The 72,089-nt window shown below is 40.0% G+C and overlaps 1 protein-coding gene across 1 annotated transcript; it reads left to right on the plus strand.

Moving 5' to 3' along the window:
• Window positions 1–6,576: 6,576 nt before the first annotated feature.
• Window positions 6,577–37,611, plus strand: lmo1 (LIM domain only 1). The gene is made up of 4 exons (XM_080033198.1): window positions 6,577–7,148; window positions 27,397–27,610; window positions 35,638–35,763; window positions 37,101–37,611. The coding sequence occupies exons 1-4, from the start codon at window positions 7,127–7,129 to the stop codon at window positions 37,204–37,206; spliced, it is 468 nt and encodes a 155-aa protein (XP_079889324.1). The 5' UTR covers window positions 6,577–7,126; the 3' UTR covers window positions 37,207–37,611.
• Window positions 37,612–72,089: the final 34,478 nt, after the last annotated feature.

The raw sequence follows: 72,089 nt of genomic DNA on the forward strand, positions 1-72,089 counted from the left end.
TTTCACATTGTCCCATGCTTTATCTTTTGGGAAATCATCGTTTCAAAAATGCTGTTATGTTAGGAATTATGTGAGGTGAGTTTAAGATGGAAGCACACAACTAAATATCATTCTATTTCATAATTTTCGCACAAAATGTGTTGTTTTTAAAGTTCACTTCCATATACTGCTATATTTGTAAAAAAAAATCAATTTAATGTGTGCTCTGCAGTACGCTACTGCAGTCAAAGGACCAAACACTGCTACAAACACACACGTTCACAATTGAAATCACACCAGTGATTTTTGTCATGGAATTTAGTTTCCACTCTGAAATGACACAGCGAGTGGACAATGATGGTGGCAGCTAATAACATTGCAGTGCCAACAGCAGTTCCCCGGGATCTGAGCAGCTGTTCTGCAGTCTATATTGGCCTGTTCCTCATGTGGAGAAAAAAAGAGCAACCTAGATGAGAATTTTGTGCTTCAGTGGCCATTGAAAGATGAGGCAATAAACTGCTAAACTTGAGTAATCACACACTCCCTGAGGAATTTCTCAAATGGGGATGGTCAAAAACCTTGAAATTTGAGCCCCCTCGCACACGGCCCAGGCTTTAACATTTGATGAGATTCATTATTGTAGGGAGCTGAATACAAGTGTCTTCTGATTACAGGGCCCGCCATTAAAGTTCCCACCAGTGTGCATTTCCATGGTAGAACGTCAATGGGATTAAAATCTCAATTCACTCAGTCAATTCTCCAGTAACAAGATTTCATTAAAAGCAGGCAGGGAGAAAATGGACTCAAAAGCACTGAGACAGCTGGACTATAAATTATAAAAATGTGCTTTCTGCTAACTGAACACACCTTCAGCTTGCAGATGCATTATTATTTAATGTTCAGAAGAGCTGGTTTTATGTAAATTGGAGTCTTCTATTCTCTTCAGTCCCCTTCTCAATGCCAGATACTTCTAAACCAAGCAAAGGGAGAGATTATGCAAACCAATTAACATATGAAAATAACGTATTAATATACTGTCTCTGAACTGTATCCAATCAGTTCCTTTTCACTGGCGTGTGTACAAAACAATTAAAATTAAATTTATACTGCTATTCCCATATTCTGCAGCAAATGGAGTCAGTGAGCAAATGCTGACAAAAAGTTTTACAGGCCTGTGTTCTTCCTTAAAGGCACACTGACTTTAAGAATATTTATAAGAAGCCATGCTAATAAATTCCACTCTTTGTTTCTCCCTAATGATGTGTGCATCTGAGACAAAGCAGTGAAATCCATAGCGGTAGCAAGGTGCTAATGAATGGCTTACATTATGCTGTCCGCTAATTACTACCGCACCATAAATAAAACACAAGACAATCAATTAGGGGTAGACGTGTGTTTGTTAGTCATGGGCAGCAAGTTCCTCCAGGCCAAGGCTCTGCAACAGACCTGTCTCTTCAGGGTGTAATTTTTGAAATGGATAAAATGAGCTCAGATAAATCCCATTTTGAATGTTACTTAATGCACTCAAGGCAATATATTTCTAGTCGTACAGATTACACCTATGGAGAGGTGGGTAAAACGTTTTAATGCACATGAAGCAAAAAGTCATTTCCACCAAAATTGGACAAAAGAAATCAGGCGGCTATCATCTCCACGCCTTTTTAATGGAGCGTCGCAAAAAAAGGCTTTCTCCTCCACTTCATACAAAGCTCCTCCAGTTTCCCAGACACCAACTGGCTGATGTATCACACTTGATTTGAACCAGAGCAGGGGAAATCAGAGTGCATTAACACTGCATGTAGAAGGCACTAACCGAATGATCCTAGCATTATGCGGCCTCTGGCCTGGCCTATCTGCGTAGTTTGATGCATAATTTGAACATTAATGTAATTTACATTTTAACACAGTCCCAAAAGTAAACTGATTAGTTGATGGTTATCTCCTAATGTGCCAAGAGGACCCACATGTCACTTGCATGCAGGCAGGGGGACGGGATTACAAATGACAAGGTTGGCCTTGCAGGAACACAGACAAAGGAAAAATGCCTGCCAGCAGGATTAGACACCACAGACACATGCACACAAACACGCACACACTCAGAATTGTGTGAGGTAAATGGTCGTCTTTCAGGTTTGCTAGAGTAGCGTTTCTGTCTAACAGGATTTATCTTTCTTCTTTTATTTTCAAGGACCTTTAAACAGATCATACCAATAAGGAGGAACACATAACAATACATCTGATGGATGTAACAGTAGCTTCTCAGTTGGTTTTGCAGTCCTTAGATGACTTGATACCATCAACAGATACGTGTTAGTGCAAAGTTTCAAGAGGAGTTCACTTGCCAGAAATCGTAGTAATCAATCTAAAATTCAAATTTAAAAAAACGCATTTAAAGTGTTTCTGGGCAAATCAAATGTCTTTTATCTCTGTCCCGACACATTTCCTTTCTTTATCATAGGACAAATTAGTGCCCCTGTAGATGACAGAAGCGCCTTAAAGTAAGTGCAACAGAGTCTCAGTCCCATGATGCAACGCTCCCAGTGGTTACATCTGCTCCATTCTTTCATCTTTCTCCATTGTGGAGGTGGAAGCTGTCACATTAGGAGGAGAATCGTGGCTCCTTCCCACCCCCTAGTACCCACTTTTTCCCATTCCATCAGTTGGCAGGGTGGCAGGCCCATACAAAGGAGCGTGCACCAGGAGCACAGAGGGGAGCACCGTTAGAGGAAAAAACAGTTTGGGAATTAAGGTCATTAATTTTCCACTTTCAAGGGCTGCCACACAGACGGAGATAAAGTCAGCATAAATATTCCGCCGAAGTTTCTCCTGTTTTTTCTCCTCTCCCCGTTTTCATCGGCAGCCCATTTATCTCCATGCTGTCAATTAGAGGCAAAAGCAAAGAACTAATTAGGAACTGTGCAATTTTAATTAGCTGTTTTGATAATTAAACTAATTGGTTCCCTTGTGCTTCCGCAATGTGTGCTGAGAACTTTTTTGATATCTGGGCAGCAGATTTCCCATCCGCTGGTTAATTAGTCACTTTTGCATTAAAAAGGGAGCCCTCCTTAATAGCCTTAATTTGCAGTTGAAAAGAGAATCTACCATCAATAATTTGTGTAATTGGTAACCGTTTGATTGTATTTTAGAGGCACGGCCGGACAGCTTGGCATGTCTAATTCCTAATGACTAGGATTAAAGTTGGATTAACTGTTTGGGAAAGGGATTCACTCTCCCCTCTTCCCTACCCACCAAATGACACCTTGTCTATGTGATTGGTCATGAAATGCAAATTGACTAGGTGAACAGCAGGGCTTATGACCTTCCTATTACCTTCTATATGGTGAGCCTGTCAGGTTGCATCAAAAAGATTCAGTTAATTCCTATTTTCCACTCACTGTCTCAGAAGCATCACGAGGCAGAGAATAAAAAGCAGTTATAATGTATTATGTGATGTGTTAAACCTCTGCCATCAAACCCATTCGTGTACAACTCTGAGGGGGAAAACACCCAGATCAGCCACTAGGAGGAGCAGAACCTTAAATCTCACAGTAACAAAGTAAAGTATGTCTCACTGTTCAACTAAACATCCTTCAAGAGGGCAATGATTTTCTCTCTGAACATAAAATAGCATATTAAACAAACAAAAAACATTCACAAACAGTAACTGAATGTCTGGCTATAAGTCACATGCCTAGACTGAATGCAAATACGGTGACATTACTATAAATAATTTTGGTAAATTACTTACCAAACTGGTGTTTTGCTACAGAAGCACAAACACATGGTGGGGGGAAATCACACTGATGTTGACAGGTGTCAGCTTAATGCTAGAAAGCATTAGAATATTGCTAAAGGCCGGTAAAAACCTGGACTAAAAGCATATCATTCAGCATCTTAACTATCAGGCACCATCTCTATACTTTTACAACATAGAGCCCCGTCAGTAGTCTGATTAAAAAGCACCATTCATCCCACTTAGCCGGAATACAATTAAGGGACATGGCTTTAAAAGCCCAGCCCTGAAGCCTCTCCCTATCCCACATAAAAGGAGCACTCTCCGGCGAGCCTTGCCTGTAAATATCATGTTTGATATGAGGTTTTAATCTGCTTAGCCATTCTGAACTATAGAATGGGCTCATCCTCTCTGCGAAAACCCCTGTCCAATGGCTGTGTGCCTGAGGACGAATAGGAGCACAACACTAGTGTGCTATCTGATTAGGTGGGGTTAATTACAGAGCACTGTTTTGTAGTGGCTGCATTTGAGAGCCGCCCATAAATAGATCGGCATGGCTAATGCATGCTCAGAAATGAATTTTAATTAACTGTGTATCAGAGAAGCCCACTCAGGGACTTGTTTCTAGTATGTACTGACCCCACTGTTGGATGTGGAGTGGGAAAGGGTCTGGACCCAAGACACTGTGAGAGGGGCTACAAGCACCATGGCCTACATGAGCCATGTATGTATCATAGACACACACAGAATGTTGTGTCTTTGGATGAAGATGGTTCATTTATATTGATTGAGAGTCACAGTGCGACCTGCACGTGTCTTAACATCATGATCAGGCTGAGATTCACAGTCTCTGTGGCTACTTCACCTGTCCACATAGGGATCAAATGCCAGTGACATTTCAATATACATTCAACCTCTAAATGCTGCAAAACATGTAGACCCCATAACGTGGTTTACTCTGAGGTAATTGCGGTTACTCCGTCCGTTATTACCCCACCTCTCTTGCCAACCATTTTTAGTTCCGTCTCCGAAAGGTCTTTGTATGATGTCTTTTTTCAAATTCAAATGTCAAACAGCTATTTGAAGTCGAGCCCTGATGATACTGAACCATTCTTTCCTCCTTTCCTTTCCCAGTTTTCCATGTGATTGGATTAATTATGTGTCAGTCACTTTGCTAGAGGTCAGCAAACATACATTCTCGGTCAAAAGTCATCAATCTGTGTGACCGTGGAGATGAAAAAGTCAAGCATGTCAGCCAGGAAGCTGGACAGAAAGGGATCAGCCCATTGATTTCAGGGCCAACCCAATCTCACCACAGCCTGCTGCCCTGAGAACGGAAATTATCCCTATGGGCTATGTACAGTGTGCTTTATACCCTATATTGCTGGTGCATGGTCACATTAGCAGAGTACAGAAAGTTATTTCAAATGCAGGGCATGAAGGTTATCAAATGGGAAAGCATGTGCAGTCCATGTGCTGTGATAACAGAATATTTAAAAACAGTGCAGTGCGGTTCCCAAATGCACTATCTATACGGATGTGATTATTTTAACTCATGTTAGTTTGCACATTTTATAAATGGTTTTCACCTCCACTCCACTTCATACAGATATAATTCTTTGCAGATTAGGTTTTCCACTGCAAAGCATCTTACTAGTGTGTGTTCTAATGCAGACCCTCGCCAGGCCCTTGATCTTAAATAGATTGAGAATGACTATTACACTTATTGATTATTGCAATGATTTGATAACAGAGAAACTAACAATTATGTGCTTCAAGTAGCGTTTTTAATATCTGGTACATAATGTAACAGAAGGCAAGGACAGACTGAGCAAGCTCACACCACTGACAACCTGCTGGCTGCTGACGAACCAGCATTATTGTAGCTATACTCCACTCCACTCTCCTAAATGGCTAATCTTTGTTGGATCTCACCCTTAATTGGTTAACAGTCTCCGCAGGGCAAGTGAAAGTGGTGCTATTTAAGGCTCCACCATGAAACAGCAACACTTTCATCTTGGCAATAACAGGCAACAATTATATTACCAGATTCGAAACTGAACCTTCTATCTACCCACTAATCAAAAACGCAGTCCATCTGTTGTGCGGTCCCTTTTGAAACGACTGTTTATCTGCAGCCTGTATGATAACGGTGTCTGGACACTAATTAACTGCTAAATGGAGCACACTTAGATGTTATTTCCATTACATTCTGTGGGAAAAGTAGGCCTAAGGAGAACAAAAACAATACGCGCATTTTATGTTTACTCCAAGAGTACCAGGCACCGATGGAGCTGCATCTCTCTCTTTCTCTCTCTCTCCCCCCCCCCCCCCCCCCCGATACACGCGCACCCGCATCCGTGCGCATGTGCCTGCATCAATACAAACTTACGTGCACGCTACCTCCTGCTCTCTCTATCATGCACGTTCAGACTGGCAGACAAGACCAGTCTCTCTCTCTCTCTCTCTCTCTCTCTCTCTCTCGCTCTCTCTCTCTCTCTCTCTCACACACACACAGACAGACACACGCACGCACGCACACACACACACACACACACACACACACACACGCACACACACACACACACACACTCGCACACTTTCCCTTAGCTGTGCTTTTGTGTTTTGTCAGAATTAATGAGAAAAGTTCCCTTGCCCTAGGGGTAATTAGTGTCCTTGGAGTTAAATAAGCTAATACTTAGACACCTCTGGCACAAGCAATTATGTTTGTGTATTGAATAATTGATTCAAAGAGGGGGGAAGGGCTGCTAATCAGATCTGAGCATAATGAATTGATTTAATTAACAGGGGAATCCGAGGGTCTCTGGAAACTGCGCGCATTTATTCAGTAGCAGCACAGGCGAGCGCGGCACATAAACTGAGAAAGAGGCGGCGTGAGTTTGCTTTTAGCAGTTGTCAGATTTGCAATTGGATTTGTTTGAATATAGTTGCTGTTTCGGAGCAAATGAGAACGCGTAAGAGAGCATATTAACAGCGAGGAGAGCACAACCGGCCAGTCTCCGCGTCTGATCCGTCCGTGTGTGCACAGTTACAGATAGGATACACTAGATTTATATCGCTTTTCATTGTTTTTGCCATTTGATTCGCATGGAATTCACTAAGAGCAACCAACGCAGTTTGATCGCTATTTATTTGCATCGCAGTGCAGTCCGGATAGTGGGATCTCGCCGCGTACATAACCGTATTGCGTGTATGAATTACTATTGATAGGAGAGGGGGAAAACGTGCAGACGGCAATTCATCTTTCCAGGGTTTTTGATTTATCGAGGCGTAGGCTAGTCAACCGCGCGTTTCAAAGCCATTTCCAGGAGAACCTGTGAGAAGAGCGAGCGGTGCAGCCTGCTGGAGCCGAGGACGGATCGCCCGGGGAAGGACTCCTCGTTCCTCAGGACGATGGTGTTGGACAAGGAAGAGGGTGAGTAACATCTCCGACCGCAGGATGCCATAACCTCTGGAGAAACACGGCGAACTACTGGCATTTTACACATCAAGTGTTTCCCGTCACCACCGACCCTGCGCACCCGCAGCCTCCGCTCAATATCGGCTTTTTCAACCTCATTTAGCCGCGACAAGGGTCCGTGTTTTCACCGAGGAACCCGAACGCTGTGGCTGTTTTCTGAACCGTGAAGTTGAGGTGCACTTTACGCAAAAAAAGCCTGTCACTCACTGGCAAACTGCAGTTTGGCATGGAAGTGGAGTTGCATGTTTATATAGAGTAGATTTTTCTGTGGCGTTTTGACGCTAGTTTGTGGATATAGCCTACTTCACAGACGCTGCAGTGCATGTGGCTCCTCTTTTCTTTCCCTCCTCTAAGTGCTTTTTGCGTCTGCGAAGTTAGCGAGGCAGCCTTTGACATCACCACGGGATGGGAGATGACAGCAGAGTGCTTTTAACTTGATTGCAAATTATGGATAGCGCCGCACAACGTTCACTCACTTTCCATCCAAATAGGCCTGCTTGCATTACTCATCTATTTCAATGTATTTAGGTTAATGGGTGAGGCAATCTAATTAATTTAAATTTAAATCAAACTCGCCTTAATGACGCCCCATTTCGGAATTAACTGATGGTGAGATGTGCAGTGCATTATCACTCTCAGGTCTAAATGGTGCACAGAGTATTTTTGCAATTAATTGGATTCATAACCTGATAATGATAATCAAAGGAGACAATAATCTGTACTAAAGGCTTTATGTGGTCTGAAATGAAGTTTGTCTCTGCTGCCCCTCTTCCCTTGGACACTTCTTTGCTGACAACATAGACCACTTGATGACCTGCAAAACAACAGCCTACACTAACCTTAAATACATCTGTGTGCTTGTTATTTTTTCGTACAGTACATTGCGTTTGCACATTTGAGTTTATCCAGGTCTACCGCTCCCCCTCCGAAAGTAATGGATGCATTTGTAACCCATAATTCATGTTTCAAAATGGATATTTCATATCTCTTAGCAGAGCATCCTTTCACTTACACATCTAAAAACCAATAAAAGGATTGCGGCAGAGACATAAATTGGTCTGCCTGGCTGAATCCATGTTGTGCTGCGAATGCACCTAAATTAACTCAACTGTAAATTGTCTCCTTTGGATGTCTGTCTAGCTAAAAGTTCTCCATATGATTCATGATTCGGATTGCTTTTAACAGTTATTGGCTAAGCAATATGGTAAATGTACAAGGTGATGCAAATGGCATTAGTGGGAAAGGATGCACAGGAGCATGTAATGCAGTCAATACTACATTAACTACTGATGCCCAATTACAGAACCAGGGAGAGTGGCTTTTAGGAGCATTAGGACTTGCAGAAAAGCTGAGATCACCTGCTGCTCATTGCCTAAAAGCTTCACCCTTTATTTGCTGGTCCCGACCAGCAGCTCCAGCATTTTGGCCAGGTTGTCAACAGATCTGCTTTGGATCTGGACTCTTTCATTGTGGTGCCTCTTAGCGTTTATTGGCTCTCAAGTTATGGGCTTGTCAATTCAACCTTCTTGTCTAATGTAACCACTTAGAGCCTGCACAAATAAATGTGTGTTTATGCTGAGAGGGAGGTGTGGCTCAGTGTGTTGGGTGGCCCACATGGGTGTATGTGTATGATTACTGTCTGCCTCTCTTGATGGATTTGCTATTATGCCAGTGTGTGTGTGTGTATGTGTGTGCACGTGCTGCTTAAAGTGTTCATATTTCAGTCCTTATGTGGCCTACAAAACGGATAATCAGTGTGTCTGATCTCCTGTTCAAAGCCTGTTTGGCAACACAGTTGCAGTTTGTTGCTGCTTGTTTGACTGTTTTTGAACTTTGACTTCTCTTGGAAAAAGTCTGCAACAATTTGTGCAACAAATGTCTTAACAAAAATCTTGGTGCCATCCTTATAGTAGCGAGAGAATGTTCCTGTTTCAAATCATTCCGCACTATATCAGTCTAGTGAGAGTCAAAGAAACAGTTGTAACTTTCATCATAAATTACAAGAATCAAACCTAAAATATTGTTTCAGTGGTATATAGCTACCTGCCCATATGACCATGCTGTCTGGTCAGTCTCAAGTTACATGCACGTATTCAACTAATCACCATGATGCAGTAATCAACTTAAAACACACACTATCTGGTACAGCACCGAACCTGAGTGCACAAAGCAGGACTGTAAAAGGAATATAAATATACAGTATATAGTATACATATTTGCCTTCTACATGAACACAACTCAAGTAGTATTCTCTTCACAGACCTCAGCGGAAGAAAAACCTCCAGCTGCTTATAAAAGTCTTGTTACCTTTGCTTGTTAATTTATGACCCTGTTATCATCCTGTCCAGTGAAATTTGTACATTCATAAAGCATGTGATTGAAAAGCAATGCTTCAGATGAATACTGACTGGTGATCTGTCGGCTGCTGTAATAAAACCTGGGCTTCAGGCGCAGATTTTTATTTTGAAATAATAAGAATTGCTTCATTCTTTAACCATGTTACCATGGTAATACTGTCTTGTAGCAATGTTATATTGATTTAGAAAGTGGACAGTAATATTTATTTTCTGTTATTTGGTTTGTGAGGGTTGATTTGTAATTTCCAGTTGGAGATTACTTTTATTTGTTCTTAAGTCTTTTTCACTCTTGCAAAGGAATGCAATTTGCTTCCCCATATTTGCTATTTTCTCAGCTTATTGGTTTGCTCTTACTTCAAAATTAAACTTGCCCATTTCAAATATTGAAATGACGTCTGGTTGTTGTGCTCTGGGCCCTGAACAATATTACAAACACATTGCTTCATTTGATATTTCTTTGGTAACAAAAAAAAAAGACAAAGCTTTAACACACACCTTTGTTGCCTTTGCAGTACTTTCCCAATGCTGTCTTGAACAGAGATTGTCGAAGGAGGCGGGTATTTTCTCAACAGTCAAGAGTGTACATTGTGCACAAGGGAAAGCAGCAAAATCTCCATTCTTATGGGCATACAAATTACAGGAGAGGAGGGCCAGAACATAATGGTATGAATCTTCCCAGATACAGAAATGATAATAGCATTAGCTACTCTGCATTGCCATGTGTTTTGCGCCCCTAGGGCTTTGACTGTCCATATCACACTGAAGCTGCTCTTATTATTCAATTTAGATAAACTGATGCAAAATCACTTTTATATAATTTTCAGCTGTGAGTGTTTCATTGCGTCTGATCCGTCTCAGATTCTGAAATGCGGAATTCCCACTGGAGACAATTTGGTCTGTCACCACTAAACCTCCAGATGCCTATCAGTCCTGATTGTTTCACATCCACGAGTGCTTGAGATGTGTATCATTTTCCATATTTTTAGTGGGATTCAGAGGGCCTGAATTGAGACTTAAGATACTTGTGTTAGCCGGCGCGCCCACCTGCCTTCGATGTAAATGGCTGCACTCATCAGTGTGGCACACAAACTCAATTATGCACTCTTAAGCTGTAAGAGCATCCCTTTTATTATTGCCAGAGGCCACATGCTATCCATGTTATCATACAAGTCCTCACTACAAGATCTGCGTGTGCAATGCACCACAGGGAACCGAAGATCCCCAATGTGTTTTCCTCTGTTTTTTATTCCCTCCAATTTAATGATTTTATTTTTTCAATGTCAAACATAATTTCTGGTATGTTGTTGGGCTGTGTTTGAGAATAGAGAAGGTTGCGGATATTGAGGTGCCGCATTGAGAATTATTTGAACAAAAAATAAACTCGAAGTCGCAATGACACACACATCCAACTAAATGTTACAATGAAATCTTTTACCAGAGCCACGAAAATGTTGACAAGTTGAGATGAATGGATACTTTAATACCACCTTTTAAACCACCTTGGAGATACCTTATGTCTCATTGGACTCTGAGACAACATAAAAAATCAACATCACGTAATCCAGCTTTGGCTGTTGGAAGCAAGTCTCACCGACACCGCCACTTGTCACTGCAAAGCCGTCTCTCTCAAGCTGCTGTTGACTCCACTGATGTCGAAGTAGGAAAAAAGCATTGATGCGCCGATGCCTCCACAAACACACACTTCCTGCAACATAATTTTTTTCCCCCACGTTAAGTTATCTATTTGGCTGTTTACCTATTGTGCGCTCTCCATTCTGACTTGTTTGTCAAGTTCTGATGAGCTCTTTGTAAAGCTTCATGCCTTGCTCTGTGGAACATCAACTCTCTTTTTTCTGTCAGCTAAGTAAAGACGGCAGGAAAGATGGGAAAGTGGCATGACATGCAACAAAGTTCTTAAGATGAGCAGATGTCAAGGCTTCAGCGTCACCGTCTTTGGTTCTTTGGCAGCTCGGTGCAAGTGTCAAGGTGCCACGCAAAATGTTGCTGAAGAAAATCTTTAATATGTCTACCTGCAGTAATGAAACAGCATGTCACCTGTTACACTGTAAGGCATCATAAGCACCTTGTTTAGTCCAACCGCCTCAGTGGAAATCAAAATATCATGTTTTACAAATATAAATTGCACAATTGTGTGTGTAATGATGTGCATGTAATGATATGAGACAACATTGTCTCATAAATTCATATACTGTACACAAAACCCTCATAATTCAAAAAACGGCATAAATGACATATTTCATATTGGCGGTAATCAAATTATGTGTGCATTATAAATGCGTAAAATGAATCATAAATAATAATTACCCGATGTATCTTAAAGCTTACTTGTGTCTTAGAGCTTTACGATCTACTGTTATTCAATCAGTTTTTTAGCATGTTTTGTTTATTCCTCCTGAAATAGCCTAGTGATGTATATTTGTTTGAATGGAACGCAGAGCTGTATATACGCATGTATGTTTGTGTGTACAGCCTGACCGACTGGGTATTTTTGAAAAGACAACAATACCAGCAATTTTTGATACAATATATTTATCAAAAGTTGAGTTTTTTTAACAGCAACGCATAACAAAAACATTTTCTTTTGAAGATTGTAACCAAGATCCAAACTGAGTGGGACATTTAACTGTTAAACTCGTCAGTGATCTCTGGTTGACAAGACATGCCCTACAGATGATACTTCTTGTTACTGAATGCCTGGCCAACATATCCACCAACACTAGCATTTCCTCAAGAAGCTAATGAGGGATTTTAGCCGTCTTACGCTAGTGGGTCTCCGTTTTACAATTAGTTTGCAATCTTTTTCTGGCAGAGAGTAGGAAGCTCCACCTAAGCTGCGAGTGGTATTGGGGGTGTGGACAAGGGTAAAATGTGTTATTGGAAAATGATAGTGTCTCATCAGAGGCCAACATATGGAGCGATGTTATTTTTCAAAGTGGCAACACATCTGAGAGCAGCAGTTGGCATTTTTCACAAAGATCCATGTCCTTGTGAGTTCTGTAAATCAGGTGTTGATTAGTTTAATTAACACCAGTACATTCTAAACATGGGGGAATGGACACCTGCAGAAACACAATGTATGTTAAAAATATAGCTTTTGACATAAGCTACATGACTAGCCCGCTGTGTTCTCTTCGTGGAGCATGGGATCTTGCCATTGCCAAATGTCCCATTTGACAAAGTCCTGATCATTATTGCTGAGTACTTTTCATTTGTGTTTGGCACTGCCTGTGTGACAATGTGGCTTTAAGGACAGCAGTGATCTGGTCAATACTTTGTTCTTGTGGGTGTAAGGAGCAGCATGGCCTCTAGGGGCTGCTAGCGTGGGCTTTTACACTGTCAGTCTCTGTAAATGTCTCTTTAACACGCTATTGTATTCGCAGTATTCAGTTTTTTTGTGACAGTGTCAAACAGCAGCTTTTGTCTCAAGTGAGAGCTTGCTGATTTTTTGCTGCCTCTCTGACAGAGATATGTATATTTCTCATTTATAAACCATTTTCCTTCTTCTCTCCATGCTTCCGCCGGCAGTAGAAGTAACGCCATTCGGTGTAGAAACACTTAAATAATACAACAATAAGTTGTTACAGGACAGCAGCTGGTATTTTGTAAGCCTTTAACTTGCAGTTATTCTGTTTTAAGGCACATTCACAGAAAATGTATAGTTCTAATCCAATTTAAAATTACCTTGGCTTTTGCTTTTTTCCTTTGGCAAAGAAAAACCAAAAGAAAAAGTCACATGGATGTATTTGGGTCAAACACAACTAAATCAAAAGCCTCCTAAAAGGGTCTTTTTGAGTACAACAATCCAGAGAAATAGCGGAAGACGGAGGCTTCACACTCTCTTTTATTACAGTTATCTTGTTAGTAAATAGAAAAGCCTGGGTAGTGTTAAATAAGAGCCAATTTGCTGAGACCTAATCTACTATTGGATGACCTTCAGTAAATCAAATCTTAAACAGCTAATTAAAGTCTGTGATTAAGGGGGGTTGTTCTTTCCCTCTTAGGCCTAGTAGATTAGGTGTTGGAGTTTGAAGTTTATGATTGAATCAATGCTTAACCAAAATGTTTGCAACATTGAACTGTAGAGACAGCCACCATCCACCAACCTTCCCATCCAAATCACACTTCTTTAATTTTATTTAATTTCATTCGAGCAGTCATCTCTAGTTAAATTGCCATTTGATATTAGCTAGGAACAAGTGTGACTCCTTGAGGAAAAATGGTCAGTCTTTATATAATGAGGTGTTTTAAAATAGTTGAAAAAGGGAATTCAATAAAAGCAAGCCATCTAACTATGCACCTTAAACCTTTGGTACAATGTTAGATGTATTGTTGGCTGTACTACATGAGACAGTTTAGTTTACCATCCAAGATGACATCACACCCAGTTTTCATGACTAACTTCACCCAACCAACCTCCCTCATTATTTACCCCATCGGGTGTGTGGGAGTAGGTGCTTGAATGACATTAGCGGCTCGTGCTGCCAAATAACTGCACCCTGTGGGGAATTTGCATTATTCAAGATTAAAGAGCCTCGCACAGTGCACCACAGCATGCTGTTCCTTCTTCCCCCTTCCATTTTTGCCAAACTGAGGACACTGAAAGGCACACCTGTCTCCTGGCATATCCTTTGAAATAATAAGTGTGCGGTAATTGCTGGGGAGTGGGGAAGATTTTGTACATCACATCCTGACCTCATGAGTGACACAAACTTTAGAGGGCTACATTTATGCCTCTCCAAATGTATTTTTAATATGGACTATAAGTGTTTGTGGATTATTCTGTTCCGGATGGCAGAAGGTGACTTTGACAGGTTTAATAATTGTATTTATCTATTTTATTAAGAATGAAGTGGCAGATAAGATTGCCTCGTCTAGCAAAGTTTAAAAGTATGTTTGTTTGAGAATAGACGGATCTATATCTTCATTCGATCTCAAATGCAGACTGGGAAAAAAATACACCAACTGTATGAGGATTGAAGATAAATATGCATTCACCTTTTTGGTTATTGACAGCTTCCACTCAAATAAAATAAAAAAGCCAAAATGTCAAGGTTTTAGAACCAAACACCTCATACCAACAGCAGACAAAGCACAACACTGTGCCCAAATTTGATTGGCTGGGTGCAATACCAAATACTCTCCTTGCCCTGTCAACAATGACTGAAAGAGCTCCTTTATTTGGGGTAACCCTTCATGATAAAACCTTGAGTGTTTTCTGTCTTTTCACCTCCTACTCATTCATCTTATTCCCTCACGCTCACTTTCTTGCCCCATCTCTTCCTCTCTCTCTCACTCTATATCTGCTGTTGACAGCTTACCTTGCACAGCTCTAATCTTACCCTACCACTGAGCAACCAAGTGTTGGAACAAGTTGCCTTCTGTAATAATTTGGAAACTCTGCCAGTTTCATGTCTTAAAAAAAAGAAAAAAGCATGCAATGAATTTAATTAGAAAGCTGTTGCATATCTCTGTGATACATTTCTTTTAATTAACCCCATGTGAATAAATTAAAAATAATAGGGGGCTGAAAAGTGTGGAAAAACACCCTAATGAAGTTTTCCGTTAATTGGGATGGAGTCTGCTGCCAAACCACAGTGAGTAGTGAGCACCAGGAGCTAACAATGCCTTCTGTAAGCCTCAGAAAAGGGCCCAAGGCCTTTCGTGCTGACTTCAAGTGTAAGAAATGCACCTCTGACGTGATGGAAATGACCGTGGGCTGGGAGAAAAGGCAGTCCTGTTCCAGGCAGCTCTGCTGAGACTCCCCATGCCGCGCTTGAAGCTGGGCCAGTGTTATTGCAGCGCTAATGCGGCTGACTCATTTGGAGCGGATCAGGAGTAATTATGGTAGGGAAAGTGGCTGCCGACCGTGGGGGTCAGGACACTTGTAACATGTGAAAAGAGCAATTATTCCAGGAGACAAAACCCTCCCTTATCCCGGGCAGTGCCAGGGTCAATGCAAGGGACGGCTGGGCTCCGTTTCACTGGGGCTTATTAGCCACAGCAAGCTGCAAAGTTTGAGAGAGTGCATCTTGTTAATGAACAGTCCCCTCCTCATCCACAGCAGCCCTGTCTGCTCTCTCTCCCACTAACTGTGGGTGTTAATTATGTCATAATCATAGCGAGCATACAGTGTCAGAATTCCCCTCACAGACCCCAGCATTCATACACAACCATCTGGAAATTTAACATGCAGTACAGCCATAGAGGGCTCTTACAGCAAACTATTAGAAAAAAAACACAGTATGAAATGTAGTATTGACTTGGGCTTTATAAGTGAACTACCTTATTGGACTGTGTGTGTGTGTGTGTGTTCTCTGTGAGTGTGTGTGTGTGTGTGTTCTCTGTGAGTGTGTGTTCTTTTCCTTTTTCTCCTTATATATGCTCCGGCCAACCAAGGATAGGAGCATAAATCACACACCAGTTAGTGGTCTTTATTTTGCTTATCATTCAGAATACACTCATCGTCTGCCTTCAACTGGCGTGTGTATTCCAGCTGATATTATTACCAGATGTCTTGTATTTTGGCTTGGCAATAGGGAAACCTGTCTATGGGCTCAATTACAGCGATGACGGAAGCTGAATGAAATGGGCTGATACATGCACACAATGGCAAGACATCTGCATGAGATCCCAATTAACCTGAGTAGCTGACACCTTGGCCTAAGGACACATTTTATTTGGGATTGCCGTGGCCACAGCATTTACAGTGGTGGCGGAAACATTAAAAGAACAAGGTTTAAAGTGAACCCACTGCAGCTTCTAAACTGCAGACTTGCTGAGAGTTTTGTTTATACAGTTGATGTTTACCCGTGCTGTAATATATAATATAATATAATATAATATAATATAATAAAATATAATATAATATAATATAATATAATATAATATAATATAATATAATATAATATAATATAATATAATTTCAGATTAATTTAAATGATTTATTCAGTAAAGCAGGTTTTATGTGGGATGATTTGGTAACCTCATGCAGCAGTTTATGAAGTCATTCATAATGTCTGGTTTGTGTAGGGTGCAAAGCGATTTTAATTAAAGGTGTACTCAGCAATATCAGAGATAGCTTGTTGATACTTGAACTGACCACCAAAACAATTACACCCCCCTTTTGTTCTCCTTAAGAGGCTCTGCCCCCAGACTTGGCAACAGCAGTCATCACTAGCTATAAGCCCAATAGCATTGTTGCTACTAACGTCAAGAACATCCCTGTAGCTGATTAGTTAGAGAAGTGTTGACGGGCTTGGACCGGCACAGACAGGTATTACAGTGAAGCGTGAAGTGGCGATGATCATGTGGCGATGCTAATTATAAATGCACTTGTTTGTGCCCAATGCAATCATTCTGTAGAATAGTATCTAACTCCCTTAGCATGAAGTCTGTCTCTTCACCATGCTGGTGGTAAACATTTGCTTACTGGTGCAGCTGGGAGCTGGAATTATAGGGGCCCCTGAGAGGAGCCCCTTCCAGGGCCAGCATCCACTTCCCTCCCCATGTGTCAGGAAGGCTGAGTGATTCTCATCAAGATCTTTTACCTCCCCATGAACCAGCAAAGTCTGCATCACACCATGGTGTCAGTGCTTTTAATTGATCAAGAGACATTTAGAAAAAACACAGAATCAGCTGTAACGGTCCCTCCTGCCATTAGGACCGAGAGCCTGTGAGAGCAGCTGTTTCTTTTGGGGATCAAGTGTGTAGTAGTATGGTGAAGGATACAACACATTTTGGTTTTTCTTTATGCTTTTGTTGCAAACACATTAAACTAGAACAGAAATTATCAATTGATCCGTGGATCAACAGGAACATTTATTGATAATTGATTAATCAGTTCAGTAATTGATTAAGCAAACATTCTGATTTCTGAATGTTTGCATGTTTCTGCTTTTTCCAGGTCGTAGTTGGTTATTATTGGTTGGACAAAACAAGCGATGTTGAGATATGTCAAGAGTTTTGATAAATTGTGATGTAGAGCAATTAGTAATTTAATCGATTTGTCAGTGGACAGAAGTCATCAGTGAATATCTTTTTTAATCAATTCATTATTCAAGTCACGTCAGTGAGTCAGCAAAAATACCAAACATTTGCTGGTTACAGCTTCTCACATTATCAAGATTTGAGACCTTCCTTTATATTTATACATCACACTAAACTGAATCTGTTTGGGTTTAGAACTATTGTTTGAATAACACAAGCTAACTAAATACAGCCCCTTAGGCTATATGAAATATAACACATATTTAATATTTTATGACATTTGTAGACAAAGCAAAGAATATATTGCACCAGAAAATCATTGGCAGACTAATCAATCAATAATGAAAGTAATTGCCAGTTGTAAAAATGTAATATACGTTGTAATATACAACTTGTATTAGAGGGCAGAAATGCAGACACAGTAACCCTGGAAGTGTAAAATTGAGCAGTTGATGATATTTTCATGATTATTATTATTTCCTGGTTTTGCACCAACAGCCACTGACGCCAAGGCAATAACCAACCGCCTTTCAATCCGAATGACCTCACACTGTATGGACGATGGCTAAGGGACTCATCAGAATCGTGTATGCATTGCTGTAAGCAGCGTACTATCCAAGCACCTGCTCACAAAAATAGCAACCAAACATTTCAGTCATAATGACAGGAAAAAAGGCTATGGGGCAAATCATCTTTCTTTTCACACTCTGATGCCAAGGAAATGTGTGCCACGTCAATGGGATCTTTGTAATTCTCTAATTTTAAATTTATACCAGCTTACATGCACATATATATACATATATATATATATATATATATATATATATGTATATATATATATGTATATGTGTATATATATGTATATGTGTATATATATATATATATATATATATATATATATATATATATATATATATGTATATGTGTATATATATATATATATATATATATATATATATAGCATATATACAGTCCCCTCCAATAGCATTGGAACGGTGAGGCTAATTCCTTTATTTTTGTTGTAGACTGGACACATTTGGGTTTGACACCAAAAGATGAATATGAGACAATAGCTCAACATTTCAGCTTTCATTTCCAGGTATTAACATCTGGATCTGATTAGGGCTGCACGATATTTCCCAAAATGATTATCACGATTATTTTGGTCAATATTGATATCACGATATTTTACCACGATTATTCAGTAATTTTAGTGAGTAAAATATTTTTATTGGATTGTCACGTAAACATAACAGCGCTTTCATATCCATGTGATCGGCTATGCAATATTACTGATAATGTACATATATTTGCATACAGAGCACTGCTTTAACTTTTCCTTGTGCTACATTTCTGTTAAATAACACATCTTTGTTTCCTCATATGACCTCATTGCATCTCCTAAAAGCAAAATATAAAATATTTTACTCCATTCATTGTACCTGCATGATGGATGTGTATAAAACTTGATTTTGAACTAAATAAAATTGTGCCCACAATGTATAAATAAAATAAGTATATTGTGAGCTGCGCCCTGTCAAAATAAATCACAACCTATATGGCTCTACTATGTCGAAATTTAATTTGAAAGGACGGAGACGGGAAGTGGCAGGTAACACTCAGCAACACGTTAGTTAACTGTTGCTGCCTCTCATGCCTTTACTTGCAACGCGAGGTTTCATCTTCGCTTCAGGTCGTGTGTACGCCGAGGGCACTGACTGTATGGAGTTATTAGCAACCCTGAGAGCTTGTCTAATAACTGGAATAGGCATTGCAAACTAAGTTCTTATGTAATGAAAACGTAGTTCAGTACGCCAGTAAATAGGAACGACCAAGGATACGAACTTGCAACGGTGGAATAGTCTACTCGCCCAGCTAGACTGTCTGCTTCAGCTGACTGAAGGCTCAGGCTCAGCTGTTAGCCACAGAGCTACTGTTTTGCTAACACAACTCAAGACTCGCACACTGTACAAACAAACAGTAAATGTAATATATATAACATATTTAACAAGAGCTCCATCTAGCTAACAAAGCAATAGCCCCCAAAATCAATAACACAATTCACGGAGAAAATTACTGCCGAACATTTACATGGCGGGATGCAGCCTGAAGTTACTGTAGGCTAACTGTCAATATGCAGCCAAACGTACTCACGTCGTGTTGACTGGAGTCCTGTCGGACATTAACCATGACTCCTGTGTTCCCTGCTCTCCTGATACATGCAAAGTCGCGTTGAAAAAGTATTCCATTGTTTTTTGAACGAGTAGTAGCCCTGTTTGTGGACGTCTATCCATCAAAACTATGACGTAGGTCCTTAGGTGACCCGTTCGCTATACATTATAGGCTACTCTTGACTGCGGTCTGTCTTGCTGGACATAACAGACCTGGCAAAGTGTCATGTAATAATGGGTTATAAATCCGGCCCCACACAAAAAAAGAGACTAACAAGGGGATGTATGTGATTTAACAAGCGCAAATATCTGCTCTTGCTCGCGCGATAAGCAGCAGCTTGCTTCTCCGCGCGGCTCTTGGAGTGCTTTCTATCTATGCGGGCAGAAAATTGTTCACACTTTGGGGGCGGAGCCACTGGACTTTGATTGACAGCTCTCGGGAACCTGGGGTTGCCAGGTTGGAGCATGGACAGGCACATGATCAGCGAGTGGTTTGGGGAGTGATTGATTTGCTTCGCAGCTGAGCACACATTTAAAATATCGCACATTCATGTACACGTCATCGTGGGAAGCCAATATCGTCATCGCGATGAAAATTCGATATATTGTGCAGCCCTAGATCTGATACACAACTTAGAAGATAGCATTTTTTGAAAAGGAACGCCAAATTTTTAGGCAAGCAAAAGTATTGGAACAGATAGACTTTAAATAAATTAAAGTGAATAAACCGTAATATAATCCTTTGCTTGCAATAACCTCATCAAGCCTGTGACCCATTGACATCACCAAACTTTTGCATTCTTCTTTTGTGATGCTTTTCCAGGCTTTCTCCCGCAGCTTCTTTCAGTTGCTGTTTGTTTTGGGGGGTTACTCCCTTCGGTCTCCTTTTTAACAGGTAACATGCATGCACTATAGGGTTTAAGTCTGGAGATTGACTTGGCCAGTCTAAAACCTTCCACTTCTTGCCCCTGATTAACTCCTTTGTTGTTTTTGCAGTTTTTTGGATCATTATCCAGGGTTTTTCCTGGCTCAGAATGGGCCTTTGGGGGGTCAGTACGCGACCGACTTTTTTGGGGGTCGCGACAGTAAAGGCAAACGGTTTGTGTATTTTAAGAGGGGTGTTGGGTTGGGAGAGGGGAGTTTCTGTCCAGCTCAAGAGCATTTCAGTCAGCCTGTCAATCACTGCGTTACCATGGAGCTCACTGACGCTTATGAAATCACAATAAACAACCTGTAGATATGAAGTCAAAATACTAATAATGACTAGGCCTACCTGTTTAATACTTTAATTGTTTCTAATTGATCTAAACCATGGAAGAAGGTAGGGCTGCTTGATTATGAGAAAATCATAATCATGATTATTTTGAGTAATCATTATGCATTTATTTTACTTTTAACAAGGTTTTTTTTCTAAAAACACCATGACTTTGGACTTTAAACAAAGGCCTAATTGAACTGAAAACAGGGAGAATAGAAATAGGCTAAATAAGTGAAACATATTTTTAATAATTTAATAAAAATATGTCAAAATAAAAATAACCAGTTGTAAATGGTGTTGATAGGGCACGTCTTTTGCTAGCATTGAATGTAAGGGCATGATTTATTTATGTCATGGAGCTGGCTGGATAGGCAGTTGCATTGTAGTGTTGACAGTTGTGGTGGCAGGAGTCAAGGAGCTTTAAACTTCCTGTGTTTTTATTCATTGATTGCTTGGTCATAGACCACTATGACTCGACTTAAAGTGAATAAACAAATTGGTCGGGATGTTTAAAGGTGCAGATCAGGTCGTATATCACTTTTCTTTCTCTCTCTCTGTCTCTCGGTCGCATATGTCATGTTACTCGCGTGTCCGCGCGTGACAAATCTTGCACATTATTTTAGTTTGTTGTGAGTCTGAAGTGTTTTCAGACAACACAATTAGTTTTACCTTTATTTTCGTCATCTAGAAGTTTTTCAAAACACCCGGCAATGCGCAACATCTCCCTCGTAGCTACTCTCTGGACTAGCCGTTAGCGAAACTATCAGGTGAGGGAGGGGCCGAGCGGAGCTCACGGCTGAAAGGGTTTGCTGCATTTATAAGCCTGCATGCCCCGGCGAGCGGAACAATGATAGTTTAATAACGATTATCCCCGACCTGATTTCTTTTTTTACAACTGAGATTGCAAAGTAATATGACTGGAATGGCGCGGAAATGGAAACACATTTGGAGCCGTTTTAAGTAGATTTTTATTTATTTATCTATATATATATAAAAAAAAAACACTTTGGCGCTGAGGATTTTCCTTTGGCGGGCGCTAAAATTCCTTTGGCGGGCGCCAACATTTTTTGAATGCAGGAAAAACCCTGATTATCTTGCTGCATGATGAAGGATCTTCCAATCAGTTTGGTTGCATCTTTCGTTAAATTGGCAGACAAAATGTTCCAGTAGACTTCTGAGTTAATTTTGCTGTTGCCATCATGTGTTACTGTGTTGTTGTCAAGATGCACCTTTACCAAAGTGATGGAAAGGCTAAAGTTAAGAGAAAGAAAGAATCTGCTCATGATCCCTAACATACAAGCTCATCTGTGAAACACGATGTCATGCCTTGGGCTTGCATGGCTTCTTCGGACGGGCTCATTAATCTTCATTGACGATGTAACACATGATGGCAACAGCAAAATGAACTCTAAGTCTACAGAAATATTTTGTCTGCCAATTTAAGGAAAGATGCAACCAAACTGATTGGAAGATCCTCCATCATGCAGCAAGATAATGACCCAAAACACAACAAAGGAGTTAATCAGGGGCAAGAAGTGGAAAGTTATAGACTGGCCAAGTCAATCTCCAGACTTAAACCCTATAGAGCATGCATTTTACTAGCCTGGTCCAACCAGACCATCGTACTTCATTTCATTTGTACAGAAGGTCTGGAAGTGCTGTAATTGGCAAACGTTCACTCACTTGGAGGCGGGTGTCTGTTGAAGTTTAAAACTATTGGATCTGCCCAGTGCCACTCTGGATTAGCCGACCAATTGCATAACGTTTGGTCGTCACGTGTGTCATGAACCGGCTTCTGGCGGTGCGTTCCAGTTGGACAGGGAACTCGGAAATTTCCGACTTCACTATATTGTGGTCTATGGATCTACCGGTACCTGGCAACGGTAACTTGTTAGAGCCTAACGTTTAGTTATTTGGACGAGAAAGGTTTTAGGCGTCCATACTTTCGCGAGCAGATGCACTGGAACACAGACAGGTCGGAACTCGGAACTACCAAGTCGGAAATCTCCTTCTTCCGAGTATAAAGGAACGCAGCATTCAACTGAAACTGGAGCGCGACTTCGACGTCATCGTTCTCAGCCACTCGCTGATTGGACACACAGAAATCTGTTCGAGCAGGATCCCAATAATACGCCCCATCACCAGACTGACTACCGAAGGTAAAATTAAATTTGGCCGGATGTAGGTAGGCGGGCGGAGCCAGGCTAGCATTTTACCTGCCAAAGAGGAGACTTAAGAGAGTAACACCCTAACACAAACAACAACTGAAAGAGGCTGCGTTGAAAGCCTGGAAAAGCATCACAAAAGAAGAATACAAAAGTTTGGTGATGTCAATGGGTCACAGGCTTGATGCGGTTATTGCAAGCAAAGGATTTGCGACAAAATATTACGTTTTATTCACTTTAATTTATTTAAAGTCTATCTGTTCCAATACTTCTGCTCGCCTAAAAATGTGGTGTTCCTTTACAAAAAATGCTATCTTCTAAGTTGTGTATCAGATCCAGATGTTAATACCTGGAAATGAAAGCTGAAATGTTGATCTATTGTCTCATATTCATCTTTTGGTGTCCAACCCAAATGTTTCCAGTCTACAGCAAAAAGAAAGGAATTGGCCTCACTGTTCCAATACTATTGGAGGGGACTGTATATATACTGTATATATATATATATATATATATATATATATATATATATATATATATATATATATATATATATATATATATATATATATATATATATATATATATATATATATATATATATATATATATATATAAATAAAAGGTTAGCAGACTGATTTGATTAGATTTTTTTCTTTTTTTTCCTTTTTGGATAACTCTTAAGTCGGAAGTCTAAATGGGGTAACAGAAATGGGATGCTATCTCTATAATGGAAAATACATGCTCTGACAGACTGCTTGGGCTGTGAAAAACTAACTGTACATATTCTTGAAAGATACAATCTTAAAGAAAGTAGATGGATTGAAGAAGGGAGAGATGACAGGCCTTTACACACAGTACTAATGGCAAATTAAATTCCTTCTCTGGAAGGATATTTGGCAGGGCAAGTGCTGTCTCTCCACTTTGAGGGGTAAAATGCATCCCTGTGTTGGAGAATGAATCGTGATGTTGGGAAGCATGCTTTTGGTGACATCAAATGACACTGGAAGGTCAGTGGCAATTGTATTTGTTAAATGGATTGGATTAAGTGGAGGCTGCCTCCTAGTCTGCTGCTTCCTTTCATAATGCAGCTTTTCTTTCTGGGAGGTGGCAAGCATGGGAGGTTCTCTTCAACTCCAGTCTCACATAGCGCCGGGAGTGGTGACAGGTGCAAGAAAATGTCTCATTGCTTAAGGGAATTGAAAAGACATTTACTTTACACACTAATTTTTTTCTGTCCCAGCTCTTTGTTTAGTGGGCTCGAACTAGTGCTTGCTACACTGCTATTAAAGCGTTTTTTTTTTCCCAGAGGCTGCTTTGGTAGAAGACATCAAACCCATGTTTGTTCCCTGCATTGGCTTTAAGAAAGAGGCATCAGCTGAATATGCATAGTGGTATATATCTGGCAGACATTAGGCATTCCTCCATTGAGCCATCTCTCTTACAGGCAGGCCTGGCCTGAAGAACTAACTGCAAACACAGAACCTTGGGCGCACTCAGACACAGAGTAGGTTGTCACTTTGATGATGCTGAGCTGGGCTTTAAACAAAGTGTGCATCCAATAGAGGGGGTGAGCAGCATGTAGTAATTGCACCATAGGTTAAGCTTTGGCCTTTTCAAACGTGATGTAAAACACACACGTGATATGTTTAAGGAGTGTGTGGCGGGCGGGGGTCTCAATTAGGAGTAGTTCTCTGGAGGTGGAGGAGCGACCTTTTTGTATAATTAGTTCTCTTATTTAAAGCAAAGATTTTGAGTGAAATAACTAATTAGGTGTCATAAAAGGCAAATTAAAGATTTCTGTGATCCCCAAGGGAATTACAGCAACTCCTTTCCTTTTTCTTTGCACACGCTTTAAAGCATAGAACACAAACACACAAAGATACATAAATAAATGTACACATGCACGCACGCACACACACACACTCACACACACACACACACACACACACACACACACACACACACACACACACACACACACACACACACACACACACACAGGCATTTTCTCTCCTAATTAAGATGGTTTTTAGTTCTGTAGAAGTATGTCAGCCGAGCACTGTTGGCATACCTGCAGAGAGCTCCCCTAACAAGCCATGAAATGCAGGTAGAAGAGTCCACCCTTAGCCAGTGTGGCTTGAATTTGAAGCTTTTTAGCTTCATTTACACTGAACATTGGTATTTATAGCAGGTTTTGTGATCCTAATGTGCCAACTTCAAGGGGCCTGTTTTAGGGAGGGAGGTGAGGGAGCTAGAGGGTGAGCAGAACACTAATTGATGGCTCCCATTGCCAGCACTGAACCAATAAGCCTCTCCTTTCCACTTCTGATAAAGAAATAAGATGGCTCAACACCACCGGAGCACTTACTGACGTATAAACCAAAGCTGTAAATTTGACTAACAAGCTCTCCTATTTCTTTCACATCTTATTTAAAGGGGAAATGCTAATTATATTACATTCACAGCATTATTGATGTGCGAATGGCCAGAATTTGCAGAGCAAATCTGGATCCAATAAGGCATTTTGCAAGTCCATTTAGGTGTGCGGATATGTGTGTGTGTGTACACATGTGAGAGAGACAGACATAGAGAAAGAAAATATCCTTTTCTATTACAGAGAAGTCCTTCGAAACATTGTGAAGGTTTTTGTGAAAGAAAACAGACTTGGCAGGCATAGCACAGGGGGAAAAAAGTGCACAGAGTGAAGCAGTCCCTTGTTACCAGCTGAGGTTGTGTTAAGAAGAAGTTACTGTAAAATGGCAGCTAAAACTACAAAATGACCCCATTTACACTTAACCTTACTGTCGCTATTGTGCATACTTTTCTGCTAAAGTAATGAAAATAAAAACTGTTTGCTTGGGACAGAATGTACTCGTACACATCTCTGAAGAGCGACAGCAGAACAGAGCATGATATAAAGCTCAGTATAACATGTCTTTAAAACGGGCCTTTGTAGATGCCCACACAAACCTAATACTGGCCTAACCCCCCGTGATGCAGTGTCCAGCTTTTTTTTTAAGAGAGAGGGAGAAATGTGTTTTGAAAGTAGAGTGGCTTGTGGCGTCCACTGTGTGTTCTTTTAGAAGGATCAATAGCCCAGTGTGTGAGAGAGTGTCTTAAGAGCTGTTGTCTTGTGCTTTCAGCTGTGGCAGACCTGTTAGTGCTACAGAGGGGAGCTGCGCACCCCTGCCTCTGTACCACCAGTTGCCTGAGGGGGGCTTTTAGTCCAAACACAAATGTCAACCACACATAGACTATTAGTGTTTAGTGCAGTTATTAAATGGTCTTTATTTGTCCTTTAGGAGGCTAAAAGGCGTGCTTAAAGGGGACATGCGTGACAGCAGAGCAATTTGCGAGTTTGGTACCTTAGGCTCGCTCGTTGCAGACACATGAGTATAGATAAGTGTAAAAGGAGGAAAGGCTGTAATGCTCTAGTAGGGAACACTGCGTGTGTTTGTGGTTTGTGTGCACGAGTGAGTGAGTGAGTGAGTGAGTGAGTGAGTGAGTGAGTGAGTGAGTGAGTGAGTGAGTGAGTGAGTGAGTGAGTGAGTGAGTGAGTGAGTGTGTGTGTGTGTGTGTGTGTGTGCGTGTGTTTGTGGTTTGTGTGCACGAGTGAGTGTGTGTGTGTGTCTGTGTGTGCGTGTCTGTGTGTGCGTGTGTGTGTGTGGAGGAAACACAGTGGGTGAGTGTATGCTAAAAGGCACTTAGGCCATAACATATCTCACTGGGGTCTGGTAGCAGCGTTTCTGTGGTCAGAGGCTTTTTAAAAGGTTAATGTTAATCTATACCAAACAAAGCCCATGAGGAGCTTTTACAGCTGTGGACAGTTGAGTGAAATGGGCTTTGATGAAATGGTAGGTAACTAACACACTGCACGGCTCGCTGTAAATACCACAGTGAGCCAAATAAACATTGTGTCGTCTATCCTCAGTAATACACAAGACATGCCCCGTCCCTCTGAAACCCGCTGCAAGTGATCATGTAACCTTTTGTATTACAGCATGTTCCTTGTGGAACAAGTACGTAAGGGCTTTGTAGTCCAATGTGACCTGTGTGCCATATCTACATGGAAGAACGTTTTCTTTAATGCATATGAAGCAGGGGAGGCAGTGTGCTGTGGCCGTGCGCGAGGCCAGGCTTAGACGCCTGGAGAAGCAGCCGGCTTATCAAAATGAGAACATGAAAAGTCACTCGTGTTCCTGGGCCGTAAATCACGCATGGCTGTTTGTCTCCTTATCACTACAGGTGTGCCGATGCTCTCCGTCCAGCCCAAAGGGAAACAGAAGGGGTGTGCTGGCTGCAATCGCAAGATTAAAGACCGCTACCTGCTCAAGGCCCTGGACAAATACTGGCACGAGGACTGTCTCAAATGTGCTTGCTGTGACTGCCGCCTGGGGGAGGTGGGCTCCACCCTCTATACGAAAGCCAACCTCATCCTCTGTCGCAGGGACTACCTGAGGCAAGAAAGACACACATTCATCCCTCTCCACACACAACAAACACAAAAGGCCATGCTATTCCAAGGGCTGTGTGACATGACAGGATCACAAAGTTTTTATTTTTTATTTTTACCTCCTGTTACTGTTTGCTTTGCTTTCTCGGGGTGTGTTTCGTGTGGCCCCCACTTACGTACACACAGCTAAAATCATACACACAGCGTCTTTATTCTCAGATCAGTTTTACTTAGGGATATTTACATGGACAAGATGCTATGTCCATTACAAAATAAATGTTAAACTGTTACATGTTTGTCTTTGCGCTGTTCTTTTTTTTTCTTCATATTTCCATCCTTTTCTCTGTGTTTGCACGAACACATAGGGCTTCTATCATGGAGTATCACAGTTGCACCAGAGTTGTAGGCTGTGAGAAACCTTCAGGCAGGCTTGTTGCTTCATCAGTGTCTTTGGTTCTGTGTGCCCCCCCCCAAAAAAAAACCCCCCCTCTCAGATGCCCCTGCCATCTGTTTGTTAAATTAAACATGACCATTTCCTGTGCGTTAAGTCACATTCCCAATGAGATCTTAGCATTTATCTGAGAGAAAATCCCCCTGGGGCCAACTTAGAGATGCCGGTGCCCAAGGACCCCCCGTCCGCCCTAAATCTCTCTGTCCTAAGTTGCCTCCCCCCCTTGCCTTTCTCCATTTCCCTTCTGCCTACTTGTCTCTTGGCTCAATCACCGATATATCCAGCGTATTGCTGCCCACTAGGTTGTATCAGTTCATCATATTAATTGAAATGAAAAAAAGAAAAAAAATTTGTATCACTTCTTAAATCAAAAACAAAAATAACCTCAATCAACTTTGTTATCTTCTTACATCACTAATGGATCTCCATGACATCTCACTCATATCTCAGCTCTTCCTGTGACCTGGAAGGAGCCAGTGGCCCACTTGAGAGGCGCTAAGGGACGTTACGTTGAGATGGGCCATTACCATCCATCAGTTCCCACCCACGGTTAATGCTTTTAAGATGCAGTGAGAGGTCCACTAAGACCTCATGTTGCCCCCAGAAGGGGCAGATGGTGCAGATGAGGTAATAATAAATGGGCAAATGACCAAGAGAAAGCAAAAATGATGAAGCTTAGAGATTCACTTGGTAAAATACATCTGCTGAAGAGACAGCAACCCCAACCCCCAAGCCATAAGTGTTTAACTGGCACCGTGCTGGGGGAAAGGAAAAGCTTTCTGGCACTTTAGACCGGTGAGATGTAGAGGTCAGAGGAGGGATGAAAAACTGAGAATGACATGAAATCAAGAGTTAGGAATACTAAAATAGGAATAAAAAGGAGAGAGGAGGAGAGAGCTTTCTGCGCTCCTCTGTTCCCCCGGATTGCCTAATGAAATCCATCCCACTCGCCTGCTCTTCAGCCTGCGACAAATGCAGACCACTTAATGGCTAGAGATGCTTGAGATGAATTCTAGTATGGAACAAATTAAAATCCTTGCCTTGCGTACAGAGAAAAGGCAGTTGGAGGGACCAGAGTGTGAAAGAAGGTGTCACAGTCTCCATTCGGCACAAGTTTGTATTTCCTTCCTTATTTCCTGTGCAAGAAGATGAAGGCTCCCCTCACCTGCTGTAACAAAGTTAAATATGTGCACTGAATTAGCCTCCTGCATTTCCTTACAGACAAGCGGGTGGATCAAACACACTTTGCTTATTTCCCAGGGTTTGGAACCCTGCCATGCTCACATTAATTATTATAGGAGCTCCATCTGTGATTGTCCTTCAGTGGCATTAGCCAACTTTATTGAATGCACTCACGCTTTCCTGAATCTGACACATCCACACACAGAAAACTGCACACACACACACACACACACACACACACACACACACACACACACACACACACACACACACACACACCTTGAACAGCGTCCTCCCCTGCCCTCCAAACCACTGCACCAACAGAAAGTTCATTTTCTAATGTCCCTGACATTCAATTCCCTGTATCAAGAGACTGTTCTTTTTTAGCAACTTGGCCCCACTCTTTCATTATAAATGAGAATAATAGATTAATTAGGCGTTTCCTTTATGTCTAGGGCCCAGGATCTTATGACTTCACCAGAGGGTTAACAATCTAGTTATAGTGTGATCATCAGGACTTGAAGCCTGAAATCATTTAATCTTCTATTTCATATATTAGAGAGGACATAATAGTCATCCACTTATCAAAATGGGGTATAATTAACTATAAGAGGAAAATGTCTTCAAGATAATGAACATTATAAGTTATCCACAAACCGGCGAAATACCAGGGGGAAGATGATAGCTCCATCTGGATGTGACTATTTTTCAAATCTGTCCTCTCCTTACCACTTTAGCAAGTAAAACAATTGCTCTCCTCCTGTAACAGTTACCTCTTTGTATCTGGGAAGGATAGATCTGAACAAAGAGGTTTACAATTTCAAAAGGATGCAACTGTCGGGGAGGGTCAGTACATGCCATGCATGCATTAGCAGCTTTCCCTTTTATGAAATCTGACAAACCCTGCACAGGCTGGGAAGTCTCAAAGAGCTCAGAGAGCAGGTAGAAAACTTCAAGAGCCACAGCCCAATCTAAGGGGGGCAATATAGAGTGACATATGATGCACTGTAGGAGCTTTTAGGGTTTGAAGTTAACAAAGCAGAAAGTTGAAATAACTAAAGACCCTCTTTTCTCTAGAGACCCGTTACAATAACTCAATAACAGGAGAAGAAGAGCTGAGCTTCTTTACATCCACAATGTCTAACTCAGCTCCATACCACCCACATCGGCGCGCAAAGTTAGATTTCTAGCAAAACAATTGGAAATCTTTTAAGGAGTATAGCAGGTAGGAAGCAGGGATCTGGCAGGATCCCTTTACGTAAGGATAATTTGTGTAAAGGATGGCATGAGAAATTATATTGTTAATTTCCGAACTTAAGCTTTTGAGCTACCAAAAATAAATGGTTTATACTTACTTGGAAAGAACTTTAAAATCTATAATCCATTTAAATAAACCACAAGAGTGTCTATTTTAAGAGGACCTTTGTGCTTCATACCCTATTACAATGTCAATGATGGACAAAATTCATTGGACCCTGTGTGTTATGAGCAGTCATGAATATGCAATACCCTTATATTTTCCAAAACTCACCATTCACATTCTATTTAAATGCTTAAAAAGCTGTTTTTTTCCCACTTTCCTTTCAAGAATATTGCTTCATCTAATCCAAATGACCAGGGAAATTGAACTGCACTCCTACAATACAGGACATATGTCAGAACAATACGCAGGAAATCTGCAGAAAATAGTCCATTCAAACAAAAAAAGTCCATTGAAAATTAAATGAATTAATGCTTTTCAAAGGTAATCCACAACTTATGTTCTTTGGAACTACTGTTTGTGCTGTGAAGCATATCAGGTTTATGCGTAAAATTAAATAAATAACCAATGTGTTTCTTGTGTGTGTATATTGTGTATGGTTTCTTATGGAATAATGTATTACAGTCACCGTCTTCATAGGCTAACTAGATGACATTAGCTAAGTTGTTTAAAGATGTGTTAACCACATCAAAAGATAGATGTGCAAACCTGATCGGTCCATTCATGCGCTGGCTCGTAGTTTGCTTTCAAAAGCTCAAATGGGTTTTATTGTGCCTGATCTATTTTACTTTATGCATCTCACTTCTTCCTGTTTGTGGTAATATGTTTATTTCAGCTGACATCAAATCCCTTCAGCTTTACATTTGCCTCTTGATCATGTGTTGGTGTGAAACATTCATTGCTCGCTATGCGCAGCTCCACTTCAGCTGTTACTCATGAGACTGCTGCAGTGGCGGTTCAACTCCGGTTACTTTTAGCTTCATAAGAGCAGGAAGCGAAGAGTGTAATGTGTTTGAACAGTTTTCTCAGGCTGTAATCTCCTTTTAGCACGAGGAGCCCAATTAAGTCATATGTTGATGCCACGTTATAACCCAGACACATCAATTGTTGGCTGAAGAACTGTGTGAATAGGTCACAGCCATATCCAGCCCACTTTCTTACACTCCAACTCTTCATGTTCATGGTGAAGATGAAGATGCGGTCTGTGTGATATCAAATCAAGAAGCGGAAAAAGCAAATCAGGTTGGCATGGAATAAGTGGATCTCTTTATGATTTTAGGAAAATCAGGGTGATTTAGAGGGACCAGTGTCAGTTAAGAGAATATGCCATGGTACTATTGCTTAATTTGAACTGTACTTCCAAAATAATAAGTCTGAGCTATCAACTCAACAGCCATAGTTTGAAAGATGTATTTACCAGGGCGGGAGGGTCTGCAAGCTTTTTGTTATACAACGTGGATTTGGTAGTCTCCAATCCCAATACAATCATATGAAAAAGTTTGGGAACCCCTCTCAGCCGGCATTATAATTGACTCTGCTTTCACAAAAAAAATATAAAAGTGGTATGTCTTTAATTTACCAGGAACAGCTAAGTACTGGGATGTTTTCCAAACAAAGATTTTTTGAAAAGCAGTATTTGGTTGTATGAAATAAAATAAAATGTGAAAAACTGGCTGTGCAAAAATATGGGTACCCTTGTGGTTTTGTTGATTTGAATGCCTGTAACAGCATGTAAAACTGATGAATTTAAACACAAAGTTGGTTGGATTATGTTGTTAAGCCTTGAACCTCATAGAAATGTCTGTTTAATCATGAGAAAATGTATTTTAGGTGCCTAAATGCAAGTTGCACTTCTCTTTGACTCTCTGCTGAAGTGAGACGGAATGGGATCATCAAAACTGCTCCCAAAAGATCTTAAAAACAAAGATTATTCATTGTCATGGTTTAGGGGAAGGCTACAAGAAGCTTTCCCAAAGGTTTCAATTGTCAATTTCTACTGTAAGGAACGTTGTCAGGGAATGGAAGGACACAGGCACAGTTGCAGTTAAACCCAGGTCTAGCAGACCAAGAAAAAAACAGGAGCGGCATAGGTGGAGGATTGTGAGAATGGTTGCACACAACCCACAGATCACCTCCAAAGACCTGCAAGAACATCTGGCTGCAGATTGTGTATCTGTACATGGTTCAACAAATCAGTGCAATTTGCACCAAAACATCTGTATGGCCAGGTGATGAGAAGGAAGCCCTTTCTGTGCCCACGCCACAGATACAGTTGCATGGAGTATGCAAAAGCTCATTTAGACAAGCCAGATTCATATTGGAAGAATGCTTTGGACTGATGAGACAAAAATTAAGTTATTTGGTCTTTATAAAAAGCAGATGTTTTGGTGCAAATTGCGCTGAATTATTGAACGATGTACAGATACACAATCTGCAGCCAGATGTTCTTGCAGGTCTTTGGAGGTGATCTGTGGGTTGTGTGCAACCATTCTCACAATCCTCCACCTATGCCGCTCCTGTTTTTTTCTTGGTCTGCCATGCCTGGGTTTAACTGCCACTGTGCCTGTGTCCTTCCATTTCCTGACAACGTTCCCTACAGTCGAAATTGACAATTGAAACCTTTGGGAAAGCTTCTTGTAGCCTTCCCCTAAACCATGACAATGAACAATCTTTGTTTTTCAGATCTTTTGGGAGCTGTTTTGATGATCCCATTCTGTCTCACTTCAGCAGAGAGTCAAAGAGAAGTGCAACTTGCATTTAGGCACCTAAAATACATTTTCTCATGATTAAACAGACATTTCTATGAGGTTCAAGGCTTAACAACATAATCCAACCAACTTTGTGTTTAAAGTCATCAGTTTTACATGCTGTTACAGGCATAAAAATCAACAAAACCACATTTTTGCACAGCCAGTTTTTCACATTTTATTTTATTTCATACAACCAAATACTGCTTTTCAAAAAATCTTTGTTTGGAAAACATCCCAGTACTTAGCTGTTCCTGGTAAATTAAAGACATACCACTTTTATATTTTTTTTGTGAAAGCAGAGTCAATTATAATGCCGGCTGAGAGGGGTTCCCAAACTTTTTCATATGACTGTATAAGATATTTCATCATCAGGGCTATTTTCTTAGACTTGACAAACCCTCTCCTGAGCCACATGAGACATCAACTTTGTTTCCCCCAGGCTGAGCAGTACTGGACAAGTACAAGTACTCTTAGTTTGATGTGTAAAATGTAAAATCTCAAAAACAGTTTTTTAATATACTTCTCTTCTCTTTTGTTTGTGTGTTGGCTTTATTCATACATCTGTTTTTAATTTGCTTGTGTACTAATTGTATTGTAAAGTGTCTTTCAGTACATTGAAAAGGACTATGTAAAATAAATGTATTATTATTATTATTATTATTATTATTATTATTATATCTAGAGTAGCTGGGCTTGATGCGGAGGTGAGATGATAAAAAAAAATGTCTTTAATAATAAAGTAAAAAAGAGGTTATGCCCAAAGTTGTTGGATGATTTGTTTGTAGGGAATATACAGTAGATGTAGCTAATGAAGATGTGCATGTCAGACTCTGTAAGTGGCCGGGGCTTTTCAGGCTCTCTCATAGCCTTGGTTCACTGAAGGGTGAGGACAAGACATCATCGGACCCCTTTGGTCCACTATAGAGCTAAAAGGTCTGGTGAAACCTTGACCACAGCCTGTCACTTGACTGTCATGTGGACACATGATGTGTGAGGCAGTGGGTTATATTCAGATGAGGACAACCTTGGGTGAATAGTTTAAATAATTAACCTTCAATTCACCAAGTTTCAAAGCCAAGACATTTTGAATCAATGTGCAATATTGTATTTTACTTGAGGTGAATGGAAAAAACCTAGTTTTAAAAAAGGTCTCAGTGGAGAAACAACTTATTTGTGTTACAGAGTGTCTGTTGCAGATGTCTAACTGTACGAGGACATGCAGTATTTACTGAAACAGTAACCAGTTGTAACAATGTCTCTGTTTAACACGGTGTGAATCCCTCTCATGGAACATAACAACCTTTCTCCCTGTGTTTCCGTCTCTCCTGCTCCTCTGGGGCAGTTGCTCCTTATTAGAAACAGGGCTGCTGGATAGACGTTTTCTATAACAAGGTGAAAGCAACTGAATGGGACTAGCATAAACGAGGCAGCATATCAACACTGTGTCTCCTCTGTCTGAGCCCGACATGTTTGGGGAAAAGTGTTAAACATACTGTTGGATTGGCAATCTGCTGTTGCCTTATCCCCTCTTGCAAAGCTGTGAAACAGCCTTTTCTGCTCCCGCAGAATACATAAATCTATCTCTGCTTCAGAATCTCCAAATTAAACATAGGGGCAGGCGCTTGGAAAATGAAAATGTAAATCCGACAGGGGAAAAGCATGTGAGGTTCTTTTGCTTTGAGGAGACAAGAGATCTTCACCAGTGCCTCCTTGCTCTGTTTGTGACTTTTATCATTTGGCTCCTATCTAATAAGCCTAAACAAGCAGCAGCAGGGTTTGAGCAGTGTGTTGCTTCACTGTGAAACGTTTAGTTAACTCTTGGAGGTTACATCTCCCTTTATTATTGTCTCAGGCTACTCTCTGACTGAAAGCAGAAGTGGAGGACGGCAGGGAAAGGACTGAGCCAGAGAATCCTCGTAACAGAAATCTTTTGAACTCTTGACTACATTATAGACCGTCTCCTCTTGTTTAAAAATCCAGATGGCTTTGGTTGGAGATAAAGTCATTGGGTATTTCAGTTATGGGAGGAGAAGAAAACTTTCAACAACTGAAATGGTTTGCTTCAGATCTGTTTTCATTGCTTTTGTAATGTGCAAGGGAGGAATTCTTTGAAGAATGAGATGAAAACCATGTGACCATTTTAATTAGATCATTAGCCAACAATTAAGATCTGTGTTTGTGACTCTCATTAACAAAAATACCAAGTGGGTGACAAAGAACATTTGCACATTACATTCATCTTTTATTGCATCAAGGTAAAGGTTTTAAAAAAATATATTTTTATTCTCATCTTTTGATTTTATTTTATTTATGTACTTATTTGACTTTATGGAAGAAAAAAAGTTAAAGGGAAGGTGGGTTAATCTTTGTCTGTGCTCTCGTCTTTCAGGCTCTTTGGTACAACGGGGAACTGTGCAGCCTGCAGTAAACTGATCCCAGCCTTTGAAATGGTGATGAGAGCCAGAGATAATGTTTACCATTTGGACTGTTTTGCCTGTCAGCTTTGTAACCAGAGGTAAGAATGGAGGATCATAACTACACAATATCGACTGAAAAAGCTCTGCTAATTATGTTTTACTGTGACATGCTGCCAGTAGATTTTCCTTTTTTTTGTGGCTAGCTCTGTAAATATTGTAATCCAGAGGGATGTCAAATTAGCTGTAGTTCTCGATGTTTGAGAGCTTCAAAGTCCTCCAGAGGTGTGTTGCTGCATAAGGGAGAACAGGCCTAAACAGGTGTTGCCCAAATGCTGTTGCCCTAATTTTTTTTTTATGAAGTTGGAGTGAGCACAAAGCCTACGGTATGGTGCACATACAATATGACATACTTAAATATTGCTTTTTCCCATTAATATACTGTCAGAAATGGCACAACTCTGGGTGCAGAATGTTAGCATGCTTGTCAGGGGTGCTATGACCCTGTTCGTCCAAACAGCACAAGCCCATTAACCTTCCGCAGAGCAGATTCAGTTACCATAGTGAACACCTGCTGTAAGGGAATTATGACTGCAGTCTCTCTTCTCAGCTGGCAGACATGAAGTCAGGTCTCATCTGGCACACTATAGCCATGGCTGTTTAACCAGCCTGGCTCATTACTACAACCAAGCTACGCTGGGCTATATTCTTATCTGCACTCCCCTTCAGTCATATTATGGAGCAGTGTCCAATGTGTCACGCAAACAGACTGCAGCATAGAGAAGAACATCAGTAGGCCAGACTGCTATGTGCTATTTTCCCTTTTCAATTGACTTTATAGGAAAAACCTTCTCAAGCTCCTGTAGCTGGTGTGTGAAAAGCTAACCCTGTGGCAGAGTTACCTTGGAAACTCTTGTGGTGCCAGCGCCTTTTTTTGCCAGGCCGAGGGGAGTTGACCTGCCTTTCATTGGGAGCCAGAGCTCATGTCTGCTTGCTTTGAAATTATAGGCTTTTTTAATCTACTTTTATTTGAAGCCACACATTTATGATGACCATCAAAGCAGGCTTTGATTCTGACGAGGCACGGTGTCAGCGTGCATCAGGTAAAACATCTCAAACCAAATGTGGACAATCAAACAGAATCATCATTACCTGCTGATCTTGAATGCAACATTTTCACTGCCAGAGCAGAGACAGCCACTCAACACACACACACACACACACACACACACACACACACACACACACACACACACACACACACACACACACACACACACACACACACACACACACACACACACACACACACACACGCACACACACACACACGCGCGCACACACACACACACACACACACTACACTTTATCATAATTCCAACAACCATTTTCTTTGTGTTTGTAACAACTGTTTTGCTTTGTTTTTCTCTGCCAACAGGTTTTGCGTGGGGGACAAGTTTTTCCTAAAAAACAACATGATTTTGTGTCAAATGGACTATGAGGAGGGCCAGCTGAATGGGAGCTTTGAGACACAGGTTCAATAGTTGGAACCTCGTGGCAGCAACAATCAGCTCTACACTTTACACACAAGATGGATGTTCTGCTGCACTTGGAAAAAAGACAAGCGTCTGTCTGCTTGCCTGCAATACTTTTTAAGACCCCTTTATCAGTCCCTAAGGACTATTGTAAATGTTCAACTTTTTGCCCCTCCCACACCCCAACACTGAGCAGTTACAAATTTTGATGTACAGTTGTGCCTGCTTAGCTGAGCACTGTATTGCTTGTATGTTTTGTGAGATTTGTTTCCGGATTGTTTTCTTTTCCTTTTCGAAATGGTTCATTGGAGGGTATGTACAGTCTGTTTTCTCTGTATATATAAACTGGAACATTTATTTTATGAAATGTAATGCAATTTTATTACTAGTGTGAATTAAAGATTCTTAAATGTTCATAGTGAGTTTTTTCTCTTGTACCAGAACCAAAGTTGTTGGAGGAGGTTAGCCCATGTGTTGATATGTAATCATGACTCCAAAAACTGCAGTGCTTGAAAAGGCCTTGCAAGTGAAAAATATATTTGAAGGGTCTTCTTCAAAACATGATGCAACAAAACAAGTTTTATTACATTTTTCAGAGTTCTGATGGAATTAGTAATGCTGTTTAAAATGAACAAAATAAGATTTTATTTGGAATAAAATAATTCTTCTCCAAACTGTGTGGTTGTGAGCGTGCAGGTGTCATGAAAGGGAGCGAGTAAAGCTGGGCTGCTCGCCGTGATTCATGCTTCACTAACTGCCATCTGATTATGAGGGTGAATTGGCCTGGAAATGAAATGCAACAGCAAATAAATTAGGGGGAAAATAAATGCTCATTGAGTCTGAGCTCATTCAAACTCATCAGCAACATAGTTGTATTAAAAAGTACTTTTCCCAAGACACTGTTAATGGTGCTGTGTGATTCTATTTATCTGATGAGGTTATATCACACACTTTTACCAAGAACCAACAATATGCAAAGTCTGATTGATCCGTCACAAAATCAGCTGATCCTTCAAGTGATGGTTCATGTGAGTCGGCTCCTTGCATGTAGTTGCATTAATAAATCAAAAAATTATTTTATTATGACATTTTCTACTTTATCATTAATACAATTATACTGGGACAAATATTTTGAGGCTCATGTGCTCCAAATAACATGAGGTATGTGATAAACAACATATATACAAAAATATGAACTACATAATGAGTAGGCAACATAATGTTATCTGTGATTTCTACACACAATTTGGCAATTTATTACAGAGATGAACAAACATAATTCTTTTAGAGAGAAAATAAAGCCAAAGGACACCGCTCAAGAGTTTACAGCTCTCAACCATCAGTTTTATCTGAGTTCAAGTTCAGATACACATAATGTGCGAACATAAGTCTGGAACAAGGTCAGTAACCTTCAATTTCACTTATCTACAATGACGTTACATGTCATAAGACCTCATATTTGACCCTGAAAGTACAAGAAAACCATGCAGTTGGTCATCATACGTTACTTGCTTTGATTTACTGGGATATTGTACGTAAGTGCCTGGAACACTATATGAAACACTTATTTCGCCGGTGCCCAGTAGGGGTGGGAATCTCTTGGCACCTCACAATTTGATTCGATTCCGATTCCGAGGTCAACGTTTCGATTCAAAATTGATTCTCAATGCATCTCGATGCAATTTCTTTTTTTACGTACATACCTATGTGTGATTTTCAAAAATATATTTATATACACATCTGAGTTTGCTACTCAGAGTTTGCTAATCACTTCCTACTTTTGTTGATTAAATATAATCAACAGATGAATTACCTTCTCTAATATTGTATTAGAGAAAAAGCTTTTCTTGTCACAAATATGACTTTCTATGAGCAGTGCAATAACCAATGCAGCTTTCAACACATTATGGAAGTATTTAAAAACTAAACCGATTCAGTTTAATTTTCTTTCTACTCTTGTGAATCATGTTTCTATAGGATTTCTATTCTATTATTTTCTATGTCATTTCAACACATTGTGCAAAAAGTATGGCTTGGAATTCAGCTCTCATACAAAAACGTAAACAGACACAAAGCCAGTGCAGGTCATATGGGTTTGCTGCTCTCTGCCCTTTTGTCGCCACTTTTAACAACTCGCACTTGTGTGGCGTGCATGCGCAGTGGTGCAGGAAATACTAATATTAAACACTAGTAAAAAAAATTTATAATAATTATGAATCGATTATTAACTTTTATGAATAGATTCGGAATCGTTCGAGAGAGAATCGCGATTAATCGGAAAATCGATTATTTTTCCCACCCCTAGTGCCCAGTGTGAGTGTGTGTGTGTAATGCACAAAGACGAAATCACTGTAGGGGAGTATATCAAACCTGTGCTAGAAACACAAGTTGGTCACACACCAGGTCTGTGTAAATGCTCAGTAAATCGGGCATATTTTGCATGTTGATGCAGATACAGCGGTACACTTGCAGTATATAAAAGAGGGAAGGTAGGAGAGTTTGTCACAGTTTGATGCTAGGACCTATGTTACTTGGTGTATACATCATGCTGAATGTGGCTCAGCACATGACTATGGAAAAAGCCTACAACAATTACAAAATAGTCATAAACATTTAATTTGTCCAACCTCCACTGCTCTATTATCTATTATTAATCAACACAGTCTTCTTCTTCCTTTTTCATGGTTCCTACAGCTTAATGCAAGTTCAATTTAAGACTTTTTAAGACCTTTTTAATGCCACTTTTTTTTTTGCAATTATTGTCCCTTCAGTGCATCAAATTGATTTAATATTGGCATATAATTAATTATGAGATACAGTTCTATCCATACTGTACTTTCATCTGTTTCTCTCTCTCTCATAAGTTATATGAACTGTCTGAGCACTATACATCACAGTAATTAACTTTGTCCGTTTTATTTTATTTTTTCATCTCTTTCTCCCTTTTTATTTTTAACTCGACAAAGTTTTATGATATATCGATCCGAGATCTAATCGATCTATTTTGCCCATTTTATTTCCCTCTACTCTATCTCTCCCTTTTTTCCAACTTGGTTCAATGAATAATTACTTTGGATAAGGAAACAGTGTTTAGTGCTCTACAAGTGATCAACGCACAAAGATGATACTTTTTTCAGCATATCTCTTAGTTCTAAACAGACATGAACTAAACAGGCGAAGCGTCACATATCGAATATTTAAAGATCGATTTTCTCTATTTAATGGCATTATATAGCCCGCTGCTTGCTACTAGAGAGACATGGTCCACGTTCAGAGGTTTGAAATAAATGAAAGGCAGGAAGGGCTGACGGTGACACGGGCTGCAGAAAATTCCAGCGAAGAGACGGCGGGTAACGGAGCCATGCAGCCGGTCTTTCTCCTCTCCGCCACGGCAGCGGAGATGAACAGCTGATTGGTGCAACTATAGTTAAGGCAGCACGCGCTGCGTCAATTTAGCGCTTAATAAATAAATATTTGTTCCCCGAATATAACGAGACTATTCGGGAAGTAAAACTATTCGGATCGATCTCATTATCCGTGCTTTTCCGATTAGCCTACACTTGTTCGGATTCGGGCTCATCCCTAGTAGGCGTGCAACCGAACATTGTCTGGAGATTTGGTGCTGCTGTCCCGGTTGTTGATATCGGAGGTGGAGCATGGAGGGGTGGAGGCGGTAGAAACGAGAGTAGAACAGAACTGGGAAATACCTGGCGTTTGTTGACAGCTTGATTTTGAGGCTTTGTGTTTCGCGCTGTGCATGTACACCGTGCCTCGTATAAATTGCCAGGTACCGGTTTCAGCCAGGCAGAAAAATCCTTTGTTGGATAGCCAAGTTTCGTTGAATTTACACTTTCCCATGATGCGCGCCGACTGCTACTCATGCTGCTACTGCTACCTGAATGACGTGCGTCTGCTCTGAGTCACGGCCGCAAACAAATGTTTTGTTGGTTCCGCTCTCGTGAAACTATTCGGCAATTTATATATAAAAAAAATTACCTTTTATTTTTAGATTTGAGACCAATCATAAAATCCTACTTACCATGTGTTAACATTTTTAAGACCTTTGAAAGATGGATTTAAGACTTTTTAATGCTAATTAAGGCCTTATTTTTAGATTTATGAATTTAAGACTTTTTAAGACTTTTTAAGGATCCGCGGGAACCCTGTTTTTGGTAAACGCTGCCAAACTCCAGATTTCAAACCATGTCTGACATTATGTTTCCCCTAGCGGGACAGAGAACAGCAATATATTTTGCTAACACATAATCAAGTATACAAAGAGCATTAATTAGAAATTCATTAAAAATTCAGACTCACCGGCAGGTGTGCAAATAAAGGATTAGGTAGACATCAATTATACCACATAAGAGAACATTTTAATTGCAATTCACGGATTGATTTACAGAGGGAAACAATCAGGCCCCATGCAACATGGCTGATTGCTCATTTTCTGGAAAAATAATGAGGAAAACACCTCACCAGGTTAAACTGTCTTCAGCTGTAAATTACACACACTCACACACACACGTTCAGAGCCGTGCCTGTTGTGGGCTGCACATGCACAGACGCATGCAGTATGGGTATACATCACACATTTCCATACTTACCATGTTGTAAAACACTTGCATATAAAGAAAACGATAGACACACACTGACATGCACACACACACATACTTTTGAGACACATAAAACACTTGTCCAGGATTACAAGACATGATACACTCACACAGGCATGCTCACACACATAAATACACATGCACTGCAGCTTGCAGCACTGTCATCTGCTTGTGGTGGTGGGGAAGTTCTGAAGCACCAAATGTTGTGCTGCTATGACTCAAGTTTGTGAATTCTCCAGCCTCCTCTGTGTTCCTGATTACTGCATTATGGCATCTGCTTAATTAGCTTGGCTTGTGTCATATGTTGCACACAGGGGGGGTGTTAAAAAGTGCCTCTTGCTCATTATCTGCCTCGATTCTTGTGATGTATAATCTCACTTGACAGACATTCATATTGACATAGGGGCAGCTGTCAGCAGAGCATATAAAGGGTGCAAATTAAATAAAAACCGCAAAGGAAGGCAGAAACATGCAATTCTGTATTTCACTTTGGATCCCGGAACACTGCAATGGCTCTCATTAAAAAGAATAACATTTTATGGATGAAAGTTTTACGGGTAAAGGAACTGATAGTTGACCATGCATTTTGATTACTTCAGGTAATATTCAAAGTTGCCTGATGCCAGTGTATTTTCTAAATTGGTGCAGGGTCCAAGTCTTGGCGAGGATTCAACTTCATTATGCCCATAGACCGCAAATTCTGTTTCATACAATAAACACAATCATAAATCCTGCTTCTGCCGTTCCCCCTTTCCACTACTGAAACATGTTAGAAGTTTCTGAATTTTTTCAAAAATTAAATTGACAAAATAAGATCCCAGGTTGTGATTCCTCCGTGCCACTGCATCCAGCTAGCTGTTTCCAGCTGTTTGAACTACTTTCACCCTTGCAGCTGTCTGTAGTGGTCTCTCACATCAAACCCACCTGTCCTTTAGACACCATTCCATCACGCCTCTTCAAAGAAGTTGGTCCTCTTATTCTTAACTTAATAAATAGCTGTTTGTCTAATGGAGCTGTCCCTCTCTGTTTCAAACATGCCATTGTACAACCTCTACAGAAAAAAAACAACCTTGACCCAGATGACCACAAACATTTCAGGCCTATCTCCAAATTGCCATTCATATCAAAGATTTTAGAAGAAGTTATTTTCTCACAGGTCATATTTGAATACTTTCAGCATTTTTGATAAATTCCCCAAAAAATAATTCACAATGACTTCCCCTGCAATGTAGATTCTGGCTCCTCTTTTGTTATAGTCCTGCTCGATATTAGCGCAGTTAAGTGGTTCAGCTCCTACCTCAGCGAAAGATCTGTTTCAGTAAATTTAGGAAAAACTGCTATTCTGCTACATGTGGCATCCCGCAAGGTTCAGTTTAAGGTCCCCTTTTATTTTCATTATATATACTTCCCCTCGGCTCTATTTTTTTATAAATATAATATCCAGTATCACTGCTATGCAGATGACACACGATTGTATTTACATTTTACCCCTGACAGCACCCACTCACTGCAGAACCTATTAAATTGTCTAAATTACATTAAATTAAACTTCCTCCAGCTAATGACAACAATAAAGTCATTGTATTTGGCCCTCCTAACTCTGTCTCCACCATAAGCACAGCACTTGGTCCTCTGTCACTAAAGCTACACACTGCAGTTAAAAACCTTGGCACCATTTTGGACCCTTCATTGAATTTCAATAAAAAGTTTTTACCAGCTCAGAACCATAGCCAAATTAAAGCCACTTTTATCTCCGAAGGACCTGGAAACTCTCTTCAATGCTTTTTTTTACTTCACGACTCGACTACTGCAATTCACTGTACATAGGACTCAACCATTCCACCATTTCTAGACTCCAACTGGTTCAAAATTCAGATGCTAGATTTTTAACAGGAACCAAAAAAAGACACCATATCACCCCCACTCTGGCTCACCAGCATTGGTTACCTGTGAAATAGTGTAATTAAAAAATATTTGTTTTTAAGCGCTTAGTGGGCTAGCTCCACAATACATAACCGATCTGTTAATCCCATATTCAGTTCCCATGTCACTCAGGTCATCTTCTCAACAACTCCTCTGAATCCCTCTATCCGGTCTAAAAACAATGGGTGACCAAGCTTTTTCAGTTGCTGCTCCCAGACTCTGGAATAGTCTCCCAATTTACATATGGTCTTCATCCACCATTTATCAGTTTAAATCACACTTGAAAAAGTACCTTTTTTCCCATTGCTTTTAGCTCAGTTTGAGGTTGCCCCATTGTTTTTGATTGCTTTTAATTGTTGTATTGATTGATTTCTATCTTGTTGTTTAAATGTCTTTACTTCTGAAGTTTCTGATGTTTTGCTGTTTTGTATTGTTTTATCTGCCTTTACTGTAAAGCACTTTGGGTCAACTTCTGTTGTTTTTAAATGTGCTATATAAATAAAGTGACTTGACTTGACTTGATGGGGCAAATAGTTTGTGAAATAATAGTATCCTTTTATTCAAAGTAAAATGTTTACATTCTGTCTCATTTCAAAAGGCATGGCAATATCACAATATGTTAGCCTTACAGGGGTGTTATATCAATGCAAATCTATACAAAGAGATTACTACCATTGTACAATTCTATTACCAGACAGAAAGAGTGACTGAGCAAATTAGCCTTTATTACTCAATGCCAAAGTGTTACAAAAATAAGTAAATAATGAATGATAAACTATGGCTAAGCTTTAGTTAAGCAACTAAACCACTTATTTAAGGTATATTTCCACTTTGCTACACAGAACATTAAGGATACACTACTTTGTGCACTGGCACTGAACAATGGCAATGGCAAAAGGAAAACACAACCTGCAAATTCTGGAGTTTACAGTGATGCTATAGGGCGTTTTGACAATACGACTAGCCTGTTGATGCAGATAGGATGTTTACCATGTTCACCCTGCTAGATTAGCGCGTGAGCATGCAAACCTTTTCTAATTAGCAATACAGGGAAAGGAAAACATGCATGTCTGTACCAAATCCTTTGCCAATCCATCAAATAGATGTTGAGATAACACAGCATGAGTGAATACTTTGACCTGCATCCCCTAGGGTCCTTGAGTATGCGGATACAAATCTGGGTTCGCTAATATCAGTAAGATTCATCCTCTGGGGACCAAAAACATCTGTCCAAAAATGTCCAAGCTAAAAGTCAAGACTTTTTATGTCAGCCTGGACAGACACACTGGCATTGCTATCCCTATAAACCGCTAGCGTGGCTAAAACCATTCGCATCAAATTAGAAAACAATAACAACCCATACATTATCATACTACTATTTTTTGTCCTGGCCAGAGGGTGATTAAGTCCTTTTCCACATAAAAGAATATAATTACATTTCATTGTTTAGGATAATTCAGGAACAAATATTGATATCTGGGTACTTTTGGGATTTAACCTCTTACAGTTTAAAAATCATCAAACAGCTGATTTTGATTGTAATTAGTTTGGTAAATGTTTTTTGTGTCTGTATGTGTAATGTTTACACATTTAAATGAATAATCTGTGTTCTCTACTCATGAACCATTACGCTGTCCTTCAAATATTTCTGTGACCTTACAGCCTTAAAGACAAAGCTACACTATCTATAATGTAGTGAATGCAGTCATATTAAATAAATTTAAATATGAGCCGTGATGCTTACTGTGGTCAAGTGACTATTATTCCTCATGGAAATAAACTGAAATTCACACCCACTCAAAAATTCCAACATATGTTCGATTGATGCCTAATGGGCTTGCTTGTGCTGTTTGCAAGAGACTGGAGAGGGCAATTAGAAGCATGTGGCTTTGATTAGTACTGATTCCACAACAGTGCTGCAAGAAATATAGAAAACAAAAGTACAACATTTCTGCCAAAGCTCTTTTTGACAGAATGCAATGAAATGGAAGAACTATTTTACTTCACGGTAATACCAGGTAAATGTAAACATTTTAACTATATGGTGCACTTGGCACATGGCCAAGATTATGCATATTCTACCCACAAACAGCAAGAGCCAAGAAATGCATATAAACTGAAATAAATGGCTACAGATGCATGAACTTGCCCTGAAAGAGGTTTGCTTACTCTGTGATCTCATTCTTAAATGAAACCAATTTGCCTAGAAATTGGTTCTAAGGCCTAATGCTGAACTCTGTACATCAGCTCCACCACACACACACACACACACACACACACACACACACACACACACACACACACACACACACACTTCTCTTTTACAGACACACTTTCACAGTCACACTGCTTCTACCCCTTCCCTCGCTGCAAATCATGTTTGACTTTGAAGTGCTAATTTTGGAAGTTTAGCCAATTTTTATTTGCTGCTTTGAAATGTATCCCCTAAGCTGCTGCACCAGCAATGAAATATACAGACCTTTACAATGAGGGATAAGTGACCAAAATGAGAAGAGCCTGGTTTTCTTCCTAACATTATATAACTGTGAATAATCCCCACATAGCATTTTCGCCTGTACCATCACTGCCTCAATTTATATTCAAAAATATTATGCCGACTTTTTACTTTTTGCTCATTGCTAAATCCCTACTTATAGTTAAGGCTAATTAAAGATATATCTACAATGCAATGTTGCAGACAAAAACCCTAAAACGTTTTTGACATTATGACTATTTTTGTCAAAAAAATCTAATTAAAAAACATAATTACAAACTATAATAGGGAGAGTAAAACAGTAATTGGAGTAGATGGTTCCGCTTTGGCAAAAATTTGGCATTTTCTGGATTTACTAATACGATACCTGATGAGTGTCTAATTGAACCATCAATATGTTACCATGCAGGTGTAGACAGACGGCAGACCTTCACCTACTGTAGTGATCCAGTTTAGCAATGTAGAAACCCTGACAAAGAACCAAAGCCCACATGGTCCAATGACTTCTGCATGAAAAAATAAAAATAAAATTCTTGGTGACAAACGTAGCAGCCTTTACCACCATGATGGATGCAAGGATGACCTCAATCACAATCCTTTTTTAACTGCTTTCAGCCAGAGCTGGAGCATTATATAGTAAAATAAGTTGATCAGATTGGCTCTTCACCAAGCAGCCCAGCTAATAACATGGAAGGCAGAGCGCTTGAGGGAGAGAAGATTTGGAAATGTGGGCCCCTCCACTTTCCAGTGCTGCTCTGCTTTTAACACAGTCCTGTACTTGGCAATACATTGCTTTGGTAATCAGCTTTTTGAAAAGCTTATTTACTGCTTGTTTTGTGTTTATTGTAGTTCTCAGAATTAAATACAAAATTTAATTTTATTACATGTGCACTTTTCTCCTCTCACAAAGAATAGAGAGAGAGAGAGAGAGAGAGAGAGAGAGAGAGAGAGAGAGAGAGAGAGAGAGAGAGAGAGAGAGAGAGAGAGAGCACAAGCACATCACCTTGTTGAGTATGGATGATCCAGAGAGGATGTATACTGTATGTTATTTTTGATTATCTCTCTGTTTTGATTCAGTCTCCTTACACCCCTAAGGTTACACACTATGGGATTGGGCAGAGACATTTTTTATTGACAGATGCTCAAATTACAGCACAATTGCAGTTCAAAAAACGAATGTGTCAAGTGAAAGTACAAAAATACTTTGCAAAAATAAATGATATCTCAGTATCGTCAAAGAAAACAGGTTAATTGCAGCAAAATGAATATTTGGATGCACTCATATGTACGTGTATAAATTCACGAATGGATTAGAAATCAAATTATCAAAATTGAAAATAAAAAGAACAAAACAAGAAAGTATAGAGCATTGTATATCCCCCATCCACTCCCCAACCCCCAACCTGCCCACCCCTGTATGGTTCTCTATTTTCTGTTATTTATTTTAATATGTAGTCTGCATGGTTACATGTATATTTGCAAACTCACATGGATTTCTTCATTGAAAGGTTGCATCTCTTTGGTCAGATTAATCTAAAGAGGAAAGAATGTGGAAAGGGGCCCAAATTTCCTGAAAGCTTGAATGTTTTTTTCTCACATTATATAATATTTTTTCAGGTGTACAGTTAGGGGCGAGGTAATTTATCAAGTGTCTTGGAGATTGTGAATCTGTTGATTCTACTGGCAAGTAGAATAAAGTATTTCTTGAAGCGATTAACATTAACATAACTCAAATCTCCTAATATCCATATTCTAGGGTCCTGCTCAATTTGCAAACCTATTATTTTTCATGCAACTGAAATACTATATTTCCAAAGTTCTTCTATCACTGGGCAGTTCCAAAGCATATGCAGGAGATCACCTTCATTGGTTTTACATCGCTGACACATGGGAGAAATATTATTGTAGATTTTATGTTATTTTTGAGGAGAGTAATATGTTCTATGAAATATATTAATTGGATTTGCATATGCTTTGTGGAAATTAGCACAGTCTGAGCCTGCTTCAATAGTTGATGCCAATTATCCTCTGTAAACAAATACAACATAGATAATTTTCCCATTTAATTTTTTGGGATATTTTACCATATATAGTCAGGTAAGTTGTCATTAATAATGCCATATGTGAGATGTTATTCCTTTGGTTGTTGTACACCTCCTACTATAAAGATATGTTTCGAAAGGGGATTCTTTTGAGATTTCAGGAAAGATGTCTTTAGATTTGTCTTGTCCCAATGTCGAATTTGTGAGAACTTAAAAAAAATCATGTTTAGGAAGGTTGAATTTTTCAGATAGTTGTTGGAAATTAGCAAATGTATCATTGATATATAGATCTGCAACGGGTTGGATGTTCTTATATTTGTGTAGTTCTCTTATGTAGTATTGTACTATCAGCAATGTGAATTGAGATGTTGGTGTTACCAAATAGTTGCCTGGAGGTCTGGAATCGCTCAATTGACAAACGTACACTCACTTGAAGGCGGGTGTCTGTTGAAGTTTAAAACTATTGGATCTGCCCAGTGCCACTCTGGAAGAATATATAGTGATGATTTTAATCAAGGTTGTTTAACTCATTTTCTATCTAGCTTGTTAGCTTTCTAGCAATTTAGCTATGTAAATCCTGCCCAAAAATCTCTGATTGGTCCATCATTTATCATAACATTAATACACCAAACATGCCAATGACATCTATATTGTGATATATGCTGTCAACTTAAAAACATCAAAGCAGCCTCACTGGCAACAGAGAGTTTGCTTCGTAAAATGCCTGGCAATAATAACGATGTAGCACAAGTAAAAAAAGGAAGAATAGTAGTTCATATTCAGTATATTATGTCCAGCATAACTAGCAAAGATAGTCATTCCCATTCATATTCAGCAATTATTTTGGTGGCACATAGTTACCATGAAATCCAAATGAGATCTCTGAAGCTGAGCACTGACATACTTTCTGCTAGCAGGTACAGGATGCCTCATATATGATTAATTAATTGTGTCAGCCGGCCATCTGTGTTTTAACTGATTAAATAGCTCACAAAGTGGGATGCACCTTTTGATGTGAACCTTTGGGGAACTGGCTCTGTCTTTGTATTTCTACCTTGATTAACCACAATACTCCTCCAGGCCTCTATTTGAAAGTATCTTTAATTTGGGAGGAAAGGACACAAAAGCATTAGGTGTGCTTTAAAATGTTGCACATTCCAGTAGTCAAGGGGCTGTCTTTCTCCTTCCCTCTTTGTTTTTTTATAAAGTGAATGTTTCGCACAGGGCTGGGCCGGTGAGCAAGCATCGAGCTTTCAGATAAAAATTGATTCCAGTACATTCTCACCTGAGATCCATCACGGTGAAAGGCTTTAAAGGTCACACATGTAATAAGTTCCTATGGTCTTAGTCCCTCCAATAATAGGTGTTTAGTCTGCCATGGAAGGCTGGTATATAAAAATAATTGAGTAATCTGTGGACCATTCAATTCAATCGTGAGACTCAGTGACAGTGCACGGCCTGCTGGGCTGCAAAGAGGTTGTTCAGGAGAGTCTTTCTGCTGGCAGGGAAATGGTTTGTGCCCCTAAAGCCATGCAGCCCCATCTTCGCAACAGCACAGCCGATCACTGACATTTTAGAGGCTCTTCCAGGCTTAAATTGTATAGAATTGTGTCAGCATTTCAACTCAGAAAAAGGAAAGTAAATGACACGGCAGGAGTGTATGGCTGAAAGCACTAATTAAATTGAAAGCTCTTTTGCTTTCCTACATTAGAATGTATCCCCATCCACAAAGTAGGGGAGAACGGGGGAATCTGAGGCATCGGGTAATGTGAGCCACGCCCTATATCTAGGCAACGGAAAAAAAATTTGGTCATGTGAGATATATGTTTTCAAGCCCCTCTCATTTCCCCATGGCCCTGAAAGAGAGGACCTCATGGTGCTGTGGTAAGCATGTTTTTTTTCACCAAAATAGGTATTTTGCATGTAAAAGTAAATCTTCTTGCTGTCAACTTAATCAGCTGTTGTGCCAAAGCAAATGTATTCACGTAGAAAAACTTCTATCATACGTGTTGATGAACTACCAACATATAAAAACCATGTGATGATATTAGCTAAAATGCTAATAATTAGCCTGAAATGCTAAGATAGGTAGTTTTTTTCTCAAATTGTGGTGGTGGGGGAAAGTGAGCCACATGCTGTGGGGGAAAGTGAGGCACTGTCTCACTTTCCCCCACCATGAGGCACAAGTTAAGTTTAGTCTTAAACATATTTTAATGTAATATTACATAACATATGTTTTATTTTAATGTCATACACATTGTAGAAAAGCCATCATGCCAAGGAAATACACCAGGAAGACGACCTGGGGCAACCACATGGAAAGAGCACCTTCTCATCTTTCCCTGTAATCTTCAGGGCTGGAATGTAGAGTAGGCCTAGTTGTATGTACAGGCTGATGTTATAATCCAGTTGGGTCTTCTCCTGTGTTCTGAGTCCCAGGCTCTTCTCGCTGGTTCTGATTTTCCTATGCTTTGACCCCCAGACACAAGCTGGCTCTAAGGGTCCTGTGTTCTGACCCCCAGACTGTGTTCTAATTTAACTGGTTCTATCTTTCATTTGAATCGTATTAAAACCTTTTGAATTATAATATGTTGTATTTGATTTTGTTCAGAGTTACTTTCAAGTGTTTAGAAAATTTGCTTTGCTTAATTGACAAAACCCAATCATTCTTTTACTAGTCACAAAAGTGACTGGAATGTTAGTTCTGGAATGTGTGGCTAGCTTTCAGGATTCTAACTGTTACAATATGTGTTGTTATGGTAGTTTCTGAGTGGAAAAAGTAAGTGGATCAGTTTACCCCCAGCTGGTTCACTTTACCCCCTTGATTTTTCTGGTCTGTCTCAGTTTACCCCACAGCTGGGGTAAAGTGAGCCACATGACAACTTTTTTAGAAACAATCATATTTTCACTGTCTTGAAAAAATTCTGCTAATGCCAATTTATAGGAAACATCCTCAATTAATGGGAAATGTGTATATTTGAGTGATAAATCATGTTAGCTCGCTTAGAGGGGAGCAAATGTAAAAAGTGGCTCAGATTACCCCGTTCTCCCTATAGTAAAATGCATCTGATGTAAGGAGCAGCGTTCTGTATATTTTGGTACCTGTTAGGGCCCGACCGATTTATCGTCCGGCCGATTTAATCTCTGAAAAATCGGCCATTGGCAAAATGACCGATTTAATTTTTTTAATTTTTTAATTTAATTTTTAAAAAAATTATGTTTTTTTTATTCAAACAATCATGTTGAGTGAAATGCATTGCTGCCCCGGAATAGCCTGAATAGCATTAAAGTTATAGCCTAATAACAGCAGCAGCAGGTGTGATGTAATACATTGGATCAATTCACACTTCTCCCTGACACCAATAGCAGAGTCATTGGTCATCTCTTGACTGTTAATAGTAATTGATAGAATTTATATAGTGCTTTATTGGAGGTCATTCAAAGACACTTTACATCATACATATAGAAAATCATACCTATTCACCTTATGTAGCCCCGCCCCTTTTTACACTTCCGGTTCGAGTGAGATTGTTAAGGTTCTTCCGGTTCAACCACAGCGGAAAACAAGAATTACAAACAGCGAAAAACAAAGACGCAAATTTGAAGTTTAGGGAATAACAAATCGTTTAAAAGATTGATCTACACTCAAAATAGTTAAATATTGTTTACCTAGCTGACATGGCTAGCCCAGTTACAGCGTGGGAGCATACTAGTTATACGCTAGTGCGATCAGACGGTGTTAAAATATTGCACCCTTCGAGGATCGGCAACGGCTGGGAGGATGATTTGCGAAAGTGGCCAGAGATCAGTTATGGGGATATTTTTAATTATTTTGTGCTGTCCCTTGGAGTTGATGGAAGTATCATGAAAAATTACAAGAGCACTGAAGCCTACCAATACCTCCACAGTGGTAAAGTGGGCCGTATTTTACTACACCAAGTCAATGAGGATCTGGTATTTCTGAAGGCTGATGTTCAGCCCAGTCAGTCCAGCAGTCCAGTGCACTTTCCCTGGGTACTGGTGACAAGCCTGGGAGCAGTGGAGACAGCAGGGTGCTCCTGCATCGCTGGCCTGGGGAAGTCATGCAGCCACGCAGCTTCAATTTTGTGGAAGGTAATAAAGTATAATGTTGTATTTATTGTACATGCAATGATTGTCAAGCATACACGGGAATAGTGCTCTGTTTGAAACTGTAAACTCAAGTCACATTAGCTGATTATCTTTGTATAGCCTACGTAGGCCTATGTGGTTAATAAAGTAAAAAAAAAATAGTAGCTGTATTTTACGTTGCGTTCAAACTATCTATGTTTCAAACAAGCCCTTTTTAACAATTGACCTGACAACTACATGTATTAGAGTCTAGCTGTATCACTCCACACTTAGATCATCAAGAAAATAACTATATGTGTTAACACAACCTCAATCTTGTCGAAAAATAGAAACATTACAGGAAGACTATTGACTAGAATAAAATGTATTTAATGTAATTATTGTTTATCTTTATCTTATTCTACTTTATTTTATTATTATCGTTCCTATTGCACCGTGGGTCGATCCTTATGCCTGCATATTTTAAGAATTGATAATAAAGCTGACTTGACTCTTGATGTAGCCTTGTATATGAAATGTTTGCAGCTAATCCAGTTAAAAAGCATTCAACAGTTCATATTCAAACAATAGAATAAGATGTGACTGTAATGTGGGTAATGCTAACATGTTTTTTGTGTATCACAGATCTGCTAGAGTGACAATCATGGAGAATATGTAAGTATCTAGTCAAATCTCATATTGGCAGAGGAGGAAGAAGGTAAGTACAATGTATGGAGTCAAGGTACGTAAGTAATATCAAATCATATTTACATAAAAACTTGCTATATCCTTGAGTTGTTTCTGTTCATTTGATAGTAGCCAAATCAGTTGCACAGATTGGTGTTAACATTTCAGCTATTAAGAAAAAATGGCTGGAGATGTCACAGTAAGTACAAGTCTAATTATATCTCATGGATCGAAAGTAAGTTTATAATCTGAATATTTAGATGTCTGGGTTTTTTTTATCTGAAAGATTTAGAATTGCTGTATATCGGTCCAATCACTAGAATGCTGCTTGAAAAATGTCTTTGTTTTATTCTAACTGTTACTGCCTCTGTCTCAGGTCCAGAATGCTGTGTCCCAGAGGCTCACGGGTATATCATGCACAGATGAGCAACGTAACTGGAATGCTGGAACGCAGAGGAATCTTGCCCCCAAGCGGCTGGCAGAAATACATTTTTTACACCACATGGCCACTGACCAACTTCAGCACCCAGATGTAAGGGCACAATGTCCACCTCTGCCGCCCACCCCTGCATTTCCTTCCCATGAGAAGTTGAGGGAAGGCCAGAGCCACCTGAAGTTCCCTGTAGGATCACTATTGCACACATGTTTCAATGCTCAGCTTAGCTCAGAGCTATCCCAGCCAGATTCTCTTCAACATGGGGAGCGTGCTGTACCAACCACCTGTCTAAAGTGTCTGTCTTTTTACACTACTTTCATTGCACTTGACCTGAGCAAATGTTCAACACTCGATAGCATAACCAGAGATCAAAGTGCCTCACACCTGTGGCATGATGCTCGTAAAATACGCATCACCGCTAGCTCTGCAAAGAGGGTTCCACTCAGAGCCAGTCCGGAGAAGTTCCTGCAAGAGCACCTGTATCCGAGGTTCCATGGGAATGCAGCTACACGTTATGGGAAGGAGAGTGAGCTGGTTGCTTCCACGTGGCTCGAAGGCTGTGGCTACTCTGTTAGTCACAGAGGCACAGTGGTCAGTGCTGAAGAGCCATGGCTGTCAGCAAGCCCTGACGGAGTGTTGAACACAGAGGAACTGTTGGAGATTAAGTGTCCAGTCTTGGGGAAATCCTTCGAATCTCTGGAAAATCTCTTCAGCAGCAAGACCTCTGATGTGAAGATGGTTGACGGGGCTTATAAACTCCGACCACATGGGCCACGAGGCTACTACATGCAGATGCAGCTTGGAATGTTCTGCACAGGGCTGACGGCATCGAAGCTGCTCATCTGGACCCCATCCCAGCAAGTCCTTCTGAGTGTAGAATATGATGGAGATTTCTGTGCAGAAGTTGTGCAACGGCTTAAGGCTTTCTATTTCAGATACATGCTGCCATATATTGTAGAGGAATTTCAAGCGGACAGATTGTTGCTAAGCGATAGGTACAAGCAGCTTTGTCAGTAACTCAACATCTAACTGTTTGCTTTAAGTGGTAAACATTTATATCTAGCTGTATATTCATCTATAGTAGTAATAAGCCAACATTCATCTATAGTAGTAATAAGCCAACATTCATCTATAGTAGTAATAAGCCAACATTCATCTATAGTAGTAAATAAGCCAACATTCATCTATAGTAGTAAATAAGCCAACATTCATCTATAGTAGTAATAAGCCAACATTCATCTATAGTAGTAATAAGCCAACATTCATCTATAGTAGTAATAAGCCAACATTCATCTATAGTAGTAATAAGCCAACATTCATCTATAGTAGTAATAAGCCAACATTCATCTATAGTAGTAATAAGCCAACATTCATCTATAGTAGTAATAAGCCAACATTCATCTATAGTAGTAATAAGCCAACATTCATCTATAGTAGTAATAAGCCAACATTCATCTATAGTAGTAATAAGCCAACATTCATCTATAGTAGTAATAAGCCAACATTCATCTTTATTGGTAATAAGCCAACATTTATATCAAACTGTACATTAATCTGTTGTAGTAATAAGTAAACATATTCTATATCTAACTGTACATTAATCTGGTGAACTAATAAGTAAACATATTCTATATCTAACTGTAGTAATAAGTAAACATTCTATATCTAACTGTAGTAATAAGTAAACATATTCTATATCTAACTGTACATTAATCTGTTGTAGTAATAAGTAAACATATTCTATATCTAACTGTACATTAATCTGGTGAACTAATAAGTAAACATATTCTATATCTAACTGTACATTAATCTGGTGAACTAATAAGTAAACATTCTATATCTAACTGTACATTAATCTGTTGTAGTAATAAGTAAACATATTCTATATCTAACTGTACATTAATCTGGTGAACTAATAAGTAAACATTCTATATCTAACTGTACATTTTTTACATCTCACTTTCATCTCTTTTAATCTTACTCAGCATCATCGTGAATCATGTCACCCCGCAAGTTGCAAAGAGCAGCACAAATTCTCAGTACTTTGTCCATTTTAGGTGCAAATGTAATTGGCACAACCTGTGAGAGGATCCTGAAGTGCTTCAATCGGCAAATTATCCTCTCAACGTGGACTCTAACATTGGCAATTCTTCTTGTGCTGGTGGTGTCTTCATCCGATAATTGTGCCCCTCTTCTTGTGAATGCCGGTATGGTTAGCTTCACCTTCCTTTCCCCGAGCAGATCTTGGATGGTGAAGCCTCTGTCGGCCATGACTTCATCTCCTGGGCGAAGGTACTCCAGGAACCCTGAGTTGTTTGTAATAAACTTGTCGCTACACCGACCTCCATACGCTGGCGAGATAAACATTATAAGGCCACAGGGTGCAATTGCCACCATGAACTTCACAGTATTCTGTGCATAGTAGTGGCTGTATGACTCTCCCCGGGAATCAAGATTCCTTGCCTTCTGGAGGGGGATCTCTGAGCAGTCTATTATGCACGTGGTGGCTGGATAGTGCTCTTTGAAGCATTGCGGCATTGTAGCGCGAATGGTTTCCCTTGGAAGCCATGGGATGTAGTCTCTTAGATGTTCCTCCATCAGATCAATCCAGTAGCTGACCACTCTACTGACTACACTCTGAGAGGCTCCAAGTCTTTCAGCCAAGTCACCCTGGAGCAAATTAAGCCTCAACTTCATCAGAGTCATGAGGAGCTGGTCTGTTTGGTTGATCTGGAAGCAGCCTTTGTAGAAGGTTTGAAGGTGTTTTGCTACAGAATGAAAACCACCCAGGGACAAGCCTGTGTAGAGCAGGGCAAGCGCTTCAGTCCTCAGCAGAGATGAGTAGATGGGTTCAGCAGCACATTGTGTTCCCTTGTCAGCAGTGGTGGGCAAAGGAATCAGGGGCAGAGTTGCGCTATAGATATGGTCACCAAGTGACCGGTCCTCCCACTGGGTCATCACATCTTTCCTGGGGTTCGGCTCATCATGGTCCATGGCTTCATGCTCCGTGGCTTCATGCTCAGTACTACTAGGTACTTCATTTTCATCTAGTGAAATGGAAAAAAAGTATTTCAATAATATGTAACCTGAAAACAAATAAAAGAATGTTTCCACTGGATACTTTTGTGAATGAGAATTTTTCAATAACATGTCCACAATTAACTGACAAGAGTATGTGGTCATTATAGGTATACGCCTATATACAGGCCTATATAAATCCTTTCTTAATAATGTTTAAGCTGGCTATTCTGTCTGTACATGCTTTGTTTGATGATGATGTTCTGACTGTGACTATATGTCATCTGTTGTTTTTAAATGATTGTCTGTAACTAGCTGTGCTGCTGCCTGTCTTGGCCAGGACTCTCTTGTAAAAGACATGTTTAATCTCAATGAGACTTCAACTGGTTAAATAAAGGTTAAACAAAAAATAGAATACCGACAGGCATAGCATATATTTCTTCTTAATAAAATGTTAAATGATAGCACTTTATCACAGTTTTTTTATTTTTATATTATTGTTACAAAATGTTACTTTTATCCAACCAGTAGGCTATAACAGAAGATCGTATTTGATATGTTGACAATGACATACCTGATTGTCTGAGTAGCACCCGGCGTGGTGTCCTCAATGGAACTTCATAGCCAAGCCACTTCTCCGGGTAGGGATGCTCTCCACTTGGCTTCTTATCCACAAAGTGGAAGGAGCACACAAAAGGGCGCTTTGGGGGTTTCTTTAGGTTTAACGCCTTCAGCCAGAGTCTCAGTGCTTCATCTCCCTTCGGCGGTGGGTGAAGATCGTATGGGGATCCGCAGGTACACTCGGACCGAAGCTGAGACCGATGTATAACACATTCCTGCTGTAGAAACTCCCGTCTTTTCTTCCAATTATTATCGCAGCCTTTGACTGAACATATGATGCTCGACATGACAAGACAACAAACAAAATAATAGCTAGCTAAACTAATAAACAGTAGAGTAGACTAGACTCTTCAAACACTTCCTACATAAAAACTCACATCAAACTGCTACTAAATACTTTCTTCAAACTGCTTCAAAATTATAATAAATCACTTTTTCAACAAACCGCTTCTAGATCACTTTCAAAATTACGCTACTTTCACTCCCAATACACTGCTACAAAGCACCAACCGCTACTTTGCGCGACAACCGGAAGCCCATACACATTTGGAACGGCTCCGCTATCCTCCATGGTTACGTTCCAGAATAAGGTGAATAGAAAAAGAAAACAAAATACAGATAAATTAAAGATAAGGTTTGGAGTGGAGTCAGGTGTCATTATGCTTTCTTAAAGAGTTTTGAGTTGACTTTTGAATGAGTTTATTTAGCTCCAGAGGATTGGGTGCAGTTAAATAAAATGCTTAATGTCTGAGTTTAAAAATGCGTCATGTCACTTTAGACATATTTGTAACACTTTATTTTTTTTAGATAATGCATATTTCAATTAATAAAAAGTTCCTGTACACCTATCGACAGTAACAAGTATTTATATATTTTTGAGGGTTCTAATTTTTTCAATATATATTTTGGGGATTTTCTAAATTATCGGACGATTTAATCGTTATCGTAATTTTTCTCTGAAAATAATTGGCATCGGCACTCAAAAATCCATATCGGTCGGGCCCTAGTACCTGTAAACATTTGACGGAACAAAGTAAAAACCATTTCAACCAGTAGGGGAGAGTGGCCTAAGTTGTGCCGGTGGGCAAGTTGTGCCACCCCTTGTTTCTAGAAAACCATAGAAGAAATTGGAAATGTGACCACATATTTAAGAAGAGCCATCCATTAAACTCATCCTGTAAAGAAGGGAGAAACATGGAATAAGATAAAAGCACATTTAAGCTAAAAAAAATGTTTTTTGCCTTTCAAAGTAAAATTTCCATGATCAAGGTTTTTTGATTACTGTGTCTGAACAATTATAGACACGTTTGAAAACATTTGACACATGTTTTAGTGCTTTAGTATGCTACACTTTGTGTCTATATAGTTAGCACGATGTCAGCCATAAACTGCTGCATCATGCTTATTATTTAAAATTCTGGGGATGGGGTGATTTGTGCCAGATGGCCTAGGTGAGTTATAAGTAAGTAAGTAAGTACATATATATATATATACATATATATATACATTTTTAACAGTATGAACTGTCCAAAGTGCTTTACATAGTGCATTCAGTAGGTAAAAAATTAAGGTAAAATAACAATAACCAAAATAAAAGACATAAAGCCCAGACATCCACATATGAACAAAGATAGTAGTGCAGAGGTAAGATAGTTAATGGGGAGGAAAAACCAGGGTGTACAGATGGGTTTTGAGCCATGATTTAAAGGCAGAAATGAAGAGGGAATCGCACATGCCAGGTGGCAGTTGGTTCTACAAGGGCGGAGCAGCTAGTGCAAAGTACATTTCTGAGAGGTGTGCCATTGGCATGGCTGTACGCTGGTCACCAAAAGAAAGTGATTGTCTACAGTAGCTCAGAAGAGACTGACATCTCAATTCCACTTAAAGACACCACTGAGGAGAGTTCAGATGGCCAGAAAGATGATGATGGTGACATTGTCATTGTGAGCTTTGCAGGCAAAACCACTTAGATCTGCTAGGCCTTGTTTAAGAAAATTGACCTTCAATGTAAAATATTTACTTTATTTACTTTAAATAAACCTTAAATAAGTGATTTTCTAATGGATGTGTCTTGCATTACAGTTTATGAGATATATATCAATGGCACAATTTACCCCATGTTATTTTCTCCAATGGCACAACTTAAACCACACCGGGGGCAAGTTGTGCCACAAGACAACTTTTTTTCCGAAAGCTATATTTCTTCAACAGTTTATTCCAGATCCAAAGTTTTTATTGCCAGGGATGCACAACACCCTGAAATATATGGCACAACTTAGGCCACTCTCCCCTACTCTGTAGGGTTCTTAATGTCTGTTTTCGCTAATACACAACATGATGATAATTGACCAAGCCACACGCTCCTTGCTGTTTCATACGCCTGGCTAGCTTTCCATTCTCGCATGGCACAAATGAGGTTACCAGTGATAACATATGGTAGCCTGCAGCGCCCGCCTACCTACTTCCGCTCAATTTTCATTTCTCTTCAGTATTCAGTCTGGGGCTGCGGTGTTTTCGTGGGCTGTCTCAGGATAAATTTGTACTGGTCCAATCATCGAACAGAGGGAGTGGCTGAGAACAATGCCGTTGTGATCGTGCGCCAGTTTCAGTTGTAGTCAGAAGCCAGCGCATGACGTCACAAGCACACGTTATGCGATTGGTTGGCAGATCCAGAGTGGCAATGGGCAGATCCAATAGTTTTAAACTTCAACAGACACTCGCCTTCAAGTGAGTATACTATTGTCAATTGAACGATTCCTGACCTTCTGTACAAATTAAATTAAGTACGGTGGTCTGGTAGTACCAGGCTTAACATATGGGGCACCAAATGTAAAATTCCATTACATTTTTCAAGCTGATATATTTCGATTATTTATCTTATTTTCCTGACATGTAAATGTAAATGTAAAATGTAAATGTTAAATCTAAATCTTTAATAAAAAATATTTTCACCTTGATTCATCTACTGATCCGGTCAGAGGTGTGGGCGGGGCTATGAACGCAGCCTATTTGCATATCTTCTACACATTTAACATTTATATTTATATTCAACATCTATATTTATATTTAACATGCATATTTAGATTTAACATTTACTGTATATTTAACATTTAGATTATTTTTTTGAAACATTGTTTAAAATTGCATTACATAGGCCTATGTTGTTGTACATGCATATCTGTATCAAATGTAAGGAAAATAAGCTCAATGTTAGGAAAGTGAGCTAAATAATCAAGGCAGATTCAAAATCAGATCTCTTCTTTGTCCAGCGTTTGTCTCCTAGACATACTTCAGCTCAATTAAAGATCAAAAGGAGATTTTGGCTGTTTTCTCATACTTCTTAAATGTATCTCCTGAGAAATAACCCACTCCTTGTCTCAGCCTGAGCCTAACCTAAGTTCTTAAAAATATATTTTTTCTCTCACACTGGACTGATCTTTACTTCTAAAAATACGTCTGAAATAAACATCTCTTGAGATAACTGTGAGATCCTACAAAACACTTGATTGGCTTATAAATAAGCATGCATTATATCTGGAATTTGTCTCAGTGCTCAAAATCTAGTCTCCACTTAAATTATTTTTTTCTGTTCTCAGAGTTGTCTCACTTTCACCAAAAAGAGTCCAAACAAGATCTTCAGATACACTTGATTTTCTCATGTATTAACAACTAACATTTTCCAATAAACAAACATTTGATTTCAAGTTCCAGATTAAAACAAATGTTGTCAATAGTTTGTCACATAACCATTCCATTAATTCAGGTTCATATCTGTGTCCATTTAGGCATTTGCAAGTAAATTGCCATATGAGGAGGAAACTCCCGATAAGAAGTGTTGTGTGTGTGTGTGTGTGTGTGTGTGTGTGTGTGTGACTGTGTGCGTGTGCGTGCGTGCGTGCGTTTTCGTGTGGAAAGATTATTTGTCAAGGAAAGAAGAAACATGTCTTGGTTGTATAAGTGATCTAAATGGAGCTTTTTGTAAAGCACTTGATTGAAGGACAGCCTGCCTAATATGTTTTTATAAACATTAGACATTTGGTGGTTGGTCCAGGTTTGATATGGATGGTGCATCTGGTGAGCTGTTGATGTGAATCTAGCAACCAACAGCACTAAGGTTTCTGTCACTGCTTTGATTATGCCTCGATCATTTCGTCTGAGCAGCAGAGTTCGGTTCGGCACGGTTCTGCAGGGTCACTCTACTATATTTGGTATGTGTTTCCACTACCGACAGTAGGATACCTTAATAGGCAGGGTTTATGCTGGACGGTGAAAGCCACGGTCAGAATGGGGATATGGGTTAGAGACATTCACGGCGCGGGCCATCATTGTGGCAGTGGGACACAGTGTAGCCCACTGATTTATCCAATTATTATTAGAACTTCACAAATAAAAATGCTTTTTTTTATTATTATTATTATTTTTTTTTTCAGGCTACATTTTTTGTTTGTCTTGTTTCCCATTTTTTTGTGTAAAGGGAGACATGATAATAAAAATAATAAGAGGCAATCAATTCATATTTTACAGGCATAGCTACATTTTAAATAAAATTGTCAGTTTACCGATGTGTTTAAATGAAAAAAAGTATTAAAACATGAAATCATATGCTACTTGTTTTAAATGTTTTGATTTCTAAACATATAGATTGAATGGAAGATATAGGCTACAGTATTCTCCCTGTCCCGGTCTTGCCAGTTTTTTTAGGCCTATAGGCTACCATGCAAGGCTCTCCAGCATTTTTCCCGGACTGATCACCTGTTTTTCGACCCTTGTCTGTCCCTGACCTGCCTTCTTCAATTTGTGACAATTAAGTCATTACCCGGTCCTGGAAATGGAGGTAAGTCCCCCCTCATATCAAATAGTGTGAATGTGTGGTAAAGCCTATTTAATAAAACAGATAGGCTATAGGCTAAATGAAAGAGTAAACACACATTCTGGTTGGTATTGTCTTTGGATTGAACTTTTGGTCAGTATTTTTTTTTAATAATTCAGAAACTTACTTTTAGACTTTATTTTGAAAAAAAAACACGTTAATTTGACTTTGACTGTGACTTTTATTCTGAAGTGATGACGTAAAGTAGTAACGAGGGTTGACGGTTGAGCATACATTTTGAAAGTGGAGACCCGACCGGACCCGACTCAAGTGATAAGGAGAAAAACACGGACATAAAAAAAGTATTTTATTTCTCAAGTCGTCACACATTTGGTGAGTCTGCAATGCTCTTGCATTTTATAAGAAACTATTCCGGACATAATTTGAATGTATCATTAGGGTGTAGTAGTGTGCGAGACAGGACACGTGAGAGCGGGAGAAAAGCTAAAATTAGCTAGTTAGCTTACTTCAATATTAAAATTCCATGGTGTGGAGGCACTTCTTTGCAGCTGTTTACCTGACGTTATTTCATTACAGAAAACACCGCCGAGGAGACGTTCTCATGGACGTTCTGCTGTGTTGAGGTATGTTGTGCTTTTTGTAACTAGCAAACTAGCTTGCTTATTTTGTTAGCTAATAGGCATTCACTCTGAATGTTACTTTTCAGCAGCATAGCAGTCAGATTTTAAGAGAATGATAGAGACAGTGAATTAAACTTTAAATATGTGTTTCCTTACATAATTTCTGATCTACAAGATGGTCAATTAAAGTCGCGGATACAGATTTCTAAAAACGTTTTTTTAGTGCATTCAAAGTGAACAATGTGTATGTACTGGTATAACTACAGTATGGATGTGTGGTAGCAACCAGTTAATGATCAGGGCTAGCGTGACTAGCAGCAGAACTAACGTAAGAATCCTCTTCACTACATTATGTTGGGTGCATATAAAAAAGTGGATATTTTCGCAGTTTTTTTTTGACTGTTGGGGTGGACTTTGCTCCGTTTATAATTTACTTGCCATTTGGACTTTGTGTGGCAGTGGCAAGTTATTGGCCCTCATTTATCAATTTTGCGTGGAAACTGGTGCAGATTCTGGCGCAAATACCTCCCTACGCCAGGTATCGCGTGGGATTTATCAAACAGGCGTATCTCGCCAATCGTAGCGTACGCCAGGCCATATATTGATAAATGCGGCGGATGGAAACGAGTGTATCACGCCCCTATATTTTCTCAGTTTAGAGGCCTCGCCCAGAGGTTTTACGACATGGATATGCGCAATACGGCACTTCCCTGAAGTAGAAATTGACAGAATAACAGCGAAAGTAGAAAAAAAAGAGTTTCATTTCGGAGCATTAGCCTACAAGCAGCATCAAAGAACGACAGAAGGCAGCAGTTAGGAAGGAAATAACTGCTGCGGTCAACAGCGTTGGTGTTGACTCAAAATCGCCACTAAAAAAAGCGTGTTGCTGTTCTGAAATGCAACCAACTGGGGGTGCGGGGCTGCGGGCATAATATAAGTGGTGGAGGAGAAAAAGACGCACCAACTGTCCGATAATGGTCCCCATAAAATAAATACACGTCTGCAGAGATTTGAATGATTAGAATGTATTGGCCCTTTTAGATAGCACTATTCAAAAGGGTTTTAAAAACTAAAAATAACACATTTTGCGTTTGTATGACAGCATGCGCTTGGCACGAGTGGTCAGCCCCAGTGTTGCCAACTTAGCGATTTTGTCGCTAGATTTAGCGACTTTTCAGACCCCTTTGGCGACTTTTTTTCAAAAAAGCGACAAGCGACAAATCTAGCTTCTTTTCTGGAGTTATTGGTGACTTTTTCGCCGAAGCAAATATCACTTTTAACGCTTCTCAACGAGCAGCGGGAGCCTCCCGGCCCGTCCCCCGTCACAGAGCACTGACAGGCGGCCCGGTCCTTGCGCAGCAGCCCCTCCCAGCTGCGGTCAGAGCAGGAGATACACCTCTCCGCTCGTGTTCCGTTAGCATCACTATTAGCAGTTAGCAGCTTTTCCCACCTCTTCTACAGTCTACGAGTAGTGCAATTCAAAATGTTATGCAGTGCTTTTTTAAACCATGAGCATGTATGATTACTGCTAGACTTAACATTACCACGTTGGTTGTTTATGCGATTGTCACGTTCATAACACTAGAACCTCATCTATTCAAATATTACTGTATAAAACCCCTGTCAACAAATATGCAAATTAGGCGATGACGTCATCTACAAATATGCAAATTATGTGATGACGTCATCTGGCGACTTCTAGCGACTTTTTGGACAGCCAATAGCGACTTTCCTTACTGAAGAGTTGGCAACACTGGTCAGCCCGGCCGTCAGCTGCACAAGCCGACCCGGCAGCGATCAGCTGTGAGAGCGCCCACCGTCCTGCTCCACCAGCAGATAGGAACAACGTGCCGGTTAACGGTGGAAATTAATCGCTCGCTTTAGCATCAATGACACATTAAAAGAGGAACTAACATCTACAAAGTGCGTCAAATAAATAAAATGTTAAGCTGAATGTTGTGCCGTGTATTTTTTTGTATCATAAAGAGCAGTGTAGGCCTACTACATATTTAATACTTAGGCTAACATTTTGAATGAATGCAGCCCCCGTGCCTCAGTGTCCCCCCAGCTGCTCCAGACGGAGATAACTGCCGCAGTCCCATGCAGCGCTCCTAAGTGGCCGGTGTGTGCACTATTGAATCAGTGCTCCTACTCAGTTGCGCACCATAAGCTGCACAATTTTAAGTGATTAATATCTTTATTTCGGTCTGAGCAAACACTGCATTTGTATTATCTTCTTATAATTGTCCAACAAAGTCATCGGCTACCCGGCACAGCCTGCACTGCGAGTCCATGCTGTTTACAAAATTGCGTACACGAGCTGAGAGCTGGCGTGGGATTTGAGCGTATCCTACGCTCACGTCCATATTGATAAATGCCGAGATTTGCGTGGAAATGTACGTACACCCATTTTTCTGGTCTACGCAAAATTGATAAATGAGGGCCATTGTGTTTGTCTGCAAACAACGCAGTAGAAAGAGAAACGTGCACAGAAAATATATATAATAATTATGTTAGGGTTTGGCGCTATTTAGAATAAAATTAAAAACTACTTGAAATTCAGGGGGGGGAGGACACTAGTATTAATGTATTATTTCTCATCATGACACTTAATTTGGGTAGGAAAAGCAAATCTTTCATGTTAAACCTTTTCTTTCCCATGAGAACTGAAATGTCAGGAATTATAAAGTCTTGTATTATGCCTCATTTCCACCGAGTAGAGCGGGTCGGATCGGAGCGGTTCGGTCCGGGTAGTTTGGCTTTTCATTTGTAAAAAGTTGGGTAGGGTACGGTTTAAGCGCCCTAACCGCTCTGAGCCGCTCCAGATCTCAGTACTCCTCTGTAGGGGTACTAGCCGCCTGAAAGCGGACCGAAAATGCAGAGCTACACGCTGCCGTCATTTGATTGGTTGGTCGAAAGAATCATTTCCGCCATGTGTATTCATCTCGGCAAGAGTGAAGAGAGTCTGTGTTTTGGTGAAAATGTGAGCACAGCACTGTTTATTGTTTGGTGTTTTTCCTCGTCATTAATAATCAGTTGGTTTAGTTACGTGTCCCACTGCTACGTAGCTGCCGCAGCCAGCACTGTTTGCTCACTGAGTTGCACCGAGCCGTCTCTGTGTTTACGCCATAGCCTAGATAGTTTTAGGCTAAATACACTCTCACAACACGGGGGGAATAAATAAATAAACCGGCTGGTTTGACCAAGCAAAAACGAGAGACCGCTGGCTTGACCACAGTTGGCCGAAATAATCATTTCCGCCGTGTGTAGTCACCTCGGCTAGAGTGAAGAGAGTCTTGTTTTGGCGAAAATGTGAGCGCGGCACTGTTTATTGTGTGGTGTTGGCTACACTGTGTCCCACTGCTACGATGTCACGTAGCCAGCGCTGTTCGCTCACTGTCTATCAGTTGCACCGAGCAGTCTCTGTGCTCACAACAACACGGGGGGAATAAATAAAGAAGCGGCTGGTTTGACCAAGCAAAAACTAAAGACCGCTGGTTCCACAACCCTATAGTTTGACCCATATTCTGGCGGCGGATATCGCAGTCCAGCCTAAACCCCGCCCTACCAGTAAGGGTAGGGTCATAAACCCCGCCCTACCAGTAAAGGTAGGGTCCGCGGTGGAAACAACACCGAGATTCTTAAAAGTGAGCTGTCCCGCTCTGAGCCGCTCCGATCCGACCCGCTCTACTCGGTGGAAATGAGGCATTAGTGTAAGGGGTACTAATACAGAGAGATACACAACACAAATTACAGAATATTCACATCATAGGATACATTTATTCCCATCAAGAAATACTTACACTGTCTAATGAACATATTTATATAAATTTAAATTGCCTTTGTCTATTCTGCATGAGGTACACCATGAAAAAGGGCAGAGAAGAAAATCCCCTCGAAGAGCAAGGACCTACCAAAACTGCCTGCGTGCACCAGTCCCTAGGATGAAAGAATTGGACGAAGAGCCTCAAATTGACACGGGGTAGGTCACGAATGTTTGTTTCTCAATATGTTGTGAATGGTTTACTGTAACATATTTTATTACACTGTTGTGTTACTCAAACTACTGTCTTCATATTTACTTTTTGTTTAGTTACCATAAAATTAAATTCTGCCAGAAATTAATCCATAAATCAGGCTTTTTATATTGCACCTTTCATATGCTCGTCTGTTTTGGACTGAATTATAAAAAGAATATCGGTAAATATACCATATAGCGGCACATCGCCATTAGGGGTGTGAACGTGTACAAAAATGTCTAACCGTGTACACAACGGATTTTTTTTCGTGTACACGGTTAACCGTGACGTCATTGTCCTTGTGCGCGCCGTCTTATCGGCACGCGCGTTCGTTCACCTGTAAACACACAGTTAACATGAACCACGCTCGTTTTTATATAGGCTACTATCTATGGTTTACACACCTCTTATAATAGGTCCATGGCGCACACACACACATACCCTACACACACACTCACATGTTCGCCTGTCATGTGTTTGCCGTAATTATCGCCCTTCATTAATTTCCTGATTTAATATAGCCTATCGCACATTTCTACATGTCCACGTTTATGCAGGTGTTTTAAAGTTCAGGCTACTTACGCGCATAGTTCACGTCAACCGGGTAACTTTAATCTTTAGGTTATCTTTCATCACTCTTCCGTGGCTGTGAGTCGAGCCCCAGCACGGCGACTCCCCGTGTGTGTGCGCGCGCCGATTTGGCAGACTAGTTTTTATCATCCCCAATTAGTTTATTAGTGATGTAAAATCAAATTGTGTCTCCAGAACATAATTAAAAACTTTGAAAAAAAGAAAATTTTAAATTCGAAGATTTTTCGTTTATTGATTTTTCCTAAACGGTTATGATTTACTAAACGGTTACACGTGTACACGTGCACACCCCTAATCGCCATAGAGGTGATATGGTGAAAAGCCTGTACCCTTGTAATGCATAAAAAGAACAGCAAACATTGTTTTACTTTTTCGTCTATCTCAGAAGTAGTTGTCCCAGTAAAACACAGGGATATCTGTAGAATTAAATCTGTCATTGAGTCGAGCAGGAAAGGATTTACAGCCCTGAATATTAGGGGTGTAACGATCCATCGATGTAGATCGATCCATCGATTGATTTGCGAACGATCCAACTGAATCGATACAAATCGATGTTGTATATGCTTTTATTTTGACAATGTCCTTGCCCGGATGTTTGTGACACCATTTCCGCCCGACCGCAGCAGGCTTTTCACGCTTGTTATGATTATCAAAGTTCATTTCGGACACTGAAACCATCGGTAACAGACCTGTCGGTGTTTGCACCATGGGCAGAGGATCATATATCCCCGCTGACAGAGCAGTCGAGCCGGCGCTTACCGGGGCAGCGCGCCGCTCGACAGGCTCGCGGGGTTAGCAGCTGAGCTAGCGGGGCATTCGGCTGTTATCCCTGCGGGCTGTCCAGCACAGCGCTGCCCGGCTCGCAGTGTAAAGTTCCAAGAATGCGCGGCTCGGCTGCTCTCTCAGCGGTGAGAAGCTCCTGCGCTCCCCGGGACGGTCACCCTCTCCCCAGGGTGAATTTACAAGCCACCGCAGCCTCAGCTAAAGAGGATAGCTCTATTAGGCTAATGAGCTAAGCTAGCGAGGAATCCACCAATTCAGTCCTGTGCCCTGAAACCCTACACGGCCCAAAACTACTCAAATGTCACTCCAAGCAATGTTTACTGCCACTACACCTTAAGATATGAATAATAGTAAGAGATTGAAATATATTAATCTTATGAAAGATATTAATCTTATGAATGATATTAAGCTTATGAAAGATGTTAATCTTTCAATCAAATAATTCAAGCTAATATTTTTAGCTGTATTTTACATAGATAGAGGTATTTTATAAGGAAGTCCCCTTGACATTAAATAAAATGTCATCAAAAAGAGGGAAATAGCCGAGGTAGCAGCTTAAATTTGTTGTTTATCCTGTTAATTTCAAGATCTTTAGTGTTCAGAATGCATACAATGGATTCAAATTATACAAACAATTAAGAAGGCTATTCTATTATCAACATGTATTGTTAGATAACGAGATAGGCCATCTTGTGTTAAATGGGCATATAATATCGTCTCATATCGATCGCAGGCCCCTGAATCGAATCGAAATCGTATCGCAGCAGATTTTAGATATCGGCAAATATCATATCGTTGTCTAATGAATCGATTTAATATCGTATCGTGATGAAAGCAGCGATTTACACCCCTACTGAATATAGCATAACTGATGTGGTAAACTATAGCCTGTGTACTATGTTCTCAGGAGCAACAATGCACTCCACTGTTAGGCCTATTTGTAAGAAGTCAAACATATGTATCTTGATATGGCATACTGTATAACTGTCGGTGTGTGCATTTCAGTAATGGATGGAAAATGATGTGCACATCTCTATATGTTAGTCTTTTTCATTAACATTTGCTGTTCACTTGGTCCTGTTTTCCCATTACTTAATCTTTTTTCGTTTTATTTCTTTCATTCGCAGCTTACGTGATGCGTTTCTCCTCGGTTGATGGTTGGAAACCAGTGGAGTTACCGATATTGCTGATACTCATCGGACATCGAACTGAAGCCAAAGATGATCCAAATTTGTTGGTCCATTTTTCTTTTTTCTGTTAATGCAGTTGCTTGTTCAGAGTTCTTGATGATCTAACAATGAGGCCTTACTGTAACCGGCAGGTAGTTAAAGTTTCCCAGAAAGTTGCCATGTGTTTTAGGACACCAGCGCCTGCTGCTTGTGTCGGCAGCATTTGTTGTACATTTATTTTTGAGCTCCAGGGAGATCTGACCTGTAAATAAGCATCAATGGGATAGCTCAGTGATTTTGGACATAGGGCCTAATTTCCAAGTAAGCCAGTGTGGTGTTTTCAACCAATTTCATTCAGTCCTTCTAGTTGCAGAGTTCACTGGTGCTAGGTTAGCGCAAGTCAACGGTTGTGTCTAGCCTGCAGAAAAAGTCTTACCCACTCAGAGGCAAATAAATTGTAACGCTAGACTATTGATGTAAATGTCTGTTTTGATAGAATAATGTTAGAAATTAAACCAACCTTGCATGGCATTGCATTTTTAAGGACTTGCTGTCTCAGCAGCAGCGGTATATGTCCTATGTCCTGGTAGTAGGCTGTGGCAGCGGCGGACCGATATTACCCAGGGTAATTGATTTGCCTCGGGTGTACAGTGACGGTAAGACTGTTTTTATTAGCAGGCTAGCAACAACTGTTGACTTGCGCTAGACTAGCACCAGCGAACCTTGCAACTAGAAGGACTGAATGAAATTTGTTAAAAAGAAAACGTCTCCAATGATAAATAACACATTTGGAAATGAAGCCCTATGTCCAAAATTCCAAACTACCCCTTTGAGTGCAAGTTCAGTGCAGCATACTACTGGCTGCACCAAGGTAGAAGCATGTCTCCGTGAAACTCTATCCTTTTTTATAATAACTATATAAAAATAGCGTTATGCACACTGATGGTCTCCTTTGCTGTTAATTCTCATTTATAATCATCAGAAAAGATTTGACTGTTTTTATAGAAATGTTAATTGTAGAAAAAGTTAATTGTGGCAGATCCAAAGGGTTTTTTGTTTTCTCGATTATTACAGTCTTGCACAATGGTTTCAATACAGAAGAAAATGTTTCAATATTGCAATAAATGGCTTCCAAGAGTTAAAAAGCTTTTTGCATTTATGTTTGCTCTTTTAAATTTGAATTGACGTCTTGATTAAGCGTTTATTAGACAATATTTAATTTTAACAGGTCCAATTCCTCCAAAGAAGATGATTTCTGAGACAACGAAAAGACTATTTTGAGCAGCAGAATTCATCCAGGCACTGTCTTATGTGTTTCTTAAATGACTTCCCCCACACCATTTATCAGACATATATAAGACATTCTATATGCCAAAGTGAGACAATATTGAGATCTGAATTAAGCAAGCCCCTTTCTCTTATTTGTCTATTAATTGCTCCTAAGGGTCTTAGGGAGAAAACTCTAAGAACTGTATGAGCGCGGCAAAAGATCTCCACCTTTTCTTGTGTTTCTCAACTAGACAGGTTAAGTTCTTAGACTGATATATTAATTTGCTCCTCTTTTCTCCTAGTGGGGTTTTAGGAGAAATGGTTAAGAATACAGTAAGCTCCAAATAAGAAGATGATTTATTTCTGATAAGACAAAGAAAACACTATTGTGAGAAGCAGATTTTTCCTCTGGGGCATCACCTAGAAATAAGTAGGGGAGAACGGGGTAATTTGTCACATGGGTTGGATGTCACATTCGTTATATCTCGCCACCAGAGCGCGCTAGCTCTGAAATGTTGATATAAAAAAGGTCCAGAATTGGGATCAGAGGTCACATACATAGACTTCCTTGGAGGAAGACAGCTGCATTTCAGGTGAGAGGATGTTTTGTGTTTTTCATGTCAAATTCCAAATATTTTGCTTCTCAGTATTTTTCTTCTAGGCTTTTACACAATGGGTTTATAACAAAACACTTGTTACCCTCAGAAAGTGTGAAGGGTAAACTATAGTTTAGATTGTGCTTAGCAAGCTAATTAGTTGTCAGAGGGTTGTTGGCCTTGATGCTAGCAAGAAATTCAAATTGGGGTTGGTCGTCAAATTTTTTGGGGGGTTGGTTGTCACATGTTATCTCAAGGCTGCAGCCAGAAAAGGAACCCAATAACGAAAGAAATTGTCAAGCTGTATCCTCACTGACACCCCAGAGAAGGAAATAATAGAGCAGGAAAAGGCAGCTAGCAAGCAAAAGAAAAAAGGGCAACAAAATCAAAACAACCCAGTGCATCCCAAACTAGACCAGCTGCCAAGGCTACAGAACGTTATGTATGCCTATTTGTCAACTTGACAATGCAATTAAACATTCAAATTTAGTTCTACTTTCTTGCCTTCTTTTTAAGATTTTTCCCATTAAGATAACATTGTGACAAACAACCCCATAGTGTGTGACAACCGACCTCTTGATGGGGTTGGTTGTCACAATGTGTCAGAGTGTCTTTGATGGTAAATTACTTCTTCATTACAATAAGTTGGAAAAAAAGAGAGACACACATTTCTAGCCAACACCTTAAGCTTCAATTTAATGTAGGAATGGCTATTGACAGATGTTTTGGTGATGAGCAATTCTCACTAGAGTAAAAAGTGTGCCTACTTACCCCGTTCTCCCCTAATACATTTTTTTTATTTGGCACCCCACAATAACAGTGACAGATTAACCACTGCTAAAAACAATGCATCCTTGATTCCAGACAAAGGCCGACCGAAGTATAGGATCTTCATTCTAAAACAGCAACTACTGACTGAAATGACAACTGTAGCTGGATCAGGTTTTGTATCGTAGAAATATATGTTTAAAAGGTGTTTTAAAATTCAGAAAGATCAGGACAGAGTCGCTACACTAGGGTTTTATCTAGGACCAGCGGTGGGAATGCTTTGCCATTGTCAACTTGTTTTCTTTTTCCAACCTAACCTG

Source organism: Ammodytes marinus (assembly GCF_949987685.1).
Source record: "Ammodytes marinus genome assembly, chromosome: 1".
NCBI lineage: Eukaryota > Metazoa > Chordata > Actinopteri > Uranoscopiformes > Ammodytidae > Ammodytes > Ammodytes marinus.

What these genes read in the sequence shown, in the direction of transcription:
- lmo1 (XM_080033198.1), top strand. Translation starts at nt 7,127, where the DNA reads ATGGTGTTGGACAAGGAAGAGG. An exon ending in TGTCGCAGGGACTACCTGAG is followed by an intron (nt 27,611 to 35,637) that starts GCAAGAAAGACA and finishes CTCGTCTTTCAG; the next exon opens with GCTCTTTGGTACAACGGGGA. An exon ending in TGTCAGCTTTGTAACCAGAG is followed by an intron (nt 35,764 to 37,100) that starts GTAAGAATGGAG and finishes CTCTGCCAACAG; the next exon opens with GTTTTGCGTGGGGGACAAGT.